We start from the raw sequence: 70,074 nt of genomic DNA, 5'->3' as shown, positions 1-70,074 counted from the left end.
AGCTCTGAAAGATGAACCAGCCTCGGGCCAGCGAGGGAGTGTGGGGAAAGCAGGCAGTGCATTAAAAATAGGTTAATTCTCACATATTAAGGATTTGCTAGAAGATCCCAAAGGGTGTTTGTTTTTTTTTTTTTAAACTGCTTTCCAACCTGATGAACACCAAGCAGATCTTCTCAGAGATATTCAGCAGGAAATTTAGACAAAGCAGAAGCAGCACAGAATCCAGCTTTTGGCCCAGGGACCTGTGTTTAGCAAGAGTCAGACCTGATTACTGTCAGGCTGGTGGGTGGATGAGACTTGGATGTGCAGAAGGCCATCATGACACTTTTTTTGCATGGGTTTCCTGGTGCTTGTCACAGGAAGAGGGACCACAGGGTTCACATGTGAAGAGCCATATAGCAAGTGTTTTAGTACTCCCACACCATGCACAAAACATACAATATGCTCCTGTCCTGTGCCCCCAGTCACTGCCAGCCCCAGAGCACTGCCATCCCCTGGCACTGCCATATGGAGAAAGTGGAGCAGAGACAACATGCTGGCCATGGTGAACCTACAAAGTGCAACAGCCTCAGCAAAAGAGAGCCTGATTCATCTGAATTCATCTGAATAATTCTCATTTTCAGTGTGAAAGATTTGACAGGCTTGCCAACACAAGGCCCGTCCTTCCTAATGGGTTGTACTTTGGCATGTGGTAGGGGTGGTAAATTCCCTAAGGCTTCCAGGTTGGTGCTGGAGCTAACAATCCCATATTTCCCTTCTCTAGACTATGGGCCAAGTTCATTTTAAAAAATACAGGATGAGGAATTTGGGGCATTCATATTCTCATCAATGACTGTCCACAGTGTGTGTCGTGAAGGGGAAGCACTGAGGGGAGATGGGGTGGCAGCATGGTGTGAGTAGGAGCACCCGTGACTGCAGCAGAGGCACAGGGGGCAGAGTTGGCCGTGGGAAGGGGCTTTGACAAAATTGCATCTGTGAAAACTAGTGGAGAATTTTGCAGCTGAGGGGTGCTGTAAAGTTGGCAGAGCCTTGTAGAACACCATCCAAAGCACCTGGCTCTTTGGTTGCTGTTCAAATAGCAGATTTGACCAAAATGGAGGAAAGCATTGAGTGGAATTTGCAGGGCTCTTTTGTTCTGCTTCTCCCTTTTGCTTCCCTTTGCCAGGACCTGCTCCCCACGCTTCCTGCTGAAGAACTGCAAAGCCGTTTCCCACCTCCCCACTTAACTGCAGACAGCTACAGACAGCTCCTTTCATTTTCCTTTGCAGCCTCCTCCTCCTCCCGGGTGCTTTAAGCATAGCCAAGCTTCCTCTCCAGTTCTTGCTACCTCCACAACCTCTTCTGAGCTTTTGGTGTTTCTGACCTATTGTTTCAATGGCATTGTGGGGATCAGCTCCACTGGGTCATCTCCAGCACTTGACTCATGTACCAGTGCCTCCAGCCCCGCTGAAACCTGATGTGCTTAGCCAATTTTGCAGCAGAGGGCATGGACGTGCCCCACGTCCTCAGCTCTGGTAGTCTGCTCTCTGAGTCCTGGTGTGCACCATTACAAGAGTGCAGACAATAGGACCTAAGCTTTATTCCCAGCTATGCCACTCTTTAAAGTAGGATGCTTTGGATTGAGCCACATCTTTACCTGTGCCTCAGTTTCCCAGGCAGAAAACAGGGTTACATACTCTGACTGGTTTTGGCAATTGATCTCATAGTTAGGTATCTACTGATGCATGTCTGATGGCTTCCTTCTCAAGATGAGCTCCTGCAGTTTGATGCTGATATGTCCTGGTCTGAAAAAGCCCAGGTGTGACAAGCCAAAACAAAGAGGGAAAGGCATGTACCTGGCTGTTAATACCAATTATCTCTCCCAGGGGGTGTCATGAAGTGGTGTTCCCCACCCATTCCATCAGTGTGATGTCTGGGAAGGGGCAACACCAGATACAAACATCCAGAGGCTGATGTGGGGGACATGCCAGCCAGTCTGAGGCCTGGACTGGCTGGTGAGACCATGCAAAAACCAGGACAACTGTCCCTTGTGTGGGGGAACTCATGGCATCAGCTACCCAGTGAGACAAAGGGAGCGGGCCAGGGAGGAGGGAAGGGGTCATGGAGCCAGGAGAGGAGTGGAGTGATAGCCCTGGGGTACCACGTGGCGTGACAGCCTCCAGGCTGAGTGCAGTCCCATGAGAGGACTGGGGTGTAGGGGTGTGTGTGAGGAAATTGAGAGCCCCCTCTGCAGTGCACTGCCAGCTCTGCCCCACCATTTAGCCCAGAATGTGTTGGCCTGGTTAGTGCTAATGGGGGAGGAAAAGAGGGGCTGCAGGTCACAGCCTTCTTCACCCTCCAGAAAATCCATCCTTTGGGGTTTCTCCATCAGCCCCCACTTGCCAGATATTTCAGCCATGCAGCCCTTGGAGAGAAGGTGCAGGAGGAGGAGGGAGGATTCAGGTGGCAGCATTTGTTCTGTGTCCTCCCGGTGGCCCTGAAACCCTCCAAACCTGATTTTTCATAGGCCACCAAAACAACCACTAGATGTTTAATGACTTTCGATCTCTCCTGCCCCAGACTGGCTTTGAAACAGTGACTCAGATGCCAAAGTCCCAGTAGCAAAGTGGCTTTTTAATGACACAACTCGAGCTCAAATTCCAGGCACAGGGGAGGCTTTGACACTGCTGTTTGTTTTCTTATTGGAGAAGTTCAAGAGAAGCTCAAGGCTTAAAAGCAAACCCTTGAAAGCAAAGCATTCCTAATCACATAAAAGTGTCTGCACAGGCCAGGGCTGAAGAGGGGGCTTGTGACTTTAATCTTTGCATATCCCTTTCTTTCTTCAAGCATCTCTCCCTCTTACAGAGGGGACACACACACACGCACACACAAAACTCTCCTCAACGCCAATAGTATAATGCTCCAGGAGAGGAAAGAGGAGGAAGAGGAGAAGGAGGAAGCCAGCCCGCCTGCCTGCCCCCATGCTGAGCCTGAGCAGACTTTGTGAGAAAGCTTCTCTCCATCTGCAGCCCAGCCCGGTGGGAGTCAATTAATTCTGAATAACCTAAACCGACAGAGGTATTTGCATTCACAACCTGACTGATGACCGTATAAAATTGATTTATGAATTGAAGTACTTTCCCTCCCCTTATCCCCAATTCAAGCCATAATTGATTATACGTGCTGCAGCGAAATTAAAGAAAGGAAAATTAAAAAAAAAGAAAAGAAAAAAGGGAGGCTCCACAGACGCTGCTCTATATTCTCAAGGTTTCCCGGGATTAGCCGATCTATTCATCACTTATTTTTTTTTATTTAAAAAGTTGCTTCCTTTACCCTCTTCACCAGCTTCTCTCCCTGCCCCCTCCCCTTCATCCCTGCCCCTCACCACCACCTCTCAGCCCAGGCAGCAACACAGTGGGTTGTACCTCAGGAGAGATGGTGGGAGGCACGGAACCCCCTCAGCAGCATTCCCACAGTGTGCCAGGGAGGCAAGAAGGCTTTAAGCCTGACACCCTTACAGGGCAGAACAGACCCTTCCCAAAGGAGAAGGAGACTAAACTGGAAATCCTCAACCCAACACTGTCCCAAGGTCTGGCTTAACTTGCTGCCTTGTAACTGCTGCATTGGAGGCCTCTGTGGGGTGGGGAATTCACTTGGCCTACCCAAGCAGTCATCTCTTATTAAAGAGATGCTTTCTTATACTCATGCGATGCTCACACAGTGCCCTCCATCACCTAGGGAGAAGTGCTGTATGAAAGCAGGTACTATTGGGCAAGATCCACTTGCCTGATGTCAATAGGAAGCATGAGAAATCTTGTTGGAAGCAGCTACAGAAAATCTACAGATTTTCTCCTAGCACTTAGTATATTGAGCTGAATCCATAAGCATGAGAGCTGATGACCCTTTAAATCTTTTTTCCCCTCATTATCCACCTACTCCACCCTATCTGTCATCCCATTTTCATTATCTACTCATTGTTTTTCTTCCCATTTTACGTATGGGAACACAGAGAAGCGGACTGGTGATGGGAACATAGGTCACCTCTTAGTGCTGTTCTATTTTTTCTTTGCTTCTTTCTAAATCCTTTTCTTTCCCCCCCCATTTTTAAGGAATGGATATGCCCTCTTATTTCCTTTCTCTTGAGTGGGAAGAGACAAAAACCCCTAGTACAGCTGAACCCATGTATGATTTCACTAAAACTCATTTGCCCAGAGTGCTCTGTAAAGCTCACAGACTTCTTGAGCATGTAAGTACAACTTCACTTTGCACAGTTGCAATGCTTATTGTTCCTTTGCCTTTAGGAAATTATTTAAACCAAATCTTTCAAGCATCTGGACACAGCTCAGCAATGCCATCTGCATTCCACCTCCAGTGAAAGAAGAAAGACTGTGATCTAAGCGAGGCAAGGCGGGGATTCAGAACTTGCCCATTCCTAGGATCTATACTAGGATGGGGAGAGCTCATTTATTTCAACCCCCACAAAGTTGTCTCTCTCCATTTGGGTAAAACTGAGAAGAAGAAAAGGGCTCAGCGAAAAAATATTAAACAAGACCACTTGCCTTAACTGTTCAAAGAGGCCTTCAGCAAGAAGCTTGTCCAAGGACTCTCACATGGCAGCTATGGTGCTACCACAGAGTTCAAGGAAAAACCTCTCTTCTTTCCCAAGGAGATGGGGCAGGGGCAGCAGGAAGGCAGAGCTGTGCAGGGATCCAGCTGTGCCTCCTCCGCTGCAGCTGCTGGCCTGCCCCTCACGTCCCCGTCCCCCACTGCCTAACGCCTTTGTCCTGCTCCAGGGCCATTTCCCCAGAAGTTCAGTGTTTGCAGGTGTCTGACCTCATTGTGCTGGAACAAGGGGAAGGCTGGGGGAAGGGGGCTCTGTGTAATTAAAGCCAAAAGCCCTATGCAGTGCTGGAAAGCTGAACCTTAACTGGAATCTCACATCTCTGGTGGAAGCTCTGGGCAGGACTTCGGAAAAGCTTCAGAGCAGAAAGCTTCAGAGCAGGATTCAGGAGATACTGCCAAAAGTCACAATGGACCCAGGAGGCAGCATTCCACATCCCAGTGGTCAAACTCTGTGTAGAATAAAACCCACTTCACAGCAAATAAGGCCTTTACGCTGCAGCTGAGACATCATTTGGGAAAAAGATGTCTCTGCTTCAAAAATCTACAAGGCCCTGCTCCTGGAAAATGGTGTTGTGTCCACTCCACCTGTCAGCTCTGATACGAGGTGCACAGCCAGGCTCTGTGGCCCCCTCATAGCTGCACACTTGTCAGACATTTGCTGTGCATGGAGGACGTCTTGCCCCTTGAGGCAACACAAGGAGCAAATGCATTGTCATGGCTTTGGGGGTATCCTCCAAACAAGCCTCCCATTTCAAAAAGCAGCAGCTCCAGGGCACAACAAGGGGCACTGTGTGTGGGCTGGGCTTTCTCACAAGAATGCCTGTCCAAATTAACCTGAAATAAAGATTGTCTGTGTCTGGAGGAGGTGAGAACCAGCTGTGCCATGAGCAACCCAGGAGCTCCTGAGCCAGCAGCCAGCAGAGGCCGAAGGCTGCAGTCATGTCTCATCTGGGAGCTGCAGACCCAAATCTGTGATCCTTACATGCCAGGCTAAGGTCTGAGCTCTGGGATGGAAGCCAGCAGCACAGAGTGTAGGTGGGCAGCTGCCCTGGCAGGGGAGGGCACTGCCCAGATCCCACATTGGCTCCCTCCCATCTCCACCACAAGGAGTCCCGCAGATGTTGGCCCAACAAAAGCACGCAAATGGGAGGGACATCAGCCCAGATTTACATCCAAAGGTCGCCATGTCCTGAGTGGTAAACGGGTGGACAAAGAAGTTAATCGGGGAGTCAAAAAGGGCAACCTGAAGAGGAGCAGCAGCTGGGAATGTGGAAGCAGAAATCAAGGCAATTAGAAGGGAAAAATGGGAGAGTTTTGCATGCCTTTCTGATTTTTCCACATGGAAAGAACAACGCTGTATTATCTGAAACTGAATTATTTTTACTGTCAGCTAAGAGAGAGCAATCAGTAGGCTTGAACTGATGCCTCTGCCAGCAGTCACAGTCTTTCTTCCCACACAGACCAGCGACCCCTCCGCAGACCAAACAGCTGCCTGAAATTCCAGAGCTCCCAGGGGAAGAGCAGTGCCATCCTTGCTCACACTGCACTGAGAGGCTCTGCTATACCACTTATCTGCTGCCACAACGTGTGGAAGCATCCATCGGAAAACTGATACTGATTCCACACTGGGTGCTCTACAAACATGGAGCCTAGAGATGCTCAGAGCTGCCCACAGCACAACTATCACAAGCAGCAACAGGTCACTGCAGCCTGCAGCCATTCCTGAACTATTGTTCAGGGTACAGACTAAGGTCATGTTCCCTTTTAAGTTGAGTCAATCTTTTCACTGAGTTCACTGGGAGCTTGGGCTCCGGACAGCGGTTACTAGATGGGCCAAACATCATCTTTCAGAGCTTGGACAGGGCTGTATTGGCCCCAGGGGAGTTTGGGAAATGGAGAAACAAACACCATCACCCATCTGACTAAAAACAAACCAGAAAAAAAGGTTTCAAAAATATTGATAAATATGCTTTTCTAATAATTATGCTTTTCTCTACCTCTTAAAAAAAAAAAAAAACAACAACACAAAGAACTGCTTTTCCAGATAGTCAAGGATCTCTCCTCTTTCAACAGCACAAATTGATCAGCCACCTTTTAACACCATTAATTCAAATGAGCAGAGACACTAGCCAGCTGCTGGGTGGGTACCAGAGAGGCTGGATGCTCTGAGCAAGCCCAACCACCTGTCCAGGGCCTGCTCTTCTCCCTGCATTGAAATGCCCACTCTGGCTTCATGGAGAAACTTTAGCACACTAACCTACTGCTAAGCAAAAAGGTATTTATCATTCCCAGGAAATGCAGATCCCACTTCCTGTAGTGTGTAACTCACAGGCAACAGAAAGAGTGAGGACTCATTGCTTCACCCACAGCATCAACAGTTTTGGGAACTGGGGCACTTCAGGGACCTCTGGAGCTGACCTGGGAGATAGCTGGGCACCTCTCTCTTTTAGCCTAGAGCTGGGCAATTAGCCTTGCTCAGCCAGCACACAGGAGAGGGTCTGGCTTTCCCATGCTGTATTGCCACAGGTAGGATCTAGCAAAAATAGAGCATCTACTTAAGTGAGGCAAATGCAGAATGAAAATGCATTTTGCCAAATGCCCAGGAGCTCTTGACTGGCTGAGTCCAAGCATTTTTTGCATAGGGCCTAGCTGAAATAAAGAGACAAAGGGACTCTGACAAAGAAAAAAAAAAGTGGCTACTGGTCAGATACAAGTCATTTAGCTCAATATAAACTTAATTGGGTATCATCCTGGGGTCTTTATAACAAAGAAAATCAGACTAGCTGGTCTAATAATATCTTTTGGCCTTCAAACCTATGAACTGATGCCTCATCTTTCAAACACTTCACTTTCTCTCTCAAAAACTGGGTAGATTCGGTCTAAAATATAAATGTCCCTTGTTGTCCCCACATTTGTGCTGGGCTTGCTTGTAGTTGCACCCTAGCCCAGATGCCTTGGGAGCTGTTCCTTCTACACGTGTCCCTGTTTGGTTGCTTCTGTTAATAAATTCAAAAGTGACAGACCCCAGAGAAATGCAAGCAGTTAATTTATTTCTCTCCAGCTGTAAATGTGCAAATACTTTTATCAGAGATTGTTTCTTAAAATGTCACGGACAATGGGGCATTTTTGCATGAGTCAAGCCAGAAACATAAAAATGTCTCCCAGACGATATTTTGTCTGCGGCACTGGGACATGTTTGTGCAACTGGCTTCGGGACTAAACAAATTTAAAAATCTAGCCCTTCCTCTGGTGGCTATCAAAGCATCCTCAGGAAAGCGTAGAACGACCACAGGGACAAAGTTGCCGGGTTACACCTGGGAGGGGAGACGGCTCTGCCCGCTCCCCAAGCCCCGAAACACCACGGCAGGGTTTTGTTTCTCGATCTGCAGCTTGGCGGCCGTGCCGGCGGGTCATGTTGTACATCTGGGCCCGGGCACGATGAGATCAGAGATGCAGCTTCCCGATGGCTTCGCACGGAGCCCGCAGCCCGCTCGCAGAGCGCGGGCACCTCGCTCCTGGCGCCGTTCGGGGCTTTTTCCTCGCCCGCCCGTTTCCCCGGGAGAGCCGCTCTCGCTTCTCCCGGCGCTGCCCCCGCCCGGCTCGCTCACCTCGCCGCAAACCCGCCACACACACGCACGCAGCACTGCGGGCAGGCACAAAGGCTTTCAAAGCCGCCCTTTATATCCCCCACAGCTGCCCGCGCAGCCTCTGCTTCAGCGCTCGCCCAGCAAGGATGCGTATTCTTCGGCTCCCAAAGGCCCCCATTGCTGTCAATTAGTTACGGGACGCCACCGGGATTCAAGGCTGACAGCTCCGGCAAAGCAGGAGAAATGGACTCAGTGGGGAGCGAGGGGCCTGCCCTCTTTCTCCCCCCGCGTCTTTCTCCCCAGAAGAAATACCTTTCTCAGCGAGGCTTTTTGAGCCGCCCCCCCCGGTCCCACCGCCCGCGCCTGCAGGCAGGGGCAGGCACGCAGAGGGATGCGTGGTGCCGAGAGATGCCAAACGTGCTGAGAAAGGGGCGCCGGGGACAGCCGACCTGCCCGCGTACGGGGTCATCAATATTTCTGAGTGTTTCTTTCTCCCCCGCCTCCATCCTGGTCTCCAGTTACAAATCCCCCGTCTCTCCGCTCCCTGGGATGAATATAACATCTTATTTCTCCTCGACTTTCCCACCCAGGCTGGCTTTCTAGAAGGGGAGGGATGGGACGAGGTTAAAACACGACTCCGCAACAAGTGTGGGTTTCACTTGGCAGCATTTTATCTCTCGCTTCTGGGGATTCTCAGCTCATCTCCTGTGCCTAACCTGGAGTGTAACTCAGCAAGCTCACAGAGAATGGGGCGGTAAAGCCAGGAGGGGGACGCTGACCCAGTGATTTCACGGCAAACGTCGGTGGTATGAGATTTGGGAAAGAAACAAAAGCTGTAATGGTTTGGGAGTGAGGGACCTCTTTAGCCAGACCGTGGAAATAAGATATATTTCAAGAGAAGGCATTCCCACGCTTTCAGCCTTGATATTTGGTATGGAAGAAAATTCAACGCAGGCATTGGCTTTGGTGATTTGAAATGGGATGTGTTTCATGTGAACTCCAGCTTTGGCTCCTGTCATAAATTCCAGTTAGAAATGGGGATCACTCACTCCTAACTCAATCTTTATGTTTGTATCTTTCCTAGACATTTGGATAATATGGAGGGTCTTATGCCAGCTGTGGATTTGGCCCAGCCAAAGTAGTCTGTCTGGATCAAAGAGGGATAACAAAACAATATTTAGATAATTTTTTCCTTGTCTCTGCTATGGGCTATTTGTGTGTCCCTTGTCAAGTCACTTCATCATGCGCCCACCCGAGCCATGAGCAGCTTCCCTTACTGTCCCATCACATCTGCCTGCCTGGAGCCACAACTAAGCCAGGGTGACTTCATTTCACATGCCTTCTCTGGCTCAGACAATCCTTTCATCTGAAACACTTGAAGATAAGAGCAGCTCAGATTCAATTTCTTCCCCTACAGTTTGGATCCTGACTGGTCCCAACCCAGAAAAAAAGCAGTCTTTTGGTTTGGCTGCATCTGAAGGCTCCAGCTCAAGCCCACACGGCATAGTCTTGCACAAACAGCTCATCTCGAGAGACTTCTGCTTCCTGGAGAGATGAAATCTTTCAGAAACAGCATAAGAAGAGATTTCAAATCCCTAGGAAAAAATCCTCCCCTCCACTCCCACCCACATCTTGGCATTGACATGGAACATGGACCCTTGCCTAATTCAAAATCAGATTTAGAGAACAAGCTCTGGGCTATTACAGTGGGAATGAGAAACCTTCACTCACAGTAGGAAAACCAATGGACATCCTTGAAGGCCAGCAGAAGATGTTTGGAGTGTTGTGTGTGGCTTAAATTGGGTGTGCACTATTATTTTTGTGCTGTGGGGGCTGGAGAGGGAACAAGGCAGCAAAATAACTTGGTGTTACAAAAGGCAGATGTGGTAAATAGTTCACAGGAGAGGCTGACAACATTCCCAGGCCACTGGAGGAATAAGCTGTCCAAGGAATGGCTTCTAAATGAAACAGCCTCCGTGCAGTTTCTGCATCAGGACAAAGGATAGGTTTGTTTTGGATGTGCTAGTAAAACTGCTGTCTGCGAGCCATAAGGTCATACAGCCAAGGTCTGGCTGCTGTCTGGTGAGGAAGTGTTCTTCTGGGCCTCCTCTGTCAGCATGCAACTGCAGGCCTTGAGAAAAACAGTAATACAGTCCCCATTTCCCTGCAGAGCAGTACTGCAGTGAGTGATCTCACTACAAGGAGTTCAAACCTACTTGTGCTGCACTGAAAGGGTTATTCACACAGCAGGCACTCAGTAACAAAATGCTCTGTATTCTGAGCCAGGGATTGGTGATGGCCAAGGATTTGTCAGATGATAGCACCTGAGAAATGAACTGATCATGTCCTGCGTGGTTTCCTTGTGCACAGCAAGGCAGAAGAAACCTGCAATCATGATGGCACCAGCTGGCTGCCTCACTGATAAACCATCAAAACATGAGAGTGCCCAAAAAAATAGAGTGCGTCTGAAAAAAAGAATTCTCTTTTCCATCTTTTGACATGATTCTGGTCTGTGTTGCTGCTGATAATATGTTACAAATTTTACAGCCAGCCTGAGAAGGCACTGGCCTTCATTTCCATTAATCCAAAACTTGTGACTTTTGCTTTGTTTGTGCAACCACGTACAATGATCACTCATTTAAAACAAACCGTGCCAGAAAGGAAAAGTTCAAGGGATTTGTGTTTGGTAGATGAGTGTTGAGCCATATTGACTTCTGGGCCATGGACCTCAACATGTCAAGCAAAAAGCCGTAAGAATGAGAAAGGCTGAGCTGGAAGCACCAAGGGATGTCTCATAAATAATGGAAATCATTAGCTGCGCCGAGGTGGGAGGTGGGCGGGAGATGATGGTGCAGGGGGGAGGATGAAGAGTGGCCAGTGAGGACAGTGGATCTCACACAGCGCTTCCTGGGAGGCCACTTGGGTCATGGGCGTTCTCATCAGGCTGACAAAGAATGTCAGGGCGTGAAAATGTTGAAGTACTCCTTTAATTAACACCTCTTCACTGGCTGAGACAAGAAGCCACCTCCTCTCTCTACCCTCCTTTGCCATGCACCCTTTACCAAGAGTCCCTCTTACCTGAGCCGCCAAATCGGCCTCTGGTGAGAGGTGCTTGTCACTGTATCTTAGTGCATCACTGCCAGAGTGACAGATGCAGCTCACCACCTCGGGGCGTGAGCAGGTAACAAACTGACAGGGTTTTCTGCTGCAGTCAGTGTGGGGGAAGCAGTCAGGAAAAGGTGAAAGCAATCTCTGGGATGAAATAGTTCCAGAAATGCTGGCTCTCTTCCATCTTGCATGCTAATGCTGAAACATGAGTTTCTCAGGCAAGGATGAAAGGAAAACACATATCACACAGGACCCTTGGGACTGGGACAGGGGGGTAGGAGGATTTGAGGCAAGAAAGAAGATCTTTCTTCTCCTTTACATTCCGATTAGCACTGAGCACCACACGGGAAGAAAAAAGTTTGATGTCACAACACCAAAGTGCTCTCCCTAGCTCTCCTGAAGGAGATTCAGGCCTGCAGGAAAGATCCTACCAGTTAGCACCCTGGTGGGATGGAGAATTGCACTAGTCCTTGCAAATGGTAAAAGAGACTTTTACCATTTGCTTTAGTTTGCAGAATGGGAGACTGTACCAAGTTTGTAAATAAGTTAAATCTTCCTAAAAGGTGAATTTTAATCCAGGTTTTGATGAAAAATTTTGTGGTCTGCATTGGACTAGTCTGTTGTGGTGCTCTCCTGAGATACACTATGGATTTACTTCCCAGTCTCATCAGATGGGCAGTGGGGGCCTGATTTGCTCTCAGCTTAAGCTCTGATTAAAATACACAACTGTGAGAAATGAATCCTGTTTTTTAGAAATGTAGTCTAGTGGGAAAGGCTGCCTAGATAGCTCTGCCTAATCTAAAGCATTTGAGGAGTGGCCTCACCTGAGAGAGGGTTCTGTGGTGATGAGCCGGAGTTAAAAGATCAGGGTTCAGATCCTGCCATGCCACAGATGTTCTGGGTGACCTTTTGCAAATGAATTAGCCAAGGACAGTGTTTCATATTCCCAGCTGTTGTAGCCAGCGCTGGTTGTACACAACTGGCTGTAATCTCAGCTGGTGATAGCCTCAGGGAGTTGTGAGTGTGGTGGAGTAGCAGTGTCTCAGCATCTCAGACTCTGCATGTTACAGACTGTGGCGCTTCAGCAGCCGAGTGGAGGTGCATGTGAAATTCTGCATGAGCTCTGGGCGTAATAAACACATGATACTGGGCTGCAGAGCTGACAAACAAACAAACAAACAAAAGGTCTCCTTTCCATTGCTGTCACAAACATCTTTTTATTGCAAAACTGGGCAGGAAGATAGTTTTTGCACTTTGTGAGCTTGAGGCTTCATTCAAAGCCTTTCCCACTTTTATGCTATGCTACCACAAGAACTTAAAATCTGAAAAATCAATGTTGCAAGACAACAAATTTTTTTTCTCTTCATATACAGACTTCTGTGGCCAAACACCCTTCGAACCAAGAGATGAGTCTGTTCCTCCAAGGCTGCTGGAACCCAGTGTGCTGGCCACTTTGCAATCTCCCTCCCACTAGTGAGGCTTGGCCTCACTTCGTCTGACCCACTCAGCATGCCATGACTTCCTAAGCAGCAGACACAGTGGAAGTTTTTATTTCATTGCTCCTTTGACACCTGAAGAGCAGCCCCTCTATGGCCAAATGCATCAGTCGGGTCTCCCCCAAATCTCTGCTCCTCTGTTGGTCCATGCATGGCTGTGTCTGCATCTTGAAGGCATCAGGCATCCCGGGCTGGCAGGCAGCCCTTCACAGTGCCCGTGAGGGTTGCAGGAACAGGTGTGGATGCCAAGCGATATTTAATACCATATGGCTTAATATGGAAAGGTTTGAAGTCTGGACAACCCACCCTACAGTGTGCAATTTAAAAAGGCACAATCTCCCTGGTTCTTCCAAGGAGTGATTTGATCTACAGGCACCTTAAGGGAGAGAGTCCTGATATCAAAGGGTTCTATAATCTGGCAGAAAAGGGCATTTATGAGAACCAGCTGCCAGCAGCTGAGGCCAGACAAATTCAGACTGAAAATCAAGGTGCACGTTTTCAACTGTGAAAGTAATTAATCTGTAGGGCACATTGCCTAGGAGGCCAGCAGTGGCTTGGTTGCTGGCAGGCCTGAAATCAGGACCAGATGTTTTCCTGGAAGAGATGATATCACCTAGCCAGGCATGGCAGGCTCAGGGAAGGAATCATGCAGGGTCAAGCTGGAAAGTCACAGTGGCTGCCACTGCCACCAGCCTTACAGCCCATGATCCATGCAGGAATGTGTTTATATATATATATATATATATATATATATATATATATATATACACATACATGTATATGTGTAACTTCACACGTACAGCCCCAGTTGGCATAGACCAGCCTGCCTTCAGCCGAAGGTCTGCTCTGTACACTCTATTTATTTACCCGTTTCAGTCTTACAGAGCTGCACAACTGCCTGGCTGGAGCTCAGGGGCCAAAGTCTCCACGGGGAGATTTGACTGGGCAATAGGACTGAGGGAAGGGGACAGCAGCTGGGCTCCCACTCACCTGCCATTGCCTGCCTTCCCCCCACAGCACATGAAGGTTCCTTTCTTCAGGCCAGTGCTGCCTCACAGCGCCTTCAGTGTCGCTTAGAGCCTCCATTGAGAATCAGCAGATTGGGCAAAATCCCATATTCACCCTTCCTTCCCTGGCCCCAGCCCTCCTTGGCTGAACTGCAGCCCAGATGTCACAAGGGAAAAAAACAAAAGCAACCTAAAAACCACAGACACACATAAGAAAAACACCCCCAAACAACCCCAAACAAAACCAAAACAAATAAACAAACAAACAAAAACAGGAAAAGAAGGCAAAAAGAAGAACACAAAAAAGCAAATCCCGATTCTCCCTGCTGCCAGCAATGGCAGCAAACAGGCCCTGGGCCCTATGGTTGATGGCATCAGCAGAGGGACCCCACTTGTCTGGCTGCCTCCCTTGCTGCCAGCCCCTGGTGTTGCTACATCTACGCCCCTCTGTCTCCTCCTCCTCCTTCTCCATTTTTTTCCTGCTTGACAAGTGTGCAGTGTTATAGCTGTGGTCTCTCCCTGCGTCGTGCTTTTTGCCTTTCTTATGACAGCAAGAGCTGTTTGCTTGGGGCAGGGGGAACAATTTCTGCTTGCACAGGTTGATGCCTCTCTGTGTTGGCAGTGGAACACAAGGGATGGCTGCAGCTTGTGCTCCACGGCTGAGCAACACAATGTTGATGGGCTGGGGAGAGGAGGAGGGGAGGGCGTGAGTCAAAAGGGCCTCCTGAATCGATGGGGAATAATACGAAAGGGAAACTCTGGCAGGCATGGGACGACCCAGATGGACAAAGTGCAGTGAGGCAGCTTAGTTAATGGGCTGCATTAAAATTAAACAGAGACAGTGTTCATTTTGAAGCAGCACAGTGACCACAGAAGGGCTTTGTGGCCCCTGTGGGAAGGTGGTGAGAAAAAAAAACAGGGAAAACCTTTCCCTCCCTTGCTGCCCTATCCTCAGCAGGTGTAAACTGGGGCAGTCCTGCTGTCCTCTCCCTGCCTGGGTTAACACAAGCCAGCTCACAACATCCCTGCCACCAGCCTGCATTTCCATAAAAGGGATGATGATCTTGTCACTGTTGCTGTAAATCTGAATTTTTTGTACACAGCCGTGTAGCTCTCAGAGAGGTGACAGCCGCTTACCAGCTGGTCACCAGCACAAGGAAGGACCTGGGCAGTCTGCAAGACCAAGCCAAGCTTTAAAGAGGAGGATGATAATAAAACACATCCCTCCCCACTCCCACCCCTGTCAGGAGGAGGATTTATACCCCTCCTTACAAAGCACTAAAAGTAGTCATTGAGGTTCTGCTTCAGCAAAGCACCTGCTTAATTGCTGGGTTACTTCACTGTGACTGGAGCAACTGGAGCACATGGTTAAGAACATGCTTAGAGGCGCTCTGGGCAGGAATAAACTTAATTATATGCTTAAACTTAAAGAGATGTTTAAACACCTTGCTGCATCATGGTCTTGCACCTGAGGAAAGTGAAAGGGATAAGCTGACAAAGCAGAACAGAAGAGCAGCTTTTGGAACAATGAACCATTTTAGGTTCTCCATTCTACAGTTAATGAAGATGAATGAAAATCCTTGTTACTTGGTGACTAAAGATGAAATGATCAACCACTGAGAAAGAGCTATGTGGTGATGAATACCTTTAACTGGCAAGAAATATATACACTTTTCCTGCATTTTCCTTCCTGTTTCTTCTTTATATTGACTAGGATATGAAGCATATGTCTTTATTCAGAAAGGCACAGTAATGTTTGATTTCCATTCCGCATACCTCAAAACCATTAACCAAGATGTCAGTGCGGATCAGGGCCCCCTGAGCAAATTTAAACCTCTTCATATAAAAAGCAACCAGACCATTTAACCAAGTGCTGGACTGATACCCCCAAACCCTCATGTGATAAGTTGTAGGAAAACTGCAGGCTGTAATTGCCCTGCCTCTTGTGGTGTTCCCACTAGGAAGGTGCCAGCAGAATAGGCAGCAGCAATGCTCATAGCGTGCCCTACAACGTGTGTCAGTACCAGGAAGGTGGGTCGAGCTCCTTCCTCTGTGCCTGGCTGAGCTGCTGTGACTGTCACCAAAAGGCAGTAGTCAGGTTCCAGCTCTTGTCATGGGAATACTTGCTCCAAAGAAGTCTGGAAGATGCAAATATGACTTTTCTGCACTCCTCTTGAACTGCCATAGCTTGAACATGATTTAGGAGACATGTTGATTGCCCATGATGATGGAATCACAGAAATTAACTATGCAGGGAACATAAATTACTGAGTATTTTTAACTTTTAGGAGAACTCTCTCAGCTCCCCTTCACAGTTCTTTATTTCAGAGACAAAATAATTCTCTACAAATAAGCAGAAAGGTCCCAAATTTGCATAGCATGCAATAATTGGGATGAAAGTGGAAGAGCCTTCCTCAGTCTTCCCACACATTTCAGGGAGAACTGTTGTGGCAGCGCTTTCTGAAGACATCCATTTCATAAACAGTACATTTTTGAGAAATGTTACTTTGGAAATGCAGTCCAAAAAAGAAGAAAGATGAGCTGTAAACATTATCCTCCCTCAGTTCATGGACCAAGGCTTCAGACATACCTGTTTCACAGATATATAAGCCCCCTGAGTGGTCTGCTTTAACAGATGTGTTTCGATATCAAAGAAATGTCACATCTAAAAGTATTAACAGCCTCAAAAAAAAGTTTTTGCACATGAATTAGCAAATAATCCATCTGTCCTTCTCTTAGGGTTGGATAGATCTGTGTAACGGAGATGAACACCAAACTATACTCACGTACCTGCAGCAACATACAGGCATGATCCCCGCTGGACCGTATCACACTGAGCTTCTGGAGCAGCAGAGCTGCAGCAAATCTTCCATACATGCTTAGTACTATGTGAGCCCACAAGCTGGGAATAAGTTATGGCTGGCTGAGTGCTTGATTTGGTGGAAGAAATAACATGGGATATGCCAGGAGCTGGAGGGACTCAAGAAGTGGCAGGAGGCAATCAAAGCCAGACAGTGACAGCATACTCATGGCTTTGGGACAAAATGTTAACTGTGCTCTTAATCAATTCCACCTATAAAATACCGTGTAAATAAATAGTAGCTGCATGCAATGTCTTATATTTGCTGCTCTTCATAGAATCGTAGAATCACAGAATGGTTTGAGTTGGAAGGGATTTTAAAGCTCCTTCATGGGCAGGGATACCTTCCATCAGACCAGGCTATTCAAGCCCCATCCAACCCAGCTTTGAACACCTCCAAATGAAGGCCACGAGGATGGTGAAGGGTCTGAAGGGGAAGCCTTTGAGGAGCAGCTGAGGTCGCTTTGTTTTTTCAGCCTGGGGGAGACTGAGGGGAGACCTCATAGCAGTTACAGCTCCCTCGTGAGGGGAAGAGGAGGGGCAGGTACAGATCTCTTCATTCTTGTGACCAGTGACAGGACCCAAGGCAACAAGATGCAGCTGAGTCAGGGGATGTTTAGCCTGGATATCAGGAAAAGAATTTTCATCCAGAGGATGGTTGGACACTGGAACAGGCTCCCCAGGGAAGTAGTAACAGCACCAAGCCTGACAGAAGTCAAGAAATGTTTGGACAATGCTCTCAGGGATATGGTGTGATCCTTGTGGGTCCCTTCCAACTCAGCACATTCTATAAGTAGAATGTAAAGTATGTGGCAGGAGTTGCCTCCCACCCTTGACTCCCTCAGGCTTAAACTCAGATACTCTTGGGAAGTTGGAAGTTAAAGCTAAGGGAAGGAAGTTAAGGGTGTGGCAGAGCAAACAAACTCACCGATGGGGCTGAACACCTCTGCACAAATCCCTGACATGGCTCCTGCTAAAAAGTCAGAGCAACAAGTACCTGCAGCTGGAAGGAAGCATGCCACCTGTTGCTCTCCTTTCATTTTTGTGCCAGTGGGCTTGTTGTCTCTTTGTCCCTCCAGATCATACTGAAACAAAGTTCTCCTCCCCAGTACTGCCCTCAAGTCTGCCCATGTCCTGGGCCCCCTCTAGCCCTGCATCTGTCCCTGTGCCCCCCAACATCTCCCCCCGCCCCCCAGTCCGTCGCCCACATCCTGAGCATGAAAGCCAGCCAGATTAATCCGGCACAGAGCACATTGTGTGTGAGTCATGACAGGCTCACTAAGGCGTGCAGTGCTGATAAAAGGCAGCTCTGATGGGCTCTGTCAGGGATCCCAGAGAAACAGCGTGGAAAAAATCTGCTAACCCACATCCCAGCCTGGCAGCCAGGGCCTGGAGACAGCCAGGCACCGAAGGGAGCGCGGGGAAGGGGTCCTGATCCAGGCTCAGCTGTGGGGAAGGCCCTGGTCCCAGGCATGAGCTGGTGCTTCCTGGGGCTCTTGGGTCATCCAAGAGTTTGTGAGGCCAGAGGAGGGCTGGTGCAAGTCCCTAGGTCCTGAGGCTGGACCCTGGGATAACCTCCCTGGTCAGCTGGCCAGGGTATTTCAGGCATTTATGAAGCCATATAAAGGGAAGTCTGCCTGATTTTCTGTGCGTCTTTCTGCCTGATACTTCCCTCTGGATAATTTTCTCAGTTCAGTTTCTCTCAGCTGTGGACCTCAAGGTATTTTTTTCCCCAATCCTTTGTGATTAGCAGTGCTGGTCCCAGATGCCCAGCAGGAGAGACCATGGCTCAGCAATACGCAGTGTGCTGCAAAACTGCCTCATAAACCACCAGCAGTGTGTGGTGCATGAAATCCTGCCACAAGCAGGTGCTCAGCACTCTGTAACATTGTCCCAAAAGGTTAACAACTGTGTTTGCTGCAAAAAGGGTTCAGCCCCAAGCCCCAGGCGATTCAACAGCTTGCCTGACCACAGAACTGGAGATAATGGGGACTACAGTGTCAGGGATATTGTGGAGAAATCAGGATAACATTCATGTGCACCACTGAGCTGGGAGGAGTTGCAGCCATGGGCTCTGTGCGGAGGGCAAGGCAGCAGCAGCGGATTTCAAAACAATCTAGATAAATTGGAGAATTGGTCTCAAATCAGCAGGATGGAAATCACACAAGAGCAGGCATAAAATACCACAGTGAGGTGTTGGAACTCAAATGTAAAATTGGGACTAACTGGATAAAGAGCAGTGCTGCAGGAAAGGCTCCCAGGATTGCAGACAAAAAATTAGTCAACAGTGTCATGCTGTTTCAAAACAGGTTAATGAGACCCATTAATGAGAGATTCATAGGGGAGGCATAGGAGAAAATGACTGTGCTGCAGTTGGCCCTGATGATGCTGGGCACAGGACTCTTCTAACTGGGTAAACAAACTGGGGAGCCCTCTGAGATGCAGGAGCAAGCTCCACAAAAGCTTTGGAAAATCTATGAGGGCAGATTGAAAGAATTGGGTTTGTTTAGTCTGGAGAGGAGAAAACTAAGAGGGAGTATTAACAGCCCTTCATAAGGACTTGTCCTAAAGACTGCAGAGTCCAAGAAGGAGCATGAGGAGAACTGGGGCTGGTTTGCAGTAAAGATTTAGGCCAACAGGGAAACCTTGGAGCTGATAAGGGACACTGCAGGTTCTTATTCATGGGTGCAGTGTCAGTGGAGCTGGAGATACACTTGTCAGGAAGGGTTCAGGTACAGCAAATCTTGCTTCAGAAGACGAGGGCATCTACAAGACCATAACCAAGCACTCAGTACTGCACTCCTTCCCTGTCCTGTTCCCCAAGTGAACCCACAGCTTTAATTACAGCCCCTTTCTGACCCCCAGGAAGGCAAGGCAATAGGATTACTCCAAGGAGAAGGGTATAAAGTGATTGTTCATGTCTCGTGCCTCCCCACTCCATTTGCGATGCATGTACCAAATGATAATACCCATCCCAAAGATCTTACTGTCCAAATAGATGGGACAGAGGAAAATTTCTTCCCAGTAAGACATGTGGGGGCTACAAAGGAGGGTATCAGGAAAAGCTGAGAGAAAGGGACCTCTTTAAACTGGAGGAAAAAGGAAATCCTTGCAGTATTTAATTAGCTAAAGGAAGTTAAAGAGAAGACAAAGCCAGGCTAGTCTTGGAGGAGGCCAGTGAGAGAACGAGAAACAACAGGCACAGGTTGCAACCACAGAAATATTCATTGAGGCTAAGGAAAAAAAAATCTTGTCTGGAAGGATATTTCATCATTGGAACAGGTTTCAGAGAGACTGTGAAATCCCTGTCCCTGGAGATCTTCAAAATGGAACTGGACAGAGTCCTGGACAACACAACCTAAACAACACAACCTGTTGAAAACAGCCTTGCTGTGAGTGGGGGCCAAAGTAGGAGCCTGCCAAGGTCCTGTCTCACCTGAGGTGTTCTATGACAGGCGTACTGTACCACAGAAGCTGCCTATGCACCTGAACCCTGCCAATGATGCTTCATACAGGATCCTCTCTGCCACACTGGACCCTCTTCTTTACAGGCATTTCTGCCCCATTACTCCGTGAGCCTTTCTTTGGTCTTTGTGTTCTGCAAAGCTGAATCCCCATGGTTTGCATCAGGCCCCAGCCTGATGTAAAGCCCAATGTAATAACAACATTTCTTGACCATGATTCACAACAACAGCTACCACCCAAGTTCTTGGCTCATTGTGTAGCCCAATATCTAATGGTGCTCAGTTCAACCCAATATTATCTGCATGTCTACCCCCTCCCACTCCAGTTTCATAGCCTGGCCAGCACTGAGCCCATGCTCTCCCTATTTGCAAACCTTAAGCACCCTGGCTGCTGCTTGGAATGAAGAGGGAGCACTTGGAGATGAACTTTTAGCACTGCAGGCTGTAGGGAAAGCTGAGGTTCTTGCTTGTCTGTCACTGATTTATTGATGCTTCCCTAATTGTGGAATGCCAACCATACATGGAGATCTGCAGAAAGAAAGGACTTGGATTGAAGGAAAGAGAGGTCATTGCAGGCAAATCAGACACAGGCACCAAGAAATTGTTTTGCTTTGTTTTGTTTTCTGTGCTGCTGCAGTGAATGTAATAAATGTGCATCTGCTGAGCTGTTTCTACTGACAGAGTTTTTCCTTGTTTCAGATTTGGCCTTAACTCTTCTTAGTAATCTTGATTTGCAGTGATCTGCCCAGCAAGAGTATGTGTGCGTACATGTGAGAGAGGGAGAGGCAGTGCTCATTCCCAAAGCAGACATTTTGTTCAACCTCTGCCAGCCATTTTTTGGATGGAAGTATTTTTTTCCTTCATTCTTTTGGGTCGCAGTGTAAGCATGAATTTTAAAATGATCCATAGAAGTAGGATTTAATTAGCCTGTTGACATAGTAATAAACTAAAACGATGGGAAAAAAAAAAAGCAAAATCACAGAGGCTTCCTCTAGACTTTCCTCCCTACAAATGTGAGTTCTTTCTTTATTGAAAGTTATCTATAGCAAACACTAGAGAGCAACATTTGTTCATTTCAGAGACAGCAATCTGTAGCAGTTCTTTGTGTACCACTCAACATACATCTTTTGTGCCTTCTTCTCTTCCCTCTCTTGAGATGAAGCAGAGCTCTGGTTCAGCAGCCGGCATCTGTCATTGATTACAGCGGCTGAAGGTTTTACCTCTGAGGAGCTGAGGGGGAGCACACTGGGGTCCCTGTGTGTAGCTGCACACAGCTCTGCTCTGGCACTCTTCACTCCACATGCTGTCCCTCCTCCCTTCCAGATTTGCTCTTCCAAACCTCCTCAAATCAGCCTTCTCCTCCATTAGCCCTCTTCATACATCATGCCCACAAGACGGATCCTGTTGATCTGTCCCATCCCAGTACCAGAGCGGAACAGCTCTGACTCAACGGCATACCAGAGAAAATGCAGTTTGCTTTATACTTTGGGTTAATCAAACTAATCCAGCACTTTTGAATCTAGCCTGCTGTGGCATGGCCAAATGCAGCATCCATATGAGGCTCTACAGCAGACAGGCTGTCATTGGATTGAGGTTTCTGAGTCACGCTATTGAAGCCACACTCGTGGCGAAGCATTTATTAATAACTTTTGTTACAGAACATTATCCCAACAGTCTAAAAATGGTACTACTCATAATTGCACTTAGATCTTGAGCATGGGGTTATTTTGTCATTTATTTATGTCAAGTGGGTTTGTGTTGCCTTTTTTTTTTTCTATTTTAAACTTTCTTCACTGTAAGTTGAAGGCTTGATCCTGCCCTGCTTTGGTTGCTGTAATATTGCTCTGATTACTGAAGCAGGTTTTTCCCAGATGTGCAGACCTGAGGGTTAGTTCTAGTTCAGGTCTAGGACAAGTTGGCTAACAGAAGCCAGATAAGGTGGAGACAGCAGGTCACAGACACAGCTGACCAGAGCAGAGACTCTACAGAACTCAAGAAACATTGGTTTGAGTATGGCTGGTGCTGAGGAGGCTCTAAGAAAGAAACAGCTTCTTGCAGCGTAGCAGCAGCAGGCTGTGGGTGGCAAAGTCTGTGTAGCACCTTCCTGCACTAAACTTGGAAATCTCTCACATTCCCCTGGCAATGGATTCACTTTCCAAAACAAAATGAACTCAAACAGAACCATTTCCTATGAATGAAGTCGGGATGGAACATAAAACATAGGCAGGGAAATATAGATGTGTGACATATTTCAAGCAGCAGAGAGAATGATTTCATCCAGCATCCAGATGACTGGTAAAGAGAGTCAGCTGCCCCGAGGAGAAAGCCATTAACACACAAACACATTTTATGCTGGCCAAGGTGAGAAAGAAAGGGCTGTAGGTACTGAGGTGACAGCTACTTTAGGATCAAAGGAGAAGGCTGAGAGGAAACTGTAAAACTTACTTCAGATCTGTGTGGTGGAGGGTGTGTGAACAGAGGGGGAAACTTAATTAAATGTGGCAAACAATGACTATATTTTCTGGGAAAGGAGAAGCAATGATTTCACTTCCAAGATACTACACCTGAGCAAACATTATCCAAAGCTGGCTTCAACTAGGGCTTCACTGCCAGTATGGTAATGCAGATCTAACCTTGGCTTTGAAGGGTAAGAAAAGTAACTGAGTGGGGAGACTTTAGTTTGCCAGTGGTCTTCAGTATTCCTTCCCTCTCCTGTGGAGTAACTGGAATGGATAATTGCTGGGCATGGCAGGAGATGGTGGCTGTCTTATTCGTACCAATAATTTCTGACAAGGCCCAAAAAAAGAGAGAAAGAAGATGGCACCAGCACTGAGGTGTGTGACCCAGAACTTCTACCAGGTGAAATTCTGTAGTGAATACAGCTCAGGGAGAGAACAGGAACATCAACAGCAGAGGGTGGCCTACAGGTCACCAGGTGTGGGCCTCATCATTGTGACAAATGTCCTGTCCCCTGACTTCAGGGGATTTTTTGCACCCAGCTGGATGCTGACCTAGGAAGGCAGCAAGAGAGGTTGTGCCCAAGCAAGCTCTACACAAGTGTAGAGAAAGGAATATACAAGAAAAGAACAGATTGACTAGAATGACACTGTTGAGCTTGAGCATAAAGAAGACATCTATACAGAGTGAAATCTAGGCTGGTTTACTAAGAGTTAATATGAAAGCATAGCAAAAGCCAGGCAAGTTAAAATAGAGAAGTCCTTAGGAAAAAAAAAAAAAAAAGATGTCAAATTGTAGGCTAATTAATTCAATTTCAATTACAGGAAAAATTCTGGAATTAGTAATGAAAAAAGCTTTTTGTAAGAAACTGGAATGTAACAACCAATATTAGCTTCATAGTCTGGTCTTGAATAACACATCTCATTTCCTTTTAAACAAGCAGACAGACCTCACAGGCCAGTAAGGAGAAGCAGATGTCAGTATCTTGACTCGAGTGGGTTCTTTGACACTGTCTTGCATGGAATTCTCATAAGCCTGGAAGGAATGTGTGGTCTATCTATGCAGAGCAGACACAGCACTGGCAGTCAGGAGGCTGTGAGCAGGACTGCCCTCTCCACAGACAGGAACCTGTTGAACAGAGGTGTACAGGTCTCTGCCTCCAACTGCAGTCTCTTGGGGACTTGGACTGTGGACTAGAAGATGACTGAATTAGCAGAATGCCCAAAGCTGGAAGGATTTGCAGGGACATCAAAGATGGGATTAGAATTTTTTGAAAAAGCAAACAACAGCCTGACAAATTCAAGAAATGATCAGGGAAAAAAAATGAAAGGATGTAGTAGGAATTCATGTGAGGGTCCAAACTGAGGAATAACTGACTGCACAAATATGGATGTGGAACTACTGGAGCTAAGATTTAGGGTCATGATTAGGTTTAGGATTTAATGCAGATTAAAACCTGAAGTGCTTGTCATCAGTGCAGTACTCTTGGAAAAAGAAAAGCAAAAAAAGAAAAAAAAAAGTGGGCTAAATAAATACAATCCAGACAAAACCAAGAAGAATCATCAGAGTCTAGAGAATGTGATCTGGGAGGAAAATCTGAAAGTCTTGGTAAAGCTTAACCTTAAGAAAAAAACTGTAATAAGAACAGCAAATCTTGTAAGTTCAGGAAAGTTTGCAACAAGGGGAGAAAGACCAGTCACGTCTACCTGCCCAAAACAGAGACATTCAGAAATAATAACAGGCTTAAACTCAAGCAAGAAAATTCGAACTTGATGTCACAAGAAAGTTAGGACAAATAGATGGAGGCAATGCATAAAGTGTCCAGGCATGAAGGCTCCCTAAGGGGAGAGCTTCAAGAACATGGTGTAGCTGTCAGGAATGATAGCAGTGTCCTGCCTTGGGGGTTTGGAGAGGGAACAGAGATTTGGGTTTAGGCTGAATCTCTCCTGGGGGAGCTGATGGGGAGGGGTGGTAAGGGCCCACGCCATGTGGAAGGCTTGTTAGGAGTATTCACTAGGACAGGAAGGGAGGAATACTAGGGTGTTTCTCCTTCCTCCTTCTTCAGTCTGCCCCCAAAACCTTAATTTTCCCTCTGCACAGGGCCTGTTTCCCCTTACTCCCCTTGCAGTCCCTCATCTGCAGCAGGTGTCACTGAGATTTCTGTACTTTTCCAGCTGCTGCCGAATGCCTGAGGATCAGGAGGCACCCATCCAGACCAGCCTTGTCCTGGGAAGGTGAAGGGTGCAAGGCTTGATGGCAGAGCACTGAGAGCTTTGGAGGCAGGGCTTGCTGCTGCCAGAGAGATTGGGTGAGGAAGCAGCTGTTGCTGCTGTAGAGGGAAGCTGCCTGCAGCCAGCATTGCCCATGGTGACAGGAATGGAGGGACAGGCTTGCTGGAGGAGAGACACCAGTGATTCACCTTCGTGGTCCGTGTCACCACCAGTGCCTGTCTCCTCTGGACTAAGCAAAGAGAAAGGTGGCAGGTCTGGCACCCGAGCACTGCTCGTGCTGCCTGTGCCTCAGGGATGTCACACATCCCAGCGTGAGAGGCTTTCCCCCAGTAACCAAGAGAGCAGATGTCAAAGCCAACCTGTACCTCTAGCCTGATCTCAGCCAGGTTCCTACCATGGCTACAGGGCAGCAGTGTCAACAGAGGATGATGCTCTGGGACCTTTGGATTGTGTTTCTGTTATTTGGGATCAGAATTTAATTGTTCCCCATTGACATGAAGGCATAGACTCAGATTTTCAGCTGGTAAGTCTCAGCTGAATCACTTGGAACTGCAGGTTTATGCTATACACTAGGACCTACAGGACACTCTTAAAAGCCCCAACTCCAACAGTGAATGAAAAGCTATTCTCTTAAATATTCAGCTTTAATGATGACTCTGATGATCAATAGAAAACTTAGAATAAGATTTTCTGCTTGTGTAAACTGGCTGATTTAGATTTTGAAAGTAACAGTGCCAGCATATCAACAAAGCAACCTGGTCCTATGAGCTCACAAAATCCAATCTAAATTATTTACTTTCAAAGAAAGATTTGTTGTAAGTGTTTTTCTGGCCTTCTGAGTGTTAACAGATTATTTGTTCAATGGCAATTTCATGTGCATTGATAATTTTTGCTAATAATAATTTTACATTGCACTAGCAAATCATCAGAAATGCACTTGATAGTACATTAGCCTTCTCTTTCCTTGTGTATTTTTACTGGCAAAACTCATCTCTGAGTATTTATTTTCATTCATCTCAACATTGGTGATATACACAGAAGGACCAGGAGTTGCCCTAAAAGCTGCTATGTGCAGCATACTATATTACTATGAGTCAAGTCCTCTCCTAATGTCAATCAGCATTAAAAACAGAGGGAGGCACACTGTTATCACAGATAACAGGAGCCTCATCAAATATTTTGTCCCACACTCCTGCCTTCCAGGCCACGTCCAGAGCACATGGCATAGCCCCTTCTGCTTCACCCTTAGCACCAGCTTGGTTCACTTTGCTGCCACGTGGTTCATGAGCTTTGATTCCTGTTGGGCCCCCATCCCCTCGGCAAGGATGCTCTCCCTGCGTGCCAGGAACAACAAGCACCTTCAGCCAAACCCCAGTTCAGCCAGGGAGAAGTAACAAATGCTTTCTGGTGGCAGAAGCAGTCCCATTGTCAGAAATCAGAAGAATCATTTCCTGGTTACAGTAGCCTTCAGATACATGGATCCAACTTCAACCCCCAAATAAAACAATGGGAGTGATATATTGGCTATTCTGTTTCGGTGACTGAGCACTCGAGAGCAGGAATGCAGCTCCCAGAGGCGCAACACAAGGACTTGAAGAGGTTGGCTGTATTTTCTTCCACTTAAAACTGGGAGAGGCGAATACTGGTGAAAGTGGGGAAGAGATTGATGGCTTTGGAAACTGCACGGCCCTCTCGCTATGTGGGACAGCTTTGGTACAGAGAGTCAGCTTCAAGCCTGACCTTGCCCTCCCTGACCTGTCAGTAACCTCAACCCTGACCTTGGAAGCACCATCCCTCTTCCCTGGGGAAGAAAAGTTTGGGGAATAGTGGGAAAATGTTAGTGGTGATCAGGTCAAGATTATTTTATTTTCCAGTAGAAGACAGCCTGTGAGGCATGCAGAAACTTGATGTCCTGCTCATGCATTGGTATTCAAGGTGCAGGAACCTAGTGGTGCTCACACAGCATTAGCTCTAAACGTGGTCTATCTTATTGCACTTCTCCATGGAGTGTCTTCCTCTCTGCTCTGCTGAATCCCCATCTTCATTGCATTTTAGATGCCATCACAGCAGTCAGACCACATCCCTGATGGAATTTATTGAGTCTCTCCTTCTTCAAAAGTCATCAAGATTCAAACCAGGCTCTTTCCAGACCCAAATATTTCAGCAGCATGAGCCCCAAACCCATCTTGTAGCTCTCTGCTTCCCCTTGCAAGATCACCTCCTTCCCTGGAGCTGCCTCCCCGCTGCTTTCCCTTTCTCACAACCAGCCATCCTTCACCGTGCTGTGTCTATAAAACACTCAGTGCACATGGCAGCTGAGGGGGAGGGACCGAGGGGCTGGTGGAAGCCACTCAGATTTCACATTTATTTAACAGCCGTGGCTGTGCTTGTTTGATTTATCTTCACACATACGTTTGACAGATATGGTCTCATAAAAACTCCACAGAGTAAAAACAGCAGAAAGGCCTGCAGCCATACTGCGTCAGCATTCCGTCTGGCTCCAGCTCCAGAGCTAAGCGCAGATCAAGCTCACTGCAGCTGGCAGCACCCCTCACTTGGAAAACTTCTGAGTTTGCAATGCCTGAAATGGATAGTGCTTAAGTGTAGCTGGTCCTGAGTTTCCCAGGTGTCTGGGTAAAAAATGAAAAAGGTGATGATTTTCTCTTACCTTGAAAAATCATGCTGCATTTCACATAAATTGCTTTGTTGAAATCAGTTTACATTTAAGTGGCTAATCTCATCCTTTCCCCAAATCTGGTGGGATACAGCAGCATTCAGAATATCTTTAGAAAGTTGTAATTTTTACAGCACTTCCAAAAACACCTCTCCCAAATTGCAGCAGTTAAGGAGTAAGCTTGCTTCACCCTTTCCTCGCAAGCCCCTTATAAGCTTGCTGTCTGTATTACTCCCAACATTCACTTAAAAAAACGAGGTCTTATTATTGAGTCAGATTCATGCTGTTGTGGTTCTGACAAATACATTTTCACTGGAGTGGAATTGTAAAATCTGTGCACAAAGCAGCTACTATATAGCTTGGGATATAGGCTCCACAGAAGCACAACCCACTTCAACATATGCATATTTCACAGTGTTTTTTTAGAAGGGGAGCACACCTGAAGCTCTCATTCCCAGCATCAAGAGAGGCAAAGTGAAAAAGCTGTAAATAAAGTCCCTGGCGTGCTAACGTTGCTCAAAGGTAGGACTCCAGCTGATCCAGGTGGCTGGCGTTTTACTACACGTATAAATAACAGCGCACCGCGTCTGGGAGCTGCAGCCCAGTCTGGAGAAGGAGCTCAGAGCCGAGAGTGAAAGGCCCTGTGTTCCAACCTGCTGCACGGTGGCCACTCTGTTTCTTTATATGTTACTCATACATATGAAATAAAGTTCTTAATGCTTGTCATGCAGAGATAAGACAGATCTTGCTCTATTGACAAAAGCAAATGTGAAGGCACCTGTATCGGGCCCACAATTATCTTGGCTGGTTAAAACCACTGGATAAGATTAGTGGGAGAAATTGTGACTGCTTCTCTGTGAGCAAATATTTGTGGTTCCCTCTCTCATCACGGATGATTTTTCTCAGCTATAGAAATGTCAGCTTTTCTGGTTTAGATAAGTAATTAAGGAGTATGCAACAAAGGTTTGGAAACCTCGTGTTTTCCTGACTATGGATAACCTGTTTTGGTTTATGGCTATCTCCTATACTGCTGATCCTCTTGGTGCTATATTCCCCCAGCTTTAATGGTCACACTCCCCCACACTCCATACATGCAGTTCAGTGCCAGGTAGAGAGTTATTTTTCAAAGGAGAGGACTTTCAGGCAGTGGTTCCCTCTCTCTTTTGGGACAGTTTTCCCCAGGTATGGAAATGCCATCTTTTCTGTTTTCAGCAAAAAACAAAATTGCAGACATGCTGCCTTCAGGACACACTTGCCACCTTTGCTGTTTTCCAACAGTACTAGTCCAAGGGCCAGATATTGCTCATCATGGCCTGACATGTTCTCTCCCTTTAACGCTGTTGCTAGCAGATGAAAAATGTAATTCACCTTCATTAGTAACTTCAGGGGACCCAGCCCCAGGGCCAACTTCAGACTTCTTTCTTGAGTTTGAACCATTTGAAAGAGATCACTTGTGGACTATGTGTTAATTATAATGCCTGTTGTTGTACACATTGTTACACTTGGGCAGCGTCTGGGCTTGGATACTCAAACCTTATCATAGAACCATAGAATTGTAAAGGTTCTCTGAGATCATCGAGTCCAACCATTAACCCAGCACCACCATCTTCATCACTAAACCATGACCTCAAGTGCCACATCCACAGGGCTTTTGAACACTTCCAGGGATGGTGATTCTGCCCCTTCCCTGGGCAGCCCATTCCAGGGCTAAACAATCCTTTCAGTGAAGAAATTTTTTTCCTTATCTGAATCTCTCCTGGTGATTTCCTCATGTCCTGTTACTTGCTACCTCAGAGAGGAGACTGATCCCCATCTGGCTACAGTCTCCTTTCTGGCAGCTGTGAAAAGTGATAAGATCTCTGAGCTTTCTTTTTTCTAGGCTAAATATCCCCAGGTTTCTTAGCTGCTCCTCATAAGAATTGTGCTCCAGACCCTTGTGACAAACCGACAGCAAAGGCCCATGGTCTGACATGATTCCTTTCAGAAACAGGCCAGCTTTCGCCAGAGGCAGGGCAAGACAAACTGCCTCAGAAAGCTGCAGGCAACATGGAAGTGCAGGTCCCTGGATCACACAAAATGAAATACCCACATATGAGGCTTGGCTATCTCAAGGGGGACCATATCTGCTGCATATAAATGCAGAAAACGAGGGCACCCTCATGCTGATGTCATAGCCACCAATGTGCAGCATTTCTACCCCTTCTTTTTTATCATGTGTAGCTACAGAGCCACAAGGAAGGTACTGACAAGCAGTCAAGGAATTCAGCTGCTGGTTTGCTATAGAGGACTTGGGAGCTGGAGTGCGAAAGTGATGCATGGAAATTAAGTTAATTTTAAACCGCAGGAAAAGAGAAGAGACTTGCTAGCAGTTACTTAAGAGAAGCTGCTGACTGTTTAAATACCATTAAGAAGATTAATGTCAGCCCACAGAACCACTGAAAAATTTGGGCTGAAAGGGACCTTGAAAGGTCAGACCAGTCCATTCCACTAACCCAAGCAGGATCACCTAAACCTCGGACATCCCTGACAGATGTTGCTTAACTTGATCTTAAAGCTCTCCACTCCCTAGGCAGTCTATTCTTTATTATCCCTGTCATTAGAAAGTTTTTCCTAACATCTAAATTGAGCCTTTCCTGCTGTGACTTAAGCCTTTTTTTTTCTTTTTTTTTCCTCTCCCCTTCTCCATCACACACAAGGAGCAATGATTATGCCTTTTTATGTGCTTAAAGACTTCAGTTCTCTCCTCCTTTGGGTTAGAGAATTTTGGTTCTTTCAGGCTTCCCTGGTAGGTAATGGGTTCTCCATCTCCGCTTACTCCCTTACTCTCTGCTGGGCTGGATCCAATTATTCCACATCTTCCCTTAGCTTATTTTCCATGCCCTCAACACCATGACATAGCTGACTTACATTCAGCTTTTGATCCTTTTCCTGAAGAATTGCTGCTTAACCCATCACTCCCTCCTCTGTACTCTGGGAGTTCATATTATTGCTCAAGTGTACAACTTTCCACTTCTCCTTATCCAACTGCCTTCTGTTTCTTCCAGACCATTTCTGCAATTTGCCCACACAGTTTTAAACTCTAATCCTGCTCAACACTACCTCTACAGTTTTATTTCATGTGTAAAATGGAAGCCTATATGTTTATCCTTTATAACAAAACATAACCAAAAAATTAAGCCAAACTGAACCAGATGTAGGGTGAAAACCCTCTCAAAGCCAGCTTTAACCTGGACAAGAAAGTGCTGGCAGCAGTGCCCTGGGCAAGCTTATTCAAGCAGGTTTGTACCAAGTGACTTCAGCCACTCCGCATAAGGCTTCCCCTCCAGATGTTCCACCATCCTCGTTTGGAAATGTTTAAGGCCAGACTGGATACGGCTTGGAGCAACCTGTTTGAGTAGAAGGTGTCCCTGTCCATGGCAGAGGGTTGGAATGAGATGTTCTTTAAGGTCCCTTCAAACCCAAGCCATTCTGTGATTCTACTAGAGCACGTTTCCCCAGCTGGCTTCAAACAGCAAACACCGAACTACTCTGACAGCCACACAAAGTTACTGCAGTCAGGCTCTTCCACCTCTCCTCTGTGCCTAAAATCTCCTTTTTGTGGTGCTGTGTCTCTGTCCCAGCTGCCTCTGACCCGCACACCCTCACCTTTCCCACGGCTGTCACCCAGGCCCTGTGTGCCAGCAGGACCTTGCCCGGCTTGGGAAAGTGCCGTGGGAAGGACAAAATTAAATAAAAATAAATGAGGACGGTAAAACCGGTGTTATTTTAGAGGTAAATCCCTGTTATTTTTGAGGCAGCCCTGTTTTGCCGCCCCGGCCCCGGGCGGCGCGGCCCGCGGCTGCCCCCTGGCGGACGGGAGGTGTCCCGGCTCACATGGGCCCCGATGGCACCCGGGCGCGGGGACAGAGATGCCACTGCCACTGTCTCGCTGCCACTGCAACCGCTGGCGTTGAGAGGAATGATGGGAACAGGGGCTATCCCACCAGCGTGCTAGATCAGGAAAGGTCAGGCTGCTCCTTAGCAGAAACTCCCCCACTCACCTTTGCCTGTCTGTTCGCAAGTGAGGGCATTTAATCACCCCTGTCACTGTCACAAAGTAGGGAAAGGCAGTGAACCAAGCCCATGTGACCCCACAACAGATGTGCAAGAGACAGAACCAAGAACTACCTTTGCTCCACAGGTGAACTCAAGTTTACCTCAATGCCTTAGGGACACCTTCTCTCCCTGCTGCATGCAGGCTCTGAGCAGCATTTTGGCCTTCCACATTACCCAAAGCAGGCTGATCTCAGCTCATTTCTACTCTCTCTAAACTACCCCAGTCAGCAAGCGTCTCTAAGCACCTCACGCCCCTGGCCCCACGCTGTGCCCATCGTGCCAGCAAGCGCACCTGTGGTTTGGCTGCCATTCCCTGCAGCCTCCAGGGAGCCCACCTGCCTGATAAGGATGTGCCTCCCAGCAGCACCAGCCATTGGCACATACAGGAGGGGACCTGGGCAGGCAGGCTGAACCCCTCCTAATTGAATGAAGGAAGAGGAACACTTGAGCTTGCTCCAAAAGGAAGCTCAGGCTCCAGCTTCCCCACATTCATTTACTTGCAGAGCTTGCCTAAACCTGCAAGGAGGCATCAGCTTACAGACAGGCAGTTGGAAGGAAGCAGAGTCAGGCCAGTGCAAGTCAGCTGGAGGTATTGACCCTTCTGGCAGTTTGGATGCAAATTTTGGGCTCAGCTTAAACATGTCTTTCTTCCCTTCTCCTCTATCTAGAACTGGCCCTTCCGAGCCATTATTTTCTTCAGCATGACTCATTCCAGCTACAATCCATTCAACACTGACTATCCAGGACCTGCAAAACTCACCAAGGTAAACTCCATCAGGCCCTTCCATACAGGCAATTCCTGGGGATAAATAAATCTACTGTGCAATCTTTCATGTTTTGTTTTAAACACACACAAAAATCTATGGAATATTGCAATAGTCCAGTTTATTCCAGGGCAAAGGCTTAAGGCCAAGAATCTCTCAAGAACAACTCTCTGCCCTTCAGGTGATAACAGCATTGAAAGGTATTTCTGTGAGATGCACAGAAAGGTCTGGTGCCAAAGCACAAAAATGCACAGAAAAAAAAAAAATCAAAACAAGCTTCCTGATGCAAGCGGACAGAACGGCTATCACTGTCATTTTACATGCACCAAAGCTATGAGCTTTAAGTGCTATGAGTAGTAAGGAAGGAGTGTATGCAAAATGCAGGGTGAAGTGATCATATTAACTGAGAGCTCCACTTTACAAGCTTCTCACATATGGGGTTTTTTGGTAAAAGTTTCCCTGTGCTCAGTACATTGGATGAAGTCTGCTCAGCAATGAATGCAAAAAGTGCCACAGAACAATGACAGCTGCAGGTGCAAAGAAAGAAATGCTAGAAGCATGATAATGCTTCAACATTTATTTTCCCCAAGACACAGAAAGAATTACAACATTTCTAAAGCTTTGTGGGTTTTAGAATACTTCACAATACAGAAATGCTAACTGTGCTTCCTGCTTAGACGAACCAGCAGGGAGGTCTTTCATTCAGTCCTTTATGTCAGTAGGTGCATAAAGCTGTTTCATTTATTTCAGGTACGTAAGGAGTGACAGGAGAAATGTATTGTAGAATCATTCCAGTTTGGTTCAAGCCCAGGAAAATCTCCTTAGATGGATGCTGTGCTGTTGACTAGAAGTCACATTCAAGAGGTATTGCTCACACCATGTACAGATGTCTGCAGTCAGCCAGTTTTCCATGGTCCTTGTGTAACAGCACAGGGGCTGTGCCAGGCCATGAGGCTCCAAAACAACAGGTACACTGGAGGGGCAGAGAAAAACAAAAGCAGGAAAGCTGACCCAGGTTTCTGTTAGAGGGCATGGTGCTCTTCCATCCTTCTGTCAGGCTGCTAAGTGATTTAGCCAAATGCATAGGTTCAAAAGAGCCATCAGCACCACTTAGGAAGGTTAAAAAGCACCAGAACAGCTGACAGCTTCTCTCTATGGACAGTATATCAGCCAAAGGGCTAATGGATATCTGTGTCTGGTCCAAGGTTATGGCTGCATCCTTATGCAGTAGGATTTATTTTTGCCATCCTGCAGTATGACAGTAATGCAGTCTTGGGCCTCTTTTGCAGCACTTGCGTTACAACACAGACCAAACCACTGCCTGCCCCATGCAGTTAACTTCAGCAATGAATACTACTCCTGATTTTTGGCAACTGAAGCATCAGCCTTAGAACCAGAAACAATTGTGTCTTTATTCTGGCTACATTAAAGAATGGTTTCACAGGAAGAAAAAGAAGGTACCAGTTTGCCCAATAGAAGATTTAACTGCTTTGGAAAGAAGAAAACATAAATGTTCTCAGTCCTGTATATTGTTGTCTTTATCATCCAGAACTGTCAAGAACTTTTTGAAATAATTAATTTTCAGGGGACAAAAAGGAAAGGGTCTGTATATACATGGAGGAACTGAGAAACCATTTGTGGCATCATTGTTCAGTCAGTTACACCTGAGCCACACTTAGAGTATTTCACGTCTAGGTAGAAAGGGGCTAATTCTGGGTTGTAGTGACAGACCTTCAGCTGTGGGGGATAGAACATGATGGGGTCTGGAAATTCTCATACTATGAAGCTATTGCAAGGAACCTTTTATGTCTGGGCATAAAACACTTCTAGACACTTCTAAATCCATGTCACAAACCTGATAGTTAAAACAGAAAAGGCATTTCAGCGCACCTACACTTCCTTCCTTTGGGTCATCTAAAATAAACAACACTTCCAGAGAACTGTGGACTAGTTAGACCAGTGGCTAAAACCAGCCATTCAACAGAGCATTCTGCTGACCAGCCCAATATTACATACTGCTGTCTGCATGTTTGCAGTTTTGTATAAGTAAATGGTGACATCTTTCAAGGTAAAAATAGAACAACCCTGTCCCAGCTTACCCAAAATACTGCCGCTGCTCTATTTCATGTAGCAACTTGGAGCTCTTCTGTTCCTGAGTAGCTGGATCCTCCTCTCCAGACAGTCTCAAAAATTTTAGGAAATGAAGTGGGAGATGTACACATGTTCTGAAGGGCATGGACATCTGGAATCACAACACAAGTCACCTGAGTTCTCAGGGAAACACATCCTCCTCCTTATCAGGACAATTTGCATGCCATGCAATTGATTTATTGGAGCACTTAAAAGGTAGACATTAATGCAGTGAACTTTCTGACCCATGTATAAACAGAGCCCAGTGTAATCCAAACCACTTTACACAGGATGAAAGAAAGAAGAACTAGAGTTGTTTTAGCTGAATATGACAAGAGATATCTGTGTCACCCTGGTTACTTTTACATGTCATACTATTCCCTCTTCTATTTTCTTAGAAACAAGCTGGAGGGTAGATTTGAGCTATCAGTGGGATGAAGGAAAGCTTCTTATGACTAGGTGAGGAGGAGGGAAAGCAGAAAATGTAAAAATCCCATACACTATTGTAAAGACTAGACTCGCCTTAATGCAGCAGTCACAGCAGACAACCCTGAAAGACAAAAATTTCCAGCATTATCATTTGAGTAAAGCTCAGCAGCTACCAATATTGCAGCTACAAAGTAGCTAATTCCAAAGTAAGTCTGAATCCATTATTGTGGCAGAACCACTCGATGGCAAAGTGAAGCAGCTGAGAACTCCACTATTCAGTTTGCCAGCTTCCTGTTTCTGGTAGTTTAAATAATTTGAAATGTATCAACATTCATAGCTTCAAGGCTTTATCTGCAAATGCTCATTACACTTCACCCACCAGACAGTTGCTCAATTTCCAGTGGTTGTTTACTTGCTGCTTATAATCAATTCAGTGCTTCACAACTGCTTCAAATAGATTTAAGTGAGCCTTAATGAGCCTGAAGTTCCTCTCTCACTCTCCCAGGAACAGAAAGCCTCTGACAAATAAGTGGATACAAGTAGGCTCAACTCCTTTCCCAGTCACAAGGTCTGGAGTTCTCTTATTCAGTCCTTAATAGAAGATTCTGGTGTAGACCCTGTCTCAGAACCTCTTCAAGCCCTGGGCTGAAGTTAGAGCAAACCTTCAGAAGGTGATCTCAGAGAAACTAATTTCATACTGGCACAGGAAATCTGGCTATTGCTGAGTTAACACTAAGAGTTAAAACTGAGATACTACAGAGACAAGATTTTCCACATCCTCCCCAGCTGTAGACACTTTAGCCTGGCTTGTGCAGTAAGGCAAAGCTGAAGGGCTCAGCAACCTGGTCCTATCCAGTAGTACAGCCAGTGACTACTGAGAATTCTCAGCCTGTTCTTTCACTTTTTCCCTCCCTCCTCATTCAGTCCTTTTGTACCAGCTCACCTGCTGCAGAGGTAACATTTGTAAGGCCACTTAAGAAACATCTGCTTATGGCAGCTGAAACAAATCTGTGGAAAAGAAAGTTATTTGTGAATGCAAATGGGAAACATCTTTGTACCAACACTATCCACTGCCTGCCAAAAAGCAAGCACATAAACAAACCTTCTAAAGGCTTTAGATTCATATACAATAACAGAGGTCCAATAAAGGATAGCAAAGACACAGGACTTAAAAGCTAAAAAGGCAAAAAAATTCTCACTTGTAGGCCAGTGTTTTTATAATGCAGAGGTTTGGGGCAGCTGCCAGACAACAGGAGTTTAAAAAAAGGCTCTTGAGCAAACAATAGCTGTATTGTGCAAGAGTGTAACAGTAGCTAGTTAAGAGAGAAGGAAGAAGAGAGACATTCTTTGAGGTAGACTGCAGCAATCCCAAAGAGATTAAATCAGGGCAAATTTGAATTCAATCCTGAAGCAAAAAATGAGTCATAAGGAAGCTGATGAGTCGCTTGAACTTTATAAAAGAGAGCACATTCATACACAGCTGGCAGTCAGAAGTGATATTATCTTGAGAAGCAGAACTTGAGAAAGCTAAAAAAACAGCAGTGGGTAAGAAAGCCATTTTAGAATAGTCATAGAGCAGGCAAGTTAAAGCAGGGTCAGTAATGTGAGAAGAAAACAAGGATTCAGTCTCAGGAGCATCAGATAGCTTGTACAAGTAGCATGGCTCTGCTAGTAGAACCTTTGACTCTGTCCATACTGCTAAATAAATGAGGGCAAAAAAGTGACCCAAAAGCCAAGAGGCACAGACTTCTCACATCTGTGTTGCAAAGGGCCTGTACTCAGGACATCTGCTCAGGAGGAGTGGTTGCCTCACTCCCTCTAAAGGAGAGTCAGGGATAAGGCAGAAGTTGATAAATGCAAACAACCAACAGTCCTGAGCTATACAGCTCCTTCCCTGTCCCCCTCATTTCCCCTACCTCCATGTCCACTTGGCAAGGTGGTTTGAGTCAGCACAACTCTGGTGTGGGAGCCTGAGTCAAGCACCTTTGTTTCACTGTTTAGGAGTACCAAATTGCAGCTATTTACTTTGGGATTTTGGAGCTGATCAATAGTCATGGCAGTCAGCTCTGCTTGCATGGAAATCAGACAAGAAACAGCAAGCAAAGGCTGGGCTAGGCTACTTTCTAGGCAATTTGTACAGCTTAAACTAGATTAGAAGCCATCACTGCAGAAATACTAAAAAAGTTTTCCAGCCCAGGGCCAAACTCAGATCAGCTGTTATGAAGAGGATAAGCTGAGGCAGAGGGTGCCTCTGCAGTTCAGCACAGAGGGCCATGAAACCAGCCAGCTTTTGAAAAGGCAAGGGCAGCACCAAGAGAAGGAGGAGAAACATACCTTTGCTCTTGGCAAGACACCATCACCACCTCCTCGGAAGAGGCCTCGCTCTTCAAGCACCATCATTGCACATCTGGTTCCAATCAGCTCAGCAATGGTTGGTGATGGCCACTTGGTAGGAAAGGGACAGCCCTATTGAACGACAGAAGTTAAACATCAGCTGAAGTTGAAGAAAGCAGCTACTTGGGGAGGTCATCTCAAAACTGGGTCTCAAAGAATCAGGAACATTTTTGTCCAAAACCCTGTTTTGCTTGTGTTGGGGAGTATCAGGTGACTGACAATACCAGCAGACAAACTACTACGGGCAGGTTGCTACAGTTTTCAAGCAGATTCCAGAACACACGCTGCCCTGGCCTCTCCTGGATACAAAATTGCTTTCCACAGCACAACACTCTCTTGCCCTTCTCTTTCCCAAGACCCGTTGGTGCCATACAAATGGAAGCTGTAGGCTTGTGGTCAGCCAGGAGACAGCTGTGCTTTAATCCCCAACACACCTGCATCCCCCACCACACTGCTGAACAAAGAGGCATCAGGGAGGTCAGTTAGAGACTTGCCAAGGTGGGGCAAGGAGGGATGCAGAAGGAAAGAAAGAGACAAGGGCACAACATACCATACCAACATACTATATCAGAGCAGAACAGGGTGAGGCCATAATTCAGAGGGTTGCATGGAAGCACCATGTAACTCCAGTATTTCTCCCACAACCATCATTCAGAGCCTGATAACTTCAGTTCTATGTATATTATACATTTAAAAGTCACTAATGCTGTGCTATCCACATTTTGTTAACTACTTATTATCCCTTACTGCATCTTAAAAGATACTTGTGAGCATATCAGAATCTAGAGAAAAGAAGTGGACATGAAGAAACCAGGATAGTTCCACTCTCAATTACAGTTTGCTTGAGGAAGCCTTGGTGGACATTTTCAAGTAATGGCATGGTATTTCCCTCTTCTTGTATGAGAAACAACTTTATTTCACATCATTAAAAGGGGGAAGCCACCACAAGGACACTGCAGCATCCAGTCTTCGCTTAAGATGTCTCCAAGGAGAGAATAGCATATCAACTTCAGATGGATATATCATATGTTCCAAGACAAAAACCACAGAGCATGCTTACTGCCTTCATGAGGATCAAGGTGCAAGTAATTACCAGATACATCAGACCAGGGTTGCTTGCTGACATGTTGGACTTACAAGCTCCTTGCTTTGAAGGCCTCTCTCTAAAGATTTGGACCTTCCTCTGTAAGGAGGCAGCTGCCTTTGGCTAGTGCTCAGGAAACACTTAGGCTTAATGTCTCCTGGTAGGGGTGAACTCATGGGAGGAGTGCAATTTGCAGCAAGACCTGGGTAGGAAGAGAAAGTTTTAGGGTACAGAAAACCCATTATCAGTTTATAAGTATTCACCCTGGGGCTGGACAGTCAAAAGCACAACACTGCCTTCTGAAGGTAGCACAGCATACAGCTCTCCCCCTCCAACCCATCTGCTCAGATCACATAAAAAGCAGAGGTTACAGTAATTATGCTTGTCAGTAGTAACTGATGAGGCTTCATTAGCACCATTTAGTTTAATAAAATGAAGTGCTGCACTTTCTACTTGAATATTCAAACCACTAATTTAGCTTCTACTGCAAATTCCAAGTCAGGCCTTTGGGGACATGCAATCATTGTTTTGAAGCTGCAGGAGCTACACAAGCTTCAGTCAACTGCAGAGAAATTATCTTCTAAGGGCACCTCCCCAGACTCTTTATTTACTATTAGAACTTGTCCTGCAAAGTATCTTCAGGTGATAATGAAGTATACATTTGAGCCCAGCCAAAGGGTTTGGGAGCACATCAGGCCACTGGCTGTACTCTGTCACCTGGTTTAGCTGTGCAGCCAGAAGTGCACTGACCTGTGCTGATACTCTTGGATACTCCTGATGGCCTGGTGGAGGAAAGGCAGGTGCTGGCAGGCAGCTTGGGAGTGGTTTCCTGTAGACCAGAGGACAGGATGTTCATAATCTGCATGTAAGAGACACCAAGGCCACTTCATCAGAAGTACTGCTGCCTAACAAAACCCAGGAAACCCATGACTGATCAGAAATATTCAAAGCTCTGTCAGAAGTGGAGGAAAGTGAAAAATCAGTGGGGTGCATTTAGCAACTTTGTTTCTTCTTGGAATATAAAGTTAATTCCCCTGCACTCCACAGCTAGGAAATTCCAGCTAAGCTAGTGAAGTTTCCAATTCACCTGTTTCTCTCTCTTGCCCAACTCCAGCAGTGGATACTAGTACCAAAGTGGCATCTTTTCAGGAGCCAACTTGGCATAATCATCCCCACACAACCCATGGAATACATCAGAACCATTTTCTTGGCTTCAGCTCACACACAGCAATATTGGAGAACAGTTCAAGAGACTGTGACTAATCCAACTCATGAATTCAACTCAAACTCAATACTTTATCTCAACAGTATTGTTTCTACCTTGTCTAGAAAAGCAAAAAAAACCCTCAGATTTTATTATATTAGTGTCTACATGAAAGTCCTTCTAGTTCAGCAGTAATATATGTCAACCACAATGCTGAACATTCCTCCAGGTAGCTCAGACTGGGCAAGTAAAGCTAAGATTTTCTGCTTATCTGTTTTCCTCAGTTAGGCAACTGCATTTCATGGAGAAATATTTACAGAAAACAGATTCCTGTTTGTATGCCAGAGCATCTGTGCCAGACATGATGTGTTAGGGCTTAAGTTCTGTTCCACAGAATTTTGGAATATGCTCAGACTGAATCCCAGAACCAAGCAGTCAAGCTTTTCATGACAGAGCCAGGAGTTAACCATAATACACAGTCCTTTGGTTCTTTTACTCAAGAACAGTGCTCCCAAAATAACTCCACAGACAAACAAGTGGGAATTCACCCATCAAGTTCCTTCCTCAAAATACATCAGTAAGTTTTCTTTTCATGAGCTCATATACCACATGAAATCAAAATACGTCAATACATCTAGCATCAAATGCCTCACTGTGAGGTAAGAGTAGGAACATTCTGGTCCACATTGGCCAGACTCCCCTGCCATTATAACTTCTGCAGGATCTAGTTTTAAGAGACCAGAGCAGATGTCAGTTCTGTAGAATTATAGAATATCCTGAGTTGGGACCCACAAGGATTACCAAAGTTCAACACTTGCCCCTGCACAGGACCACCCCAAGAGTCACACCACGTGCCTGAGAGCATTGTGCAAATGCCTCTTGAATTCTGCAGGCTTGGTGCTGTGACCACCTTTCTGGGAAGATAGTTCCAGTGCCCAACCACCCTGCAGGTGAAAAACCTTTTCCTAATAACTAACTTAAACCTCCCCTGACTCAGTTTCAGGCCATTCCCTTGCATGCTGTCACTGGTCAGAGAGAAGAGATCAGTACCTATAGGCTGCAGTCATGCCACAAACAGAAGTGTTTGAGAATGAAATGAGCTTCTGTAGAGGAAAGGACTTCAGTGAACCCAGTAGTACCACATTTGTTCACTTCTGAGACAAGATTTCCTACACCAGGATTTGTTCCTGCCCTTCCAGGCAGGCTATGTATATGCTTGCAGCTCTAATTCCTGAAGTAGGCATGTCTCTCTATAGTCCTTCCACTAAAGGCTTACCTGAGCTCCTGCTCCCAGCTGCTGCATTTTAGTGTTGGCAATTTCAAACTCAGTAGTGGCATCTTGGAGATGTAAGAAATTGTCACTTGGAGAGTTCAAGGCAGTATTTGATGCCACAAGCATTTCTGCAGCAAGAGGGAGAACAAAAAACCCATACCCACAGACTACATGAGATAGATCTGGGACAAGAAAATGACAAATTTGGAACACATTGGAATTTAAGATTTAACCAGGCTTTGTCCTGGTAGCTACATAATCTTTTATTCTTAGGTGATGGTCAAAGTCCTGTAATCTCACTTAGTTGACAGAGAAATGTGGACATCCATAAAAAAAGAGCAAGTTGAAATATCTTTTGAGTCTTAATAAGCCACAAACAGATTTTTTTAGAAATAACTATTCTCATGCCATACCACCTCTATCACACAACATTTGTATTTCTCACCACCTGTCACATTACAAATGGTATTGAAAAGATAAGTGGGATTTATTTTCCAAGGCCATCTATTATTTTAGCCAATGCAGACTTCACTTGCTTGCTTGCCAAGTCACTCTATAGCAGGTACCTTTAGGCCTGCTCCTCTTTTCCTGTGCTTCTGCTGCTGCTGCCCAAGGCTTCAGTGGTTGTTTTACTTCTGCCATGAGCTGTTCATGCCACCTGGGCTCCTGTGGCACACACTGTTCCAGCTTCACCTTCAACATCTGCAGGCAAAGCACAGCATCACAAAGAGCCATTGGACAGAGCAAGGAGACCAGTGGTGACAGAACAACTGCATCAGCAATGGCCCCGTTTTACAAGTGCTTGTCACCCAAGAGGGCACTGGGCCCTGCACATGAGACAGCCTTCAGCACTATGCATAGTGGAATACCTTAGCAACTCTCAAATTTGAAATCAAGAACTCCAGGAGCTCTTTGAAGACCAAAAAATGTTGCAAATTAAGGAAGCAGTAGAGTAAGTAGGAAGACTGATCATCTTCTACAAAGATGTCAGCTCTCGTTTTTCTAGTACCATGTTTGGCAGGAGGGTCAATTCAAAAGTTAAGTATGGTTAAGATAACCCCCTCCCAAATACAAACCAGTAGATGAAGTATTAGCTTTATATTGCTTCAAAATGTCTTGTTACCTCCAGAATTACCTTGTTTTGCTATCATCAGATGCAGCACCAGGTCACCTACCAGCTCTTGGTGAGGCTTGAGAGAAGCTACATCAGCTTTGGGGGTCCTGTGTTTTTGCTTGATGGTCACCTGAAAGAGCAGAAATTATGCTTAGGAAATAGCTCTTTGTCTGCTCCTTATACACTCTGCAATTCAGTGGCACAGTGAATGATACAAGTCAGGATTTGGGAACAGGGGAGATGGGGAAGGCAATAAAAAGCAAAACAAAACTAGCGCCAAACAAACAAAAATCCTCCCAAAACAACAAAAAAAACCCCACCTTAAAAAAACAAACAAAACCATAAACACAAAATAAATACAAAACAAACAAACAACCCCCCAAAACAAAAACAAGGAGTTAGGAAGTGTGGAATAATGATGTTTCCTCATATGAGGTTTTGGTAGGGAAAGAGTTGCCCGCGGCAGACCAGAGGCAATCAGAAATACTGCACAGCCCTTAGAGGCTTGCACAAGGAGCACAAAGCCTTCTACCCCCAACTGCTCTGAGAAGCAGCTGGAAAACACTGCATTTAGATAGATATTAGTGTCAGGAGTGATCCCAACAAGCACCATGGTCACGTCAAATTCATCTGTAAAAGCTCAGGTCCAGGAAGGAGAGCAATTGAACGGGTTAACAAGGCTGTAACAGGAACTGTAGCAGCAGGCAGCTGTATGCCTAAGCCAGAGTCCTAGAGACTGGCTTACCGTCTGACATAAACTAGGAACAATAGCAAGACAGAATTGCAGGGCAGATATTCATGTGAAGCATCAAGCCCTGTGCTTGCTGCGTAGGGGAGAACTAACAAAAAAGTCAATTGCACATGCATGTCTTTAGCTGTCTTGTTCACTAATTCGTATTTTGAGGCTGTGCCATTTTCTTTCACTTGTGTGTACAACTTCAGAACACGTGGGAGTGCAGGTAGAACAACACTTCAGCTCCCCACAGTAGCTCTGCTTTCATTCATTTGCAAATTAGACCACTGTTTGCTAGAGAAGCTTTAAATAGCTTTGCAGATGGGGAAATCCTCGTTTAAGAGTCTTCACAAAGACTTGAGCAGTAGCACTCTGCTTTTTTTCAGCATTTCTGCCTACTACTCTTCAAACATATTTGTGCTTCTCGTGGACCAAAGAAAAAGTTACTAAAAAGAAAAAAGGGAAAGAAAAATAAAAAAAAAAAAAAGGAAAATCAAGACCCAGATCATCCTGCCACCTTGAGTTACGGTTGTGTACTGCACAGTGCATTGATACATAGTACATTGCAAGGAATACAAGCTAGTTATGATGCACTCTCTCCTTACCAATACTATTTATTTACATATCCATCAAGATACCATTTGCAAACACATGACATAGCATTACCTGGAGGCTGGTAAGAGCTGGGATTTTATAGAGGTGCATGGTTTAGCTGAAGCTTTAAAACCTGCTACACTCTAGCAGCACCAACAAAGAGGAAAAAAAGGTGATGTCTAGTGCAGTATGCAAAGTTTTCACTTTTTGTAATACCACTCTTTATTACAAGAGTTGTGTCTCATCTTCTGCCAAGACGTCTGTTTGCAAAGCACGCCAATGCCACAAGGCCTTGTGCCAACGTTTTAGATCTCCTCATCATTCCCAGCTCAAGCTGCAGCAAGCAAAAAGCACCACAAGCCTTTAGAGACATCCCAGACGTTTTTGCATCTGGTCATCTTCACCAGCCAAGTGGTGAAGGTGGAAGTCTCTGCTCCTCCCTGTGAGGAGCTCAACATTTTTTACCCTAAGTTCCTGCAGTAGCTGAGTGCACTGCCCAGAGGCCTCTGCCTTAGGCTGAGCAGAGAACTGTCTCAGAAGTGCATCTGCCCTTGCACACACAGCACAGCATCTGGGAAGGCAAAGCAACAAGTAAAAGATTCCAGGTGCAGCTCAGCTAAAGGAGCCTGGAAGGACACAAGTGCCCAAGGTAGAAAGCACAAGGCAGCAAGAGTGTGCTCCATGAAACTGTTATGTGCAGGGCAGAATTATTGCTGCAGGGAAGTGAGTGGTTGACCCTGGTGGGAGAAGAGGTTTACTGCTCCAATTCATGAAACTGAGGCTACTCCTGACTTGAAAAGTTACTGAAAATTAAGTACTCGGGTAGACAAACAGAGTGATCTAATGTTGAACTGCAGCTGAGAGGGAGGCCCAGACACTTCTGGACTTCCATGTACCTTTGAAAAAGACACACCTTTGGAGAAGAGGTCTCAACACACACTGCTCAGAAAGGAAGTAGAGAGGATGTTTCCAAAGCAGACTGCAGTCACTCACCTTCCGCAGGGTGTACCTCTTGTGCTGAATGTCATCCAAAAGCAGCTCATAGGGAGAGCGATGACGTTCCTTTGGAGACACGCAGCGCCATGGTCGCTCCGCGGCCTTGCGCAGCCTCACGCCAGCCTGCAGCTCACAGATGACACTGGGCAACAGGGATGCCTTGGAGAAACCAGCAAGGGCCAAGTCAGTAGCTGGCTAGAACTCACAGAGCAGCATCCCCTCCCTCCATGTAACAGGGCACACTTAGCAGCTGGAGTCATTCAGAAACACAGAATGGTGTCCTTAACATGCCCTTCTACTCACTTACAGATCAGGGTGCAGTACCAAAGCAGAGAATTGCTTTTATTTGCAGATGTTAATTTACAACAAGGGAACTTGTAGCTGGCTCACTAGGTTCATTCCCAAAATTTGTCATTAACTTTATGGACATACTTCAGCAAAATACAGCTTTTGCTGCCAGGTAAATAAATAGACCCATTTTCTTTCTGCAAGTGCTCCAAGTGCCAGAGTGTTTTCATATTCCTGGTTCCTAGGAAACACTGGGAATGAAATCCCAAATCTTACCATTAAAATCCTCCAAATTTTCAGAAAACTAAGGGGTTGAAGTGTGCAGAAAAAAAAGAGGAAGACAAGTAGGCAAGGGATCTCATACTTAACAGCAGCATAGGTTAGCAGTCTCAGCCTAGACACACAAGCTAAAAACCCTGACATCTGCTCATCCTGTTTCTGTACTAGTATCTGAGGATGTTCAGGCATGCAGTATAACCCAACAAAAGCTAAAAACAGGAAAAAAAAGTAATCAACTCAATAGCATGTTTAGACAACATTGTAATGGAAGTGCTAAATCAACAGCTTATCTGGATCCCAGTGGCAAATTGAGCAAGAACAAGCCATTGTATTATAAACAGTGAAAGGGAAGCAAAGCATTTTAGAAAACTGCCTCAGAACAAAGTATCTGACTTAGACTTCTCTCTGTTTTCTACTTACAGCATGAAGCATCTTCTCTCTACTTATCCCTTCAGATATCTTGGTATAATTACAGAAGAGTCTTATGCAAGCTCTGACTGATGGCTGCCCTCAAGAAGACAGATATTTTTGTTGGATTCTTTTAGTCTGGATTTGGTAATTGTACCTCAACTCCAGAAAACTAGAACTCTCAAAGTATGACTACACACTTGCCATATCTCCTAGGCTACATTTAATACTGTGTGGGAGAACATACAAAAGTGTCTGGGCAAACCCATCAGTACTAGAGTCTTTTGAAATAGCTTACCCCAAGACATTTGCACTTTATAGAGGTGTATTTCACATGGTGACTGAACTTGACTGAGAGACATGACCTGACTTAGAGAGACTTCTGTACTGTAATACTGCCACATTAGTTTGGGGACAAGAACTGCCTTCAGCTGACCATTTCAGAGCAACACCCAAAACATTTTTCAGATGTTCGTGACATCATTACCCCTCATGTTTCTATTTCCCTACTGACTGGATCACTGCAATTACTCTATTTTTGCCATCCATTGTATTGTCAAAAACCACCTAAACTTTCCACAACCTATTAAGTACAACATAAAATGCTACAATATTATAAACCCATTACCTTGAGTTCAAACAGGTGAGTGCTAAGACAGCTGTGTTTCTAACAAGTCTCACTGCTTAGATTTCAAGGTGAACATCAACTTGGGACACGTAAGCTCTGTTGAAACTGTACAACACTGCACGCTGTCAGGCTGTGGTCTGCATTTGATCTGTTTTATATCAGTCAGCATGAAAAAGTGTGGCTCATAGAGCACTTTACCTGCTTAGCACCACTCAAGACACCTGTGGGACCCCAGAGAAGCTGGCATCCTGGTTATTTAAAATTTAAGATACTGTCAGATCAATGCAATCAGCTGGTGCTTGGGGACTTGGAAACTAGAGGCAGAGGATTCACAACAGACATCCAGCTTTTGGAATTCATGCCTCCTGAAGGAGCAGAGGCCAAATACACTGGCCTTCAGGCCACATGGCAAAGCCATGTACTTATTCATGTATTCCCTGCAGAAAAGAGCTACAGCAGTTGATGAGTTTGTGGTTTAAGATAGCTTGCCAGTTTATTTTAATAGATCACAAAATTGAGAATATGCCCAAACACGCATTTCACAAACATTTTAATATGAATAGTTTGAGCATGCTTCAAAGCAAGTGCTATTTAGACAAAGGGAGCGAGTCCACAAGTCTCTCGGGGCTTGCTGTTTGTCTCCACAGACTCCAGACTACAGAGCATTTGTTTATGCTGGGCAGAGCTCCAGCTTGAAGAGCTATTTGTTTCTGATTGAGCCCCGACTGTGTAGGGCCTTGAAAAAAAGCACAGTAAGTTGCCTTCCCTGCCCCAAACACACAGCCCAACATCTATGGAAGCACAGAAGGCAAAGACAAGAAAGGCAGTGCACAGAAGGTAGGAGTGACATCATCTCACTCTCTTTCACTCTTTTATTTGAGCTGCTGGAGCTGCACAACCACAAAGATGGACAGTGCTACTGGCCTTCAGTCCCTGCCAGTCCTGACCAACAGAGATCCCACCTAATAAGAGTGAACTAGTCCACCCCAGGACTATCAAGAACAGAAGAGTTTTCCAGGAGTTTTCAGTCCAGCTATGAGAAAGGAGCAGATTGCTTTTGGCAGGTGTCAGTTCCTGCCAAGAGCTAGAATTTGGGGCTCATTTGCGGGAAGAAACAGCCTGCATAACTATTTGTGGGCATTTACTCCAAAGACTGCCTCCAACTTCATTTTTAGAAGTGGTTTAAATTGTACCACAAAGACAATCTTTGGGTAGAATAAAAGCCCACGTGAGGTTGACATATGAAATAGTTTAACTTCAAGTTCACTCCCCAGCTTGTTTTGCAAACAAGTCTTTAACTACTCAGGCTCCTGAACAACCTAAGTAGTTCAATTTGTATTCATACTCTATTTTTCATAGAAGAATCAACAGAAAGCCTCAGAGAGCCAACGCTGACCAAAAAACCCCAGTTCCCCATAATGAAGAAAATAAATCTCTTACACCATGGGTTTTCTTCTTTTGAATGGGACCTTGCACCCAATCTTCCACATCCATTTTTCTCAGTCTCTGAGAAAGGCAAGCACATGAGGTTATCACTCTACACTCTTCAATGATTTCCTGTCTAGTCAGCATAAGTCGCTAATGTTTATCTGAAAAGCCAAGAAGCTACAAACACTTAAACTTTCATATGCTACAATAAATAAAAATGGTTCAGAGACAGCAGCTATTCACATTGTGAAAACAGAACTTCATCCAGGTGCTCCATTTCTAGTGCAATGAGAAGGTTACTTTAGAACTTGGTGAGGGTGTGAAGGTACAGGGAATAGCAGCTAATGGGTAATCCCAAACATACCTCTTTGGAGGTCTGGATGATGGTCACAAGCTTCTGTAGTTCCATATAGTCAGTAAACAGATTCTTACAGGTCATTTCATAATAGCTGGTAGCCTCAGAAGGCGTGGAGAAGTGCTCCTCACAGGCCTGAAAGAAGTGCAACTATTTAAAAAAGATCTTAAAGTTAAAAAAAAAAAAAAACAAAAACAAAACATGGTAGGATGGAATAAAGCAACATTCTGTTTCCTCAATCCATGGTTAAAAATCATCTTCTTCACTTCCCCTTTATATTTTTTTTCTATTGCAGATACAGAGGAACAAAGAAGGAAGACAGTCAATCTTTTATGTACAATTATGGAAGTAGCTGTGTAATTTGTTTATCTTGTTTTCCATAAGGTGTGCTTCAAAACAAGCACCTGAAAGGGGAAGCCTCCACTTCAAAGAACAACAACCCATAGCAGAGGGAGTCACTTGCTCTGTTCTTTTTCCCTGTCCTGATCAGACAGGGGATGGGAAGTTTCTCATACCTTTAAATTATGGCTGAGAGAAAAATATCTATTTGAGTTGAGACATTCAAATCCCAGCCTTTGCAGAAGCCAAATACTATGGAAAGGGAGTTTTTCAATATCCATAGTGTTCTAGGTATTGAATTTGGAGACTGTGTACAGAAGGACTTTGTAGATACAGCTGTGGAAGAGCTGTACTCAGTCTTCCTTCTTAATTATTTTCCATGGACACTTACAAACACCTTAAATAGTTTTGCCTTTTCCCTCTCATGGGAAAAGGCCAATGTTCCCTCTCTGTCCTCCAACAGCCCACCCAGCTTTTTCCCAGAAACAGTCTTGCCTCTTGGCCAACAGTGCTGTTCCAACTCCTCTAAAGCTGCTGTATTTACTAAGGGGGAAGAAAACACCTTGATAACATCCTGCAGGGTGACTGGAGGTTCTGTTGGCCTGTCATCCAGTTTCAACATGAGGCACAGCAGTTGCTCCAAAGGATCACTCAGTTCTCGCTCCATTTGGCTGTCGATTCCCCAGTCCAGGGCTTCATAGATCACCCCTCCCAAGTACTCCAACAGCTGCAGACAGAGACCAAGGAAGCAATATAGCACAAAGCGCTGTGGAGAACATCACAGCTCTTATTTTCCAGCCATGTGTGCATACTCCTCTGCTCCTGAGGACTGAACACATCTCTCAGGATGAGAAATACCTCCATTTAAGCTGGTTTAAAGTTCTTAAATGGCCTTAACTGGCAGCCCTAAGATATATGCCATTAGGACAACAAGACTGTGGCCTAAACATCTGTGCACATTGTTTCCCAGTCCCACTGTCTTGAGTTCAGTCCAAGCACTTTGTTTCCTTTTCCAGGTTGCAGGGGAGTCACTCTCACAGGCCACAGCAAATTCAAGCACCTTGATAATTTCCCAAGACATTTGCATCTCCTGAGCAGGCCTTCTACTACAACAGGATTGTATCTGCACACACAATGAAGGTAAATACACAGGCTTACCTTGTCCTCTGACTGCTGAATGCTGCCAAAATCTGAAAGGGAAAAACAAGGATCAGGGGAGAAAGACAGCTGTACAGGCATTGAAAAACAGCTTTTAGAACCCTTTTCAAGAGAGGGGAACAGGACACATTGTTTGTAATAAGGTAACTAACTCCTCTGACTAAAGTCAGTCCTACCTGGGGAAAGTAGGCCTGTATTTGGGGAGTCCTGGAAAACACCATGGGAGACTCATGTTATTGTGAGCATCAGCCCAAAGTAACAGATACTGCATTTTATTGTTTGCTAATTGATATCCACCCTCCAGGGGAGGCACAGGATCTTTACCTTTATTCTTTACTACCCCCTCTAGTCCCTGAAGAGTTAGCCTAGCACTGACCTCTGCTGCAGCCCAACCCAGCCCTACATAACACAGAGTTATTACCACTTGCTGGGCTACACATAGTGACCAAAAAAAGGGAAAGTACCAATCATAAATCTGCTGTGAGAGTTACCATAACAAAGGAACCATACACTGGAAGATGAACAGAGCAGAACACATAGCAAAGCCTCAGACTATTTATTTCAAATAACATAAGTGGTGGAAAGCTTTCATCACAGCTATTCCCTAGAACCAAATGACTCAATAGAGCACTATTAGAGAATTTAGCAGGTCATGCATCTGTATTATCACTCATCCACAGTCCTCTGAAATGAAGTACAGGTAGGAGAATAGCTTCATGACAACATACACAGAAAAGAGAGGGGGAAAAGCAAAACAAAAAAAGCAGAAGAAAAGAAATTTCCCTTGGCATCTGCAGGTACCTATGCTCTTACCAGACTTGTGGTAGACCTGGAAGGAAGCAGTACCATCAGCATGGATAAAGATGCTCTCAGAACCCTTTACATACACAGAACGGAGTGGTAGGCTGTGGGCCAACTGCTCTATTTTTCTGCAACACTGAAAGCAGATAGCCCAGGCTTGCTCCTCACTTAAAGGATGCTCAAAACACCTCAGGAGCTCAGCTACAGAGACCTTTGCAATCCTCTGCTCACACCCTGGTGGTTCCATTTTTTCTTTCACCTCCAGCCTCCACTTTTAGCCTAGGAAGCTTAAAACTTCCTTCCCCAGGCTGGGCAAGCCTTCACAGCAGCTTTTTATTGGTTCTCTTGATTTGCTCTTGTCTCCCTTCCCTACAGGTGCAACCATTAATGTCAACATTTGCTCTGTCTTTTTACAGGCACATGACTTTATCTGTACTTGTACGAGATTTCTTAAAAGGACAGAATAAGTGTACAACAAAATGGAATCAAGAGAAGGTAAGTGTACAAAAATTGTGCTCAATTTAACTCCATTATTTCTCACAAATATATGAATTGCACCAATGTTTGCAAGTAGGAGAAGAGTACATTAAACTTCAGGCAGGGAGGGAAAGAGGCAGGAAATGTACTTGGGGGAGGAGAACTGAGAACACTATAAAAATCATTTTGATAGGAAACTATTCCAACAGCACTAATAAATTACAGAGCAATCAACTCTGTGAGGAATGAAATCCTGGAGATGAGAGCTCTTTTTCAGAGTAGTAATTGGTAGTTGATGTTAATGAAGCTGATAAGGTCTTAATTTGAAGTGTTGGTCTGTTGTTAAACATTGAATGTTAGAGTTCTAGGACTTGTCTTTAGTTGCCGTTGTTAAATGTTACTATTTTACCCTGTATTTGTATCTCTCCTCATCATACTCTGTATTTGTACCCTGTGTTAGTCTGTTGTTAAACCTGGAATGTTAGAATTCTAAGACTTGCCTTTAGTTGCCGCTGTTAGATGTTACTATTTTACCTTACATTTGTATCTCTCCCCATCGTACTCTGTATTTGTATCCCCTTCTGTCTCATCCAGGATTTGTATCCATTCCCGTCAGGAACCACTTCCCCTGCTCCCCTGCTCCCAGGAGGCCTTGCACCTGGACTGAATTCAAATGAGAGGCTGTGGGAACTATATGAACTCTCTCAAAACAACAAACCAGCACATCAACTTTGACTTTAACCCACCAGAACCACACTAAGTCACCCACTCCTGACTAGAGCCGGATCCCGTCCTGTCACCACAATTTGATAGTACACAGCTTAGAGGATAGCCTGGACTACAAGCCACTATTGCCTTGTTCAGGACTGTCGTGGGGACAAAAGCTCCAGCTTTGTTGAAAGACAAAGCTGCACTCTTCCTCAGTGTGGTCCAGTGGGAGCAGTGGTGGTGTGCATGACCCCTCGGGTTCCTCACACAGACATCTCTTAAAGGCTTTTTAAAAGGAGCTGGTCTATTTATAACAAACTCCATGGGCCCCCTCCCATAGCAAAATCCAGTAGTAGGGGCTGTGAGCATGGAGCGATCAGGATGGCCGTGGGGCAGGGCAGCAAGGCCCTTCCTTGCCCAGAATGCCAATATCCCAGAATCACAGGATCAGTTGGGTGGGAAAAGATCTCTGAGATCATTGAGTCCAACCTGTGACTGAACACCAGTGTCAGCTACACCCTGGCACTGAGTACCACGTCTGCTCTTTCCCTAAACACTCCAAGGACGGTGACTCCATCACCTCCCTGGGCAGTCCGTTCCAATGTCTGATCACCCTTTCTGTGAATAAATTCTTTATAACGTCCAACCTGAACCTTCCCCAGTGCATCTTAAGACTATATCCCGTAGTCTGGATGTGAATTGCTCCTGGTGTGAAGCCGATCACGCAGCGTTTTCAGCACACTGAGGCTTGTGACATGGGAGGGCACAGCTGCAGGGCTGGGGACTGGGCTCACTCCCAGGACCACGCCTGCACCGCCTCACGGCTGCTGCTGCGCTGGCTCACAACGACCACAGCTCCCTAGGCGCACAGTGGAGAATTACGAGGTTTAGAAAGTGTGAGTAACACTAATGATTTATAGTTATTTCCCTTCTCGCTTATAGCATTTGGGAATGCAGCGCACCAGCGCTAGCCCCCGGGCCATGACGCACCCCCACGGGGTGACTTGGTCCGGCCCGCGACTCTCCCCGCCGGCCCGCCCGGATGGTGCCGCCCACGCCGGAGCTCGCCGCGCGCAGCGGGAAGATGGCGGCGCCCAGGGCGGCGTGGGACGGGCGGGACGAGCCTTGGAACCGGCTGGACGTGCCCTGGCCCGCGAACAGCGCCGCGGTGCCGCTGGCGGCCCAGCACCCCGCAGGTCCCGGCGCGGCGCCGAGGGGTTGGGGGGTGTTCGAAGCCGCTCCCGGGTGTTTGCGGTGGGTGGTCGGTCGGTGGGAGCCGGAGCAGCCGCCGGAGCGGCGGCGGGCGCTGGTGCCGCTGCCCGGCGCTGAGGCGCTGCCCGGGTCTCGCCCGCAGTGGGGTTACTGTCGGCGCTGCGGCGGCGCTGCGACATCGCCGGGAAGCGGCTGTCGGGGCCGGGCCTGGCCGCCGAGGGACGCGTCCTGCGCGCCGTGCTCTACGTGTACCACAGCCGGCTGCTCCGGCACCGGCCCTACCTGGCCCTGCAGCAGGTGAGCACCAACCCCGCCTGGCCGGCAGGGACCCGGCGCTGGGTGCTCCCGGCCCCCGGTCACCACTCCCCGAAAGGCCTTTCGAGTAGCACTTAGCGCCCGGCGCAGCGTGCAAAAAAAGTTTGTGAGCAGGTGCGTTTTTGTTTTCTCATGGTTGAGCCCAGTGGGTTTCTTGGCCCTCTGCAGCAATTGCAACTTCAGTTTTCCTGCCCTGGTCTTCGATACTCACGCTGAGACCAGAAATAGGTATTATTCCATACCTTTACATACATGAATAATACAGGGACGTCATTCTCAAATAATTGCAAGGATAGGAGGCAGGAATAAAAATCCTATCCTATTTATTAGATATTTTCTGTTTTAAGATGAAAAGTGAACACCTTGCCAGTTTTCCAGGGAAGGGGTTTGTAAGCATTTTCAAATAACTGTTTTGAAATGGACCAGGAATAGCACTTACCTTCTTGAGTTGTTTATGTGTTTTTCTTCTTGATATCTAATAGTAAAGGCCCTTGTATGTAGCAGGGAAATCATGCAGCACCAATTAAACATGGCCTGCTCCAGTCCTTCACTTAATTCTATATTTAGAATGCAGAGTGATGAAGGGATGTTTTTCATCATTGTGCAAATAAAGAAATGTCACAGTTCTTAGACCAGTCTCTCAAAATACCAGTCAAAGGAGTTTTCTTTTCTCCTAGGTAGAGCAATGTTTAAAGCGCCTATGGAAAATGAATCTGGTGGGCTGCCTGGAAACTCTGGTAGGACTGATTCCCAAGTAAGTGGCATGATCCCATATCTTGTACTGTCCATTAAATCTGTCTGCAGAGCTAAAGGAAGAGGATGCTAGATTGTAACCAACTCTTCATCCTTGTATCACCACAGGAAAAACGCATCTAAAGCCCAGAAAGAGTGCTTGGTTCCCAGCCAGCCTATTCTGGAAACTGTGGCTTTGAAGGTATTGGGAGGCTGCAAGCTCATACTACGTCTACTGGATTGTTGCTGTAAAGCTTTTCTGTATCTTTTTTTTACCACAAAAACATTATCTTAGAGTTCACCAGTAGCACCTCATGAGACCAAAATGAGGTTTTGTGTAGGCCCTGCATTGCTGATGGACTCAACTGTGCAATTCATAGGTGCAACTTGAAATTTCTTTGATAGCCAGAAACCTTCATTTCAAGTTATTATGTGGAAATCTCAGGCTGTCTGGCGAGCAGCTGTTCTGGCCTTGAGCCAGCACAGCATCCAAACAAAGTTTGGATACTCATCTCCCAGATGATTCCAGGATATTGCCTTGTGAATTGCCCCTAGTTGGTGTGTTAAGCAACTCTCATTACATGCTGTTTATTTTTTTAACCTTAACTGCTATAATCTTCAGCTTGTCCGTGAAACACCTCTGCTCGAAGGAATTCATACTCCTGAATACTGTGGCTTCAGGGCTCCTGAGCCGGCTCTGGTTTGTGTGTTCAAAAGTCTGTCTGGTTTGTGTCTGTCTGTTTGATGTGCCTGTCAGGGAGAAGGGCTTGTAATTAGGCCTTGCTGCTAAGGGAGCTTTATTCAGTTGGGAGTAGGAGAAGGGAGGTCCCTCCATGCCTTTGGACTTGATTTTAGAACCTGCAGAGTTGTGCAAGTGGAGAGAGACTTCTTACATGCTCTTATGGAAGGCTTTATTCTTGGATCTTAGCAAACTATATGTACCTCTAATGAAATCACAGTGTTAGTGTCAGTCTGCCACAAACACCTGGTACTCTGGGCACCAAGGAGTAAGTCCTGCCTCATGCTGGAATGGGAAGGCTGGGTTAAACATGTTCTATTATACTACTGAGTTTTCTAGGGAAATTGGCTGTTCTGGTTTCTCTCAGTCTCGGAGAATAACTGCTGTCTGTAGCTGAAGGAGTAACAACATTGCTAGAATAACTTTACGTGACACAAGAAGTCTTCCAACTCAAGGAAACGTAGAGCAGGCAATTGTGTGGCATCAGGCCTGAGCTGGTGCAGGGTGCTTTTGTGGGAAGACCTCATGGCACCTCGGATGTGACCCAACAACCTGATGGGTCCCAAGTGTGGCACTCAGCAAAACTCTCTGGAAATGGAGGGGCTCCTGATCAGGAATTTTCAAGTCACTTTTGCATTCTGATCTGGAATAGTTCCTTAAAGCTCAGACTTAAGGAATGCAGGGTGATGGAGTGTAAAAAGGTAAATTTGTACTGAGGGGAAACAGGAAAGGACCATTGAGCTGAAGGTAGTTGTTCAGTGAGCATTATGTTTTGCTAGAGGAGACTTCATTCCTTTTTGTCCTCTGTCTACAGGGTCCAGTACAGGTGTGTATTGCAGACCCTCATGTCCTTGTACAGTGTCTTGTCAACAATGCTTCAGCTGGTATCTGAAACCCAGAAGACCCCTTATATCAAGAGGTTTACCTTCCCTTCTGATGTTGGTGACTTCCTTGGAGTTAATGTATCTTCTGAAGCAAAGAAGCAAAAGGCTAAAATGCTTACAGCAAAAAAATCTACCAGCTGGATGACAAAGTTCTTCCCAGCAATGCCAGAGGCAGTATCAAATGTTGGGAAAAAGAGAAAATCTGAGACCTGTACAAGTGCTGTGAAAAACCATAGCATCCTGTGCCCCGTGGACATTGGAGAGACAGTTGTGGTGCCCACAGCCAGGAGAGGTAAAGCCTTGTGCCAGTGTAATGGTTTCTGACATCTCAGAGACTGACTGCAACTTCTGTCCCACAGGGCCAAGCACTTCTACTACCTACAGGGTGGTTCTTGTACAAACTCCGTCCTTGGAAGAGAATGCTGCATGTGCCCTTGCCTTTATAAAGCTGTGGATAATGTCAGTATCATGATTTTTGGGGGGGTGTTTCTTTTAATCAGGAAACAGCCTTGAGAGAAGCAGGTAATGAATGCAGTATACAGGTCCTGAAAATAGTTATTTGTACTTTTCTGCTTTTGCATAGCTAAGAAGCTGTGGGCACTGTCTGTAGCCCATACAAGAGCAGGTAGGGCTGTAGGAAGAGGATGCAAGTATCCTGTGTTTGCTGGTTCTGAACTGTGCCCAAGTCTTCCTCTGCAGTCAGGGCTATGGCCAGTTACTGCAGTCATCCATGTGTTTGTGTGAAGCTTTTATCCATTAAGTTCTCCTTTGTAGCCATCTGTAAACCTCTGCATGCTCTTCATTCCTTGCCAGCTACAATGCAAAACTAATGTAGTCCCCTTGTGAGCCTGCTGAGAGTTCTGTGGTGTCTCTGTGCAAAGAAATAAAACTATCTCAGTGTTGTAATAGGAACTCTTTTCTCTCTCTGTAGGGAAGCACCCAGGGTTTGATGTGAAGAGCTTGCTTAGGCCATCCAGACATCCCACACAAGAGGTTTGTATGGCATTGTTTTACATGTTAGGTTGGTGGTTTGGGTTTTTTGTACACAAGTTTTTTTGGTTTTGTATTGTAAAGACTCTAACACTTGAAACACGATATCCCTCATTGAAAATGTCCCCTTTTCCTGCCTTATTTTTGCTTGTCTTGAAACTCAGGTTAGTGTGGAAGCTTTGCACAGAAAATCAATCACTACTTATTTCTGCTTGGGAATTTGGGCATTTGTTGGTTTGTCAAGTGAAATGACCAGAGACCAATTCAGCAGTAGACAGAAATACAAATTCTAAATAACTGCCTCTGCTTTTTTGTATTCCACAAAACAAGACTGCTCTTCCCTTTTCTCCTTAGAAAATAAGGAATATTCTCACAACATTCTGTGTTCTGCTCCCTTCCAGCAGAAATGATCAAACACATCATCTTTTTAAAACACTCTTTCTGTTACTGTTTGTTTCAGGGTCTAAGCATTGCATCAACACCTCTTCAAGCAAAGTCATTGCCACTTTCGTCTCGGATAGTAAAATCACAGCACACTGGATCTCTTGTACAGATGGTCCAAACAGCTGCATCATTTGGGGAGCTGTCAGAGGCACTCAGAAAAGCTATTCTGTGGTGCAAAACCAACAAATTCAAATCAGCAGCTTATTTTCTCCGTAACAAGTTGTTGAAAAGCAACCGGCTACACCATGTGGAGGCTCAAGGATGCAGGTAGTTTTGCATGGGTGTGGGATTTCTGAGTCTAACATTTGTATTTTAGTATTATGTATTTTGCTATAGTATAGTGAAACACAGTGGCCTAAGCCATTATTTTAAAACTCAGGATCACTAGTTCAGGTTACTGGGTGCTCTGACCATGGGCATTCTGTTTAGTTTCAGTCACTTGTGATTTCAAAAGGCTTTAAAAGGCTGTCAAATGTACAGTACTTAGGAGGGAGGATGAAAATGCAACTTAAATCATCTGCATGTTTTATGGTAACAAATGTATGAGGCAAGGGTTGTGTTTATTCAGACTGCTTTGGCTACTATTGTAAAAGGTACTGTTCTGTTTCCTTGGTATGCTAAGAAAAATTATAGATGGGTAATGATGAAATCTCTCCAAACTCCAAATGAAGTAACACTTTAGTAGCTGATGAAGTTCCGTTTTCTAACTTTGCTCCCTTTAAGCTTGAAGAAAAAGCTGCGCTGTGTGAAAACATCTGTCTGTAAACACCTCCTGTACGGGTCCCAACACACGTGCTGGCCGAGGCAGCACCTCCAGGCACGCTGCTGCCGAAGGAGGATCAGATCGTCGGCGCTCTTGAACACAGCCCCAAAGACTGGTGGGCAAAAGCCTCCTGAGCTTTTTGGGGTCTGTGGGAACAGTGCATCACTCATCCTCCCAGCTTACCAAGATGGGTCTCCAAGTCAGGAAGAACATTCCAGCATTGATACAGGACGTGTCAGACTAAGCACAACAGGGACCCCTAAGCGGCTGCTGCTGGAAGGAAGCCCTGGCCTTGTGTGGAAAGAACCTGCTGAAAACACAGATATTGATTCTATTTTTGCAGCAATAGGTGTCTGATCCTGGATTTGAATGAGGAAAGGGTCGAGTCATTCTAGTTTTTTGTTGTTTGGTTTTTTTTGTTTTTATTTTTAAGTAAACCCCTCTGAACCCTAATGGTGTCTCAGTAACTCACATTGTGAATTCTGTTAAGAAAGTAACAACTATTTTATTATGTTTTTATAAACCAGCTTTTTTTTAATGGCTGATTTTTGCATTTTTAAGGGTGTTCCAAATAACTGAATAGTCACCTTCCTTTTACCTGCCCTTGTCCAGGAACAGTGACTTTGTTACCCTTACTCAGTGTTCCCTCTCTATTGCCTGACCACATGTTAAGTGCTGCTGTCAAATCCACAGTGCAAACAGTTCCCATCCATGGCAGAAAGGCTGCAGCTGATCACTCACTGCCGCTTTGGACAAAAGACTTGCCAAAACCTTTCCAACCCTTACACTCTTCCTTCTGTGCTGCTTGTAGAGGGGACAGCCTTGATGTGCAGTATTATTGCTGTTTCAGCATTTGTTATGCTTGTTCTGAAATGAGGAGTTAACTCAAGTTACCTCCCCATAGCTGTTCCAGAAGTAGGGAAAAGCAAAGCTGTGGTCTGTATTACCTGCCTTATATGAACTGATCGATGTACATTTAGGTATGAAATGTGGGCACAAACTTATGTTTTATTCAAAATGCATACACAGAGCAAAGAGCACAACTTTGTTCGTAGTTTGGGCTTAAGGTCTTTGTACACATAACCAAGATCCATTTTCAAGGTTTCCTGTCACAGGAATACCCAGTGACAACTGAAACAATTTTAGAGAATCAGGAATCATTAGCCCTTGAGCCAATTGATGCAACACTTGAAACAGATTCCTCCCATTGCAGGAATTTTTAGAGGTCTTTTCCTCATTTCCTCAAATGGTATAAAAATACCTAAGTATACCACATACAATCAGGTAATGTTTCAGCTAATATTTCTCAGAAAAGGCTGAGAGTGAGGGCAGACATCCCAGCAGTGACCTCCATCCTAAAAAACCCTTCCAAACAACATGCATGATCTTCCTTCTTAGTGGGCAGCAGGTGCCCAAATAATGCCCCAGTGCAGCTTGTGCACAGATTCAAGACCCATAGTTTGCTTCATCAAAGGCCTTTCTGGCTCGTTTCAGTTCTTCATTCATAGTTAGGAGGTCTTTAACTCTGGCAAACTTCCGGGGGTCCTTGCGTATTAGAAAGACAATGTCCTCCACCTGCACCCGACCCTGCCGTCCGATGGACATGGCCTTGTGTGTCTGTTAGAGGGGAAAAGAAAGTCAGCAGTATTCCTTTGCCATGGTGCTTTCTTAAGGTCTCAATTCCACTTTAGTTCCTGTCATTTTATAATAAAAAAGTAAGCAATTGCAGGTTCTGGGCACCATCATCCTAGTCACAAGAGAACTTCTCAGTAAACCATGGACTTAATCTGCCGTCACTTATACCCTGAACATAACCACTACATATACATCACTTAATGGTATCAAAACGAAGGCCAGATTACACATAGGACACCCAGCCTGCAGAATGGCTGAAGATTAGGCATGATTTGGAAGCAGTGTGAGGTAACTGTATCAGAGGACAGTGTAGGGCATTTTGATAAGCATAGGAAAGACCAGCATTTCAACAGAAAGGGGAATGTTTGGATACTTAGAAATGGTACCCAAGTCTGGAAGAGAAATGGCCTCAGGCCCAAGAATGCATTCCTTTTGTAGGGCAGAGCTAAGTTCCCATCCATGTACAGACACTGGGCAAACACAAAAAGTTGACAGCCTTTCAAATGTGAGCCAAATTTTCTGTCAGCTGCACATACAGTGATGCCACAGTGAACCCCAAAGTCAGGTGGGTATTTCCCCTGCTACAATACTAATCAAACTACTACTTAAAGACTTCAGTGTTCTAAATCCACATGGAGTGAGGTGCATAAAATTTTGCTTTAATACTGGGAAAACAAAATCCAAGTTTATGTTTCTCCTACTAATGCCATGAGTTTGGGGCCTGGGATAATGCAGTATTTGAGTCAGAAGCATTAACCTTCAAAAAGCTAAAGTTCTGCTGAGGGTGTTTTGACCATGCCATCTAGAGCTGACTTACCATTTCAGTGATAAACTCTATTACCAGGTCCTCAAGAATGTCCACCGATTCTGTGTAAGGGTTCTGGTCGTCTCCAAATCCATACATCATGCACCTTACTGCACAGAGAAACACTCAGCATGAGGCTTTCATCCATTTAGTGCTGCATGCATCTAGTTAGACCTCACCAGCCTGCACGTTCCTGCACCAGGACGGCCCTCTCATCTGTCAGGCAAGACAAATCTTGAGGAAACATACAGGAAATTACAACAAACAGAAGCCAACAAAAGCCCTCCTGTAGGCACAGGAACTGTGCATACAGAAGAGCATGTCTGAGGACAGGCTCTCTGAATATTCATTTAGGCTGCAAAGCACTGCATAGTGACAGCGCAGCTAACTTTGGGCACAGCTAGGTCCAGAGCATACGCTAGCAGTATTTTTGAGGGGGGTCTACATGGCAGATTTCTGCAATTGCAGCCAAGGCACATTATGAAAGCCGCTGTTTTGCTAAGAAGTGAGTTTTGGGACCCCATAGCTGTCAGCTCGGGGTTTCAGCTGGGTACCCGGCCCGACTTACGCTCTTTGGAGAACAGCCGCTTCCTCCTGCCCTGCCCGCCGTCCAGGCCCCCGCCGGCGTCCTCCGCGTCCTCTTCGAACTACACGGGCACAGCGGCGGAGAGGCCGCGGTCAGCGCCCGTCTGGCCCCGGCCCCTTCCCGCCGCTCCCCCGACCGCGGCTGGGCTGCGGATCCCCGGGAAGGGCAGCCCCTCCACCACTCACCGGCACATCCTCCTCCTCATCCGCCATGGCTTCCCCGCGGCCCGGAACAGCTTCCGCGGCCCGGCCCCACCCCGCGACCCCGCCGAGCCGCGCCGGGCAAGACGGGCGGAGCGGGCGGCGCTGCGGGGCCTGCCTGGGCGGGGGGCAGCGCCGTGCGGCTGCGGCGTAGCTCTGGTAGCCCTCCCCAAACCTGGATATGACATTCATTGTTGGATTGCCGGATCGGCATAGCGTGGTTTGAAAGTGAGCTCGGGAGGTGTCTGTTAACCCCTCTGCTCGAAAGAGGGTCAGCCACGAGGTCAGAAAGGGTGGCTTTTCACAGTCGGTTTGTAAGGTTGGCAGGGGCTTTTCCTTCCCTTCAGCGAGGCACACTTGCCCATGTTCACAAAATCATAGAATGTAAAAGAGTTGGGATAAAGTCTTTAATGACCATCTAATCCCAACCCCCTTGCCGTGGACACGGACACCTCCCATGAGACCAGGTTGCCCAAGCGAAGTCCCCTCTTTCAGTTTGTACCCATTCCCCCTTGTCCTAGCACTAGAGTTTCTGATGGGCCCCATCTGGTTCTCTTTAGGCTCCCTTCACGTACTGGAAGGTTGTTATGAGGTTTCCACCTTCTGGATAGCACCTGACTCTCTCAACTTGTCTTTGTAGGGGAGGTGCTCCAGACCTGTTGTATTTCATAGTTGCTGTCAACCCCTTTGCTCCAGCCCTGCCCTTGAGCAGGTCCACTGTTCCCCCCAGTTTGGTGCCCTAGGCAGGTTGATAGCAATGCACTTCTTCCAGATTTCTCATAAAGATGTTAAACTGGACACATTCCAAAATACATCCATGCTGTGTTCCACTTGTAACTGCCATGCAACAGGTGTGTGACCCATTGGCTTCTATGCTCTGAGCTCAATTATTTACCAGTTTTTACTGAGCTACTAGCGCACCTGTTCAGACTGCAGCATTCTCATTTTGGACACTTGCAAAAATACTGTCTTTGTAGTGTCAGGGTTGTGACGACACACCAGACCAGACACATGACAGAGTAGAGGAAGAAAATGGAGATTGTACTGCTGAAAGACCAGGAAAGATGCACAAGGTGAAATCCTTTTCCAGTGAAGCTAATACGCAACATAATTTCTGTAAACAACAGCTGCAGAATAGGCATAGCTTTACCACATAATGACAGGAGCCTTAAGTAAAGCTTGCACAGTGCTAACAACTAAAGACACTTGAATTTAAAACTGAAATGAGCTCTACTGTATCTGTATGCTGCCAGGCCCACCCCCCACTCATCATGAGGGGGAAAGAGAGATCTTTTGTGTCCCTGGCCTGAGAAAGTGCAGCTCCTCACCTTGCAATTCAGCTGGTTCCTTAAGAACCTGACAAAAAAAAGTCCAGTAGTGTGTCAAGACACCAGCTTTCTCAAAGCCCATTTCCATAAAGGCACTTAAATCCAAGTTTTACTGTTTAGGGAGAGGACTTGATTTTATTTACTGTTTTGTCACAGGGGCATTGTCACACTCAAGAATCAAACTGCAGTATTGGCTCCTGCAAATGGCTGACCAAAATGCAGGAGTTATTCCAGTATCTGAAGCACTTCCAAATAAAACCAAGATGTGTCTGGAGGTAAAACTGGTTCTTTTGGAGAAGATGGTACCTAATGTTCCATGCACACACATCCAGTTTGTACAAATGGATTAACAGGACATATTTAATGTATTTAAGTGATTAGTAAAAGACTTCCTAGCATTGTAAGGGGTTGTAATGAAATTTAAGGGGTTTTGTTCTGAGGAAGGACTTAAACTAGAACTGCACTTTTTTGCAAATTCAGGGTTATTTTCAGAGGCTCTTCAGTCAAGGCTGAGGCCCTGAAAATTACAGCCTTGACAAGATTGATGTTTCTGGAAGATCCTGGTTTAAAGATTCTACAAAAAGGCCCTTCCTGAAGTGTTCACTTTCACCTGTTTCATCTGTATAGCCACTACTCCATTTCTAGGATCATGCATCTCTTGGACTGGTTTGCCCAGCAGCATTTTAGGATTACAGAATTACAAGTTTGATCACTAAGATGCAGAAGCTAGAGAGTCACATTTACTGCATTCATCACGTGCTCCTGATCCTACATGTATGCTGAAAACAGATCTTGTCTCATGTCTAGTGTGTTACAAGAAATTGCATAGTGAAAGAAAGTGGTATTTCTAGTCTTTTTGCACTGTCAGAGTGATTTAGAAAAGCACTTTCCTTTCTTGAGGTTTAAACACTTGATGCAAGTAACTGACAACTGCATAACCAGCCTTGGCCACATTAAGACATAGCAATGACTGAGTGCCAGGGTTTGACACAGGCACTTCATAGCTTCAGACTCAGTTCTCCTGTATGAGTGCTGCTATTGATGGCTGTCCTTTTGTCCAGTTCTGCCTTGTAACTGGACAGTTTGGAGTGCTCTTAGACAGACACAGCTGCTGTGGGAAGCAGTTCCCCTAAAGTGTACAGGACACATCAGTGTTGTGCTTCACCTGCCAGGGTACAGCTGATACAGATCATGGATGATGTGCCTCAGATCTGGCATTTCATCCACGTGGAGCTGCAGAAATTCATTCTGGATCTCAAAACAGAAGGTAGATGCAGCACTGACTCATGACAGTGTGCAGGATAGGGCTCCTCTAGATGTCAGTCTTTTATTCCACTCTGTTTCAAGCCAACACTCCTAGAAAAGTAGATCCCATAAAAGATGTGTTCTTTCCTTCATCCTTGCAGAACAGGGACAACTCAATGTCTGCAAGCAAGGCATGCTATCCTGCTGCACCTACTGAACACAGGACACAGAAGAGTTACAAAAGTAAAATATAAAAGACATCAAACACACCTTCACAGAAAACAGGTTGGCTATTTGCACTCTGCATGGCCTTAGAGCAGGTAGGTTGCACAGGAGGTAGTTTGTGGCCCCTGCTATCCTAACCCTAACCCCAGCTGTGAGAAATAAATCTCTGTGTATCATACAGTTCAACTGAGCAATACAGTTTGCTTAATGTTAGGGCTGTAGTTTTTCTTTCCTAGATTAAATGCCTCTTTATTAATGATATTACTAGACTGTCTCTAGTACCCTAAATATAGTGGAGGTTAGGCATGGAGTAGCATATTTTTGAACATTTCAGTGCAGGGAGAGGAAATGCTGTATTAAAACTTCCCTTCTCTATGGAGGTTACCTACTTTTTTTCTCCTTAGCACAATCATGTAGGTTTTATGAAACAGTTTTATAATAACCTGGATTAATTCACATTGCAAACTTCCTGAACTGATGAACCTAATAAAGAAAAAAATAGCTTTATAAATAGTAATTTATTCAAAAATACCATATAGTAACTTGGGCTATTTGCAACAAAAACCCCAGACCTCTGGTTTTGGTACCTTTTGTTCCTGATGAGCCAAGCAGATCAGCAGGTCTTTTCAGCTGGCCTCTACAGTGGGCAGGTTTCCAGTAACATGGGCTACAAAACACCTGAGCAAGTGAACCCCAGAGAACTCCACAGAACTGTGGAAACAGAGGCATAGATGTTCAGTGCCACATATTGATGTGTCTTGGAGTAATAAAGACAAACAGCCACTGGCTGTGCTCAGTCACACGTCTCAGAGTACACCTTGGGAAAAGCCTGCACTTTGGCTATGTAATCCAACAATTGCAGCTCTTACTGTTACCAGAGCTCCAAATAAAATGGGAAAGCCTGCTACCATGCAGCACAGGAATTGCTGCCCTGCTTTGAGAAAGGCCCAAGGAAGAAGCACCCTTGGAAACAAACCTCACTCACTTGCAGAGAAGGGGGAAAGAAGGGAAAGGACATTTCCCAATCAGCAGCCCACCCTCTGTCCTTGGGGCACAAAGAGGTGTTGCCTGTAGACCATACAGACTTGTGCTGGTATCTTGCCCTACTGAACTCATCACCAGAAACGCAACAGCAGCAGTGGAAAGGAACTTTACCTGACCAGGAACAGCTGAGGAAAGCATCCCTGTGTGTTCTTCTTTACAAACTCCTGGATCTCCAGTACATTCTTTAACAATAATCCCCTGGATGCTCGGTCAATTTTGGTTAACACCATCTGCATGGATCCAGAAAGGGAGGATTCAGAGAAGAAAGTAAGATTATTTTGCTGCTAAGCTGGAACATCTGTAAGAGTCCTAGATCGTCTTACAAAGCAGTCTGAAAGCTCTGGTCATATCTAGGGGAAAAAATAGTCTAACACAGTTCACCAAAACTATGGCTTGCATAAGGAGTGCACCTTTTCAAGCTGCTCAAGCTGAGCACTGAAAAAAAAATCTATTTAATCAACCACATAAAAACCCCTTTTAAATCCCATTTGTCTTCCTCAACACATTATAAACCTATTTTATTAACAATAAAGGGTTACTGCTTAGGTAGGTCAACTTGCATAAGCTCAGGTGGAGAGTACCTTTCTAGATTACCTGTACCTTATAACCAACCCAAGAATGAACCATTACCTACCACATAAGGAATCCCAAACTCCTCCAGCATCTCTACTGCAATATGATCTGTTTTCTGGAGTCCAACTACACCATCAACTAATAGGAAAGTCCTCCTCAAGCTGCCAGAAATACAAGCAACAGTAATTGTCACCATTATTTCATGCCTGCTCTGCTGCTTCCAAATTCATAAGCAAAAACAATTAACATGGGATCTGGGGATAGGAAGAGCCAAGAAAAGTCATGCATGGAAACTAAGGGTCAGCATGGAGCAGCACCTCAATCTTTCTTGCTCTTTTGACCTATCTGAGCATTAATGAGTGACAAGGCAGAAATTATGTCAGAACTAATGGATGGAAGCAGCAACACCTCTGCATTTTCTCCCCTCATTACATGATGCTGTACAGGGGTGTCAGTCTGGCTTTCCCTGTGCTGAGGTACAGGTGGGTCCCTTACTTGTGCCGTTCCTGCAGATAGGCCTCCACCATCTGAACAAAGTCCTGCGGGGCGCGATAGCCATATCCTGGCATATCCACCAGAGTAAAGTACTTCCCTACTTTGAAGAAATTCATCTTCTTGGTGTGGCCCTGAAGAGAGGATTTGAAGCAAGATGAAGCACAGGGGTGGTTTCTAAAAAAGCTGCTTTGAGCAGTGTACTAGGAGGTGCTCTGCAAAATATCTCTATACCAGACTCCTACCCCCCCAAAATGCTTTAAACTGCCCAGTCTCCTACCCGTGTAGCAATCCTACACGGCTCTAATCGTAAAATGGACTAAAAATACCTTAATGGCTCTCTAAGCTTGGTTCTTCTCAACAGCCTTTACAGCACACCTGCTCAGGTAGTGCAGCTCCTTCATCTGCCTGAAGAGCTAGGCTGGGCTCCTTCTGCCTCTTCCTGGGCTAGAGCAAGGCCAGTGCCAGCCATGAGGACAGCTACCAGAGCCGGCACTTTCTGTCATTTCAGGCTACTCAAGAGCTTGTTCCCTCCCACCCTTCTCAGCCCTATCCTCTGGACTGGTACCAGCTTATGATCCAAAGGGAGAGAAGTTAAAAACGTGACTCACCGGAGTTTTTGACACTCTAACTTCCACTTCTGGAGCCAGTGAAAACAAGGCCCGGATTAACGATGATTTCCCTACATTGCTTCGGCCGATGAAGCACACCTGCAGGGGGAGAGGCAGAGAAGGCACATGTACACCTGCCCACCTCTCGCTGCAGCCAGTCCTGGTCACTTCCCAGCCACGGACATGCCAGGCTGCCGAGATGCACAACGGGTAACAACAACAAATAAACGATTTGTTAAAAAGCAGCACTAAGTGCCCCGCACATTGCGCAGCGTTCTGACAGAGCTGCACAACCACCCCACCACCCCTTTACCCCCTCAGCTGAGCCCAGGCCGGGGTGGCCCGGCCGCGGGGGAAGGCGCTGCCCCGGCACGGTCCCGGCCGCGGGGGCAGCGCTCGCCTGACCTCGGGCAGGGCCGGCGGTGGGGCATGGTCCATGCGCACGGCGGAGCTCACGTAGTCGATGGGGTGCCCGCGGTCGGACCTGAAGAGCGCCTCGGCGCGCTGCAGGGTGGCCAGCCCGGGCTGGAAGAGGCGGAACGGCGCCGTGTCGGTGCCGGGCGCCAGGTACCGCTCCAGCTTCTGCAGCGGGAACACGATCGCGGTGCGGCGGCTCCGCTCCAGCCGCAGCACCTGGGACAGGGCGGCCAGGGGCGGCGAGACCCGGCCCGCAGCACCACCCGCCCGGGGCAGCAGCATCGCGGCGGCTGCAGGCAGGACCCGGCCGGCCCCGGAAGGCGGCGGGCGGGACAGCGGGGCGGGACAGCGGGGCGGGACAGCGGGGCGGGACAGCGGGGCGGGACAGCGGGGCGGGACTGCGGGGCGGTGCTGCGGGGCGGTGCTGCGGCTGCCCCCAGCGGGCCGGCGGCTGTCGGGGCCCGGTGAGCGCTCGCCGTCCGCACCCACACCCAAGAGCCGCCGGTGCTGCCCAGGCCGGGCTGTTTGTAAAATCACAGAATATGCTGAGTTGGAAGGGCACACAAGGATCATCAAGTCCAACTCCTGGCCCTGCACAGCACCAGCTCCAAATCACACCATGTGCCTAAGAGTGTTGTCCAGACACTTCCCGAACTCTGCCAGGCTTGGTGCTGTGACCGCTTCCTTGGGGAGCCTGTTCCAGGGCCTGGCCACCCTCTGGGGGAAGAACCTGTTCCTGATATCCAACCTAAACCTCCCCAGACACAGCTTCAGGCCTTCACCTCGGGTCCTGTCACTGGTCAGCACAGAGAATAGATCAGTGCCTGCCCCTCCTCTCATCCTCACAAGGAAGCTGTAACTGCAGTGAGCTCTGTCTTCAGTCTGCTTTTCTCCAGGCTGAGCAGCTCAAATGACCTCAGCTGCCCCTCATACAGCTTCCCCCTTCTCCATCCTCATTACCCTACTTTGGACACTCTAACAGCTTCATACCCTCCTTATGTTGTGACCAGAGCTACACACAATATTCCAGGTGAGGCCGCCCCAGCTCAGAGCAGAGTGGGACAATCCCCTCCCCTGCCTGGCTGTGATGCGTGGCCTGATGCCCCCAGGACAGGGCTGGCCCTCCTGGCTGCAGGGCACTGCTGGCCCAGGTTTATCTTTCCATCAACCAGGACCCCCAGGTCCCTTTCCATGGTGCTGCTTTCCAACTCATTCCCCAGTCTGTCCATACATTCAGGGCTGCCCCATTCAAGATACACAGTCTGGCACTTTCCCTTGCTGAACTTGATACAGTTGGCAATTGCCCAGTCCTTTAATTTATCGAGGTCTCTCTGCAGGACATCTGCCTTTGAGGGAGTCAAGAACTCCTCCAAGTTTTGTATCATCTTTTCAGCTCGGTGTCTTCGTATGTGTGTTCTCAGGCCAAGCCCAGCCACACTGTCAAGCTGCTGAGGGCTCCATGTGCTGATGCCCTGTTTGGCCAGGGAGTAGGGCAAAGCAGCCCTGTTCTATAGCACGGTCCACCTCCAGGCTGCAGCCCCCAGTTTTCCAAGTGCTCTTCTGATAAGTAAAAAAATTAAGTTTTTTCAGGAAAAAAAAAACAACCAACCAACCAACAAAACATATTTTCAAGGACAACTATGTAGAGGTCAGTTTTATTTTGAATAAGATAAACCCAAAGCAACCATAAAACTGTTGTCACCTGTGTTCACACTATAGTAAGAAGACCCTTGAAGTTTTACTACTTCATTGATATGTATCAGAGTGCTGTTTTCCTATCAAAAAATACACATAAAGCTTTTTACATTGTTCTCCTTCATGACTACAGTTCATAGGGCTGTAAAACCACAGAAATAAATGTATGTCCTTGAAACATTTCAAAGTACTGTAATTTTAACACTATCAAATGAAAGTAAACTTCATCAGTATCTTCATAAAAGTAATACGTGAAAATATTCTGATGTTCAACCTCACACCCAGGCCAGCCTGGACATCCTGTGGAACACTGCCTTTCCTTTGAGACAGAGACTCCTTTTCCTTCTGCAGTCACAGCCCTCTGTTTAAAGCCCTGTAAGTCTGGATGATTCCATTATTACAATGAATAGATTCAAGGCCAGGAAGGACCATTAGAAGATAACAGAGGCTATATCCTACTTTCTTTGTATTGAGTTCAGTTACAAAGCTATAGAGCTCAGTTACAAAGCTATGGGGAGAGAACTTTGATCCCTTAAGAATCCCTTAAGGGCCGCTAACAACATACATGTTTCTCAGAGATAGCTTTGAATATTTCCTAGTAAGACAAACTTCTACTGAAATCCATAAGCTGCTTCTCAAATTTATGATCAGTGAAAGTGCTTAACAGTGAAAGGTTAATAGGGTAAGCCTAGGGAAAACCCCCTGTATTGTACCTCAGTCCTGTAAATTAAGTCCTCTTAAAACCTGCTTTGTTTTACAGCAAGACAGAACTTAAATGTGCATAGCTCAGGACAGATAGCAATCACTGGCTGATACATGCATGCTTAGAAGAGTGCTCCCAAATAAATCTACAGATAACTTTTATTTATACAGAACAGGCCTCTGTCCTGTCACTGCCTATGGCACAAATAGTTGTAAATGCAGGAAAAAAAGGCTAAACTTTCAAGAATTACTTCAAGAATACTTCTAATCCTTTGGGGGGGGGGGGTACTAAAGCAGCAATTTAATTGAATTAAATTCTGTGGTGAATCTATTAACAGAAAAATTCGCTGCCCAGAGAACGACATGTTCATAACCACACCAGCAGGTAGATTTCCACATTTCTGTGCCACATACCAAATTGTGACACATGAAGCAGAACAAGTGCTTTCAGCTACTTTTGCCTCAAAGTCCCACACAGCTCACAGCTGTGGGCAGCTTCAAAGCACCTTGCAATAGTTTCCTCTGGCAGGCACATGTTCTGCAGCGCAGAGAAACTGATCAGCCCATTTAACACCACATCTGCAGGTGTGATGGTGAGAACAGAGGTGCTCAGTACACTGGCCAGGGTCCCAGCCACTAATTAAGTCTTTTTTTAATGTGACTACATAGGTAAAAGGAACAAATTAAGGCGGTATAGGACCTTTTGAGTACTTCTAATTTTAGCTGAGAGCATCCACTAAAACCATATCTAAAATCTGTAGACTGAAACTGTACATTTCAGTAGAAGGTGTTGGTTTTTTTCTTGGACCAAACTGCAGTTTAGGTTCTCTGGGGCAGATCGTATGGAGATGGAAGATGGCAGGTTACTATGGACAGAGCTGGTAAATTGCCAACATTAAAGCCTCCTTTGTATCTCCCCTGAAAGACTCTGCTTTTTATTGTGCATGTTATTGCCAAACATCAGGCATTTACACTGACATTGCCTATGGCTCATGTCTGTGGCAGCAGATGTCTCTTTTCAGTTGCTGGTTATGTAGTTCAAGTGTTAGGGAATTGCTACAAAAGTAATTTAGTCCACATTAAAATCTCTGACAATCATTCCTCTGAAGTTTGAAAGAGGGATCTATAACCATTGACACTGACCTAAATCCCAAACAATAGTCAAGAGCATGGAGCAGGAAGGAAGTGGCAACCCCACTTGTCTTGTCTGGTCTGATCTTGTCTATCCCAGCATTGTCAGACAGATCAAATCATCATTGCTTTCAGATACGT

At 46.1% G+C, this 70,074-nt stretch overlaps 4 protein-coding genes across 6 annotated transcripts; 1 reads left to right on the top strand and 3 right to left on the bottom strand.

Annotated features, from left to right (window-relative positions):
* Positions 1–9,677: 9,677 nt before the first annotated feature.
* LOC131572381 (protein spire homolog 1-like) lies at positions 9,678–50,227 on the bottom strand. Its single transcript, XM_058825552.1, has 17 exons — positions 49,993–50,227; positions 49,180–49,211; positions 48,584–48,748; positions 47,692–47,817; positions 47,340–47,405; positions 44,294–44,455; positions 42,035–42,103; positions 41,426–41,561; positions 40,863–40,987; positions 39,133–39,211; positions 38,436–38,584; positions 37,239–37,370; positions 35,848–35,912; positions 34,975–35,025; positions 31,527–31,536; positions 31,360–31,476; positions 9,678–9,734 (listed from the first exon to the last, which is right to left on the bottom strand). The coding sequence occupies exons 1-17, from the start codon at positions 50,225–50,227 to the stop codon at positions 9,678–9,680; spliced, it is 1,776 nt and encodes a 591-aa protein (XP_058681535.1).
* Positions 50,228–52,146: 1,919 nt separating this feature from the next.
* NEPRO (nucleolus and neural progenitor protein) lies at positions 52,147–58,226 on the top strand. The gene is given in 10 exon segments (XM_058825318.1): positions 52,147–52,227; positions 52,229–52,361; positions 52,520–52,674; positions 53,370–53,446; positions 53,554–53,685; positions 54,047–54,124; positions 54,978–55,339; positions 55,979–56,040; positions 56,498–56,748; positions 57,205–58,226. Coding segments are annotated over 10 exon segments (1,728 nt in total). The 3' UTR covers positions 57,602–58,226.
* Positions 57,666–60,502, bottom strand: TAF13 (TATA-box binding protein associated factor 13). The gene is made up of 4 exons (XM_058825319.1): positions 60,456–60,502; positions 60,253–60,331; positions 59,697–59,794; positions 57,666–58,861 (listed from the first exon to the last, which is right to left on the bottom strand). Exons 1-4 carry the CDS (start codon positions 60,480–60,482, stop codon positions 58,691–58,693), a joined length of 375 nt encoding a protein of 124 aa, XP_058681302.1. The 5' UTR covers positions 60,483–60,502; the 3' UTR covers positions 57,666–58,690.
* A 1,403-nt stretch (positions 60,503–61,905) lies between these two features.
* Positions 61,906–66,687, bottom strand: GTPBP8 (GTP binding protein 8 (putative)). 3 transcript variants are annotated; one of them, XM_058825733.1, is made up of 7 exons: positions 66,394–66,687; positions 65,989–66,087; positions 65,381–65,511; positions 64,947–65,046; positions 64,424–64,542; positions 63,856–63,979; positions 61,906–63,256 (listed from the first exon to the last, which is right to left on the bottom strand). In XM_058825733.1, the coding sequence occupies exons 1-6, from the start codon at positions 66,685–66,687 to the stop codon at positions 63,895–63,897; spliced, it is 828 nt and encodes a 275-aa protein (XP_058681716.1). In that variant the 3' UTR covers positions 61,906–63,256; positions 63,856–63,894. The 3 variants fall into 3 exon arrangements, with proteins under 3 accessions (XP_058681716.1, XP_058681717.1, XP_058681718.1); XM_058825734.1 differs by having other exon boundaries at positions 61,906–63,253; XM_058825735.1 differs by having other exon boundaries at positions 61,906–63,154.
* Between the last annotated feature and the right edge of the window lie 3,387 nt (positions 66,688–70,074).

This window comes from Ammospiza caudacuta, chromosome 2, assembly GCF_027887145.1.
Source record: "Ammospiza caudacuta isolate bAmmCau1 chromosome 2, bAmmCau1.pri, whole genome shotgun sequence".
Lineage (NCBI taxonomy): Eukaryota > Metazoa > Chordata > Aves > Passeriformes > Passerellidae > Ammospiza > Ammospiza caudacuta.
The sequence above is the reverse complement of the archived record's forward strand: the minus strand, read 5'-3'. Positions and strand labels throughout refer to the sequence as shown.

Bases quoted from the DNA above. Each gene is read 5' to 3' on its own strand.
- TAF13 (XM_058825319.1), bottom strand. From the start codon at position 60,482: ATGGCGGATGAGGAGGAGGATGTGCCG. The intron at 59,795-60,252 runs GTAAGTCGGGCC...TTCTCTGTGCAG, and splicing joins GCGGCTGTTCTCCAAAGAGC to TAAGGTGCATGATGTATGGA. The intron at 58,862-59,696 runs GTAAGTCAGCTC...CCCCTCTAACAG, and splicing joins TAGAGTTTATCACTGAAATG to ACACACAAGGCCATGTCCAT.
- LOC131572381 (XM_058825552.1), bottom strand. From the start codon at position 50,227: ATGGAACCACCAGGGTGTGAGCAGAGGATTGCAAAGGTCTCTGTAGCT. The intron at 47,818-48,583 runs GTGTTTTCTTCC...CACTTCTTTCAG, and splicing joins CCCTGCAGGATGTTATCAAG to GCCTGTGAGGAGCACTTCTC. The intron at 42,104-44,293 runs GTGAGTGACTGC...CTGCTCTTTCAG, and splicing joins AGAGGTACACCCTGCGGAAG to GTGACCATCAAGCAAAAACA.
- GTPBP8 (XM_058825733.1), bottom strand. From the start codon at position 66,687: ATGCTGCTGCCCCGGGCGGGTGGTGCTGCGGGCCGGGTCTCGCCGCCC. The intron at 65,047-65,380 runs GTAAGGGACCCA...TATTTCTGGCAG, and splicing joins TATCTGCAGGAACGGCACAA to CTTGAGGAGGACTTTCCTAT. The intron at 64,543-64,946 runs GTAGGTAATGGT...GGATCCATGCAG, and splicing joins AGTTTGGGATTCCTTATGTG to ATGGTGTTAACCAAAATTGA.